The following is a 68591-nucleotide window of genomic DNA, read 5'->3' as shown; positions in this document are numbered from 1 at the left end:
CAAATAGTCCATGTGTGCAAAAAGGAACTGGTTGTAAGCATGGCTACCCAAAAGAATTCATAGAATCAACCAACCATGGCCAAAATTCATATCCAATTTATCGGCGATAAGATGATAAAAAAACTGTCAAGATTCGCAGATTCTTGCTCGACAATCGCTAGATCGTCCCTTACAATCCATATATATTATCAAGATTTAACTGTCACATGAATGCTGAAATTTGCTCAACTATTCATGCAGTTAAATATATATATATATATATATATATATATATATATATATAAGGGCCACGACGAAATCTTGTACCAACTTGGCCCTATAGCAGAAGATCAGATGATGGACGAAATTCAATCATTTCAGTCAGCAAGATGGATTTCACCTCCTGAAGCTATGTGGAGGATTTATGGCTTCGATTTGAATAAGATGCATCCTTCGGTCATAACAATTCCAGTTCATCTAAAAGATCAACAGCCACTAACTTTTCCGGAGAGTCAATCAGTTGAGAATATAGCAAATAATCCAATTATAAAAAAAACAATGCTAACAGAATTTTTTTATATGAACAGATACAATTCTGATGCATAGGCATTAAAGTGTGTATACACAGAGTTTCCACAACATTTTGTTTGGTATAGCCAAGCAAAATTCTGGTCTGCAAGAAAAAAAAAATGTTGTTGGAAGACTTGCTGGTGTCCACCCATCAAAAGGTGAACGGTACTACCTAAGACTTCTATTAAAGCATCAGAAAATGCCCACTTCTTTTGAAGATTTGAAGATAGTCAACAGCCAACATGCTAACTCCTATAGACAAGCTGCACAACTACTGGGTTTAATGCATGGAGACAATATTGCAGAAGAATGTATGCCTGAAGCAATTGTATACCAGATGCCATCAGCACTTCGACAATTATTTGCAATAATTTTGGTATTTTGTGCTCCCAAAGAACCAACAAAGTTATGGCAAAAATTCAAGCATTTTCTCTTAGAAGATATTCGACTCGCTAATGGTTTGTCTCAACAAATGGTAGACAATAAAGCTCTCCAGCTAATTGAAAGCCATTTACGATCAATAGGAAAGACTATTAGCACCGTTGGATTAGCATCAGTTTATCAAAAAAACAGCACAAATGATAAAAAAACAAGAGAAGCTAAGCAGAGAAAAATATAATCATTTCTGAAGAAGATTTGTCATCAATATCAGCACTAAATATTGAACAACAAGCAGCATATCATCGAATCCTTTCTTACATTAATAATAATGAGTCAAAGTGTTTCTTCATTAATGGACCTAGTGGTACCGGAAAAACCTTTTTATATAAAGCGCTTCTGACAACAATTCGATCTCGACAGCAAATAGCTTTAGCTACTGCTACATCAGGTGTAGCAGCATCTATTTTGGCAGGCAGCCGTACAGCTCATTCAAGGTTCAAAATTCCTCTTCAAGATTATGAAAACATATCTTGCAACATTAATAAACAAAGTACACTTGCTCAATTGATTAGAGATACAAAACTCATTATATGGGATGAAGCAACAATGGCAAAAAGAAAATCAATCGAAGTGTTTAGCAGAATGTTGCAAGATATCATGACTAATCCTGGTCCATTTGGTGGAAAGGTAGTCGTTTTTGTGGTGATTTTTGCCAGACACTACCAGTTATTACACATGGTACAAGAGATGAAATCATAAAAGCATCTCTTATAATGCCACCATTATGGAATGAATTTAAGAATATACATCTGCAGCAAAATATGAGAGCAAAATATGATCCAGACTTTTCCAAATTCTTGCTCAGAGTTGGCAATGGAACTGAAGAAACAGTCGATGCAAATAAAATTCAAATACCAAATTTAATGAACATTCCATTTGTCAATGATGATACTTCAATCAACACATTAGTCAGCTTTGTCTTTCTGCAGATTGATCGTGCTGCTATAGATCCTTCTGTGATACTAAATAGAGCTATTCTACTGACTAGAAATGATTTTGTTCATGAAATCAATCATCAAATGATTCAAAAGTTTCCTGGAACTGAGAGAGTTTATTTTAGCCATGATGAAGTCTTACAATCTTCAGCTGATTTCCAGGATCAAGATTTGTTGCACTCACTAAAACCAAATGGACTACCCTTGCATGGACTCATACTGAAGAAAATGCTCCAGTCATGCTCTTGTGAAATATTAATCCCACTGAAGGCTTATCTAATGGAACACATTTGATTTGTAAAGAGTTCATCAATAATGTAATTCAAGCAGAAATAACATTTGGTTCTTTTGCAGGCAAAATGGTTTTCATTCCCAGAATTCCTCTACAGGCCTCAGATGATCAATTTGCTTCTGTCCCATTTAAAAGAACTCAGTTTCCACTCCGATTATGTTTCGCCATGACAATCAACAAAGCTCGAGGATAGACACTTGACTATGTTGGATTATATTTAAAAGAACCAGTCTTCTCTCATGGCCAGTTATATGTTGCTTTATCAAGAGCAACAACAGCTAATAATATTAAGATTCTCATTAGGCCACTGTACTTACCACTAACAAGTACAAATATTACTAGAAATGTTGTTTATGAAGAAATACTTTCATCAATAGCACTTTCCTGACATTAACTTTCTTCCCGTTTTGACATACACTAGCATTAGTAATACTATCTTATTTGCTTTCATACTTTTGCAAGCTACATGTTCAGCTTTAATATTTACCCCAATACATAGTTACATGTACTTTATAACTTCCTTTTTTCCCATTGCAGTGAAATTGAAAGCCTTTGCATCCCTATCAGTCAAATAACCTCCACATCAATAGATTGGGTTACAAAGCTACTATTAATAGAAAAAACACCAATCTGGAGGAGCAAAGATGGCTGCACAACATTCCAACAATATGCCTTCATGGACAGTGAGGTAATTATAGTTCTATAATAAATTCATTCATCAACCCCTTATAATTTAATTTATCTGTACTAACAGGAAACATCTAATTATTCCAATATTGCAGAAGAACACAATTCAAGCGATTGCTTACACAAAAAAAATAGAAGCAATCAATGAAATCTTGCATCTTTATAATACATACTACATAGCAAATGCAAAGGTCGAAGAAATAACAAATGATAACTTCAGAGTTGCTGCATCAAAGTACCAATTAACTTTGAGCAGAAACACTTTTATCCAGCCTGTTGACCAGCAAGATCAATATGCAGTTGATGAGTGCTACTCTTTTACTCCATTTGCGGATTTTCATCAGCATATTGACAATGAAAGAGATTCAATGAGTACTTTCCAATCTTCACTATCAAGTATAATCCATTATTAATACCTTCTTATTTACTAAGACCGACTGCAACTTTTACAGCTATACTATGTGCAACAGTTGGGGCTCTCCCTCGTCGAAATATAACAATTCAAGAATTTGTTGTCTTAAATCAAGAGTAAGTTTCCAACTTAGGCAACATCAAGGAACCTATTACACTAACTTATAATCACATAACTATGTCTTACATGTCTTACACAGGCAAAAACCAATTATCTTCACCATGTGGCAAGAATTTCTAGACGTAGAAGCTCCATATCTACTGAGCATTTTGAACAGCAATCCAATCCTCATCATTCTTAAAGGCAAAGTTAGCTCATATCGTGATAACTACCATATATTAGCAATTACAGACCCAATTTTACTTTGAACAAAATTGAAGACTTAATTTTGCAAATATCTCCTTTTACAATCATGTCCCCGGAGACACAAGCAAAAACTTCTATTATCTTTGATCCAAAAATTCCACAAGCATTGCTATTGAAAGATTGGTACATCATATTTTAACTTATTCCATAAAAAATGTAATATTCAAAATGCTTCATTTATTTTGCAATTGTATAATCACATTTTTCATTTTCTATATTACAGGATACATGCAAAGATGACATATATTCAAGGAGTAATGCCTGGAACTCTCTATGACGAATTTCACCAAACAATCAAGCCTCCTCCAGAAGAAAAGATTCGCCAAGTCAATGCAATTCTCAACACACCATATCTAGTACACAAAAAGTTCCATATATATTCTACTATCAACTTTATATTGACAAATAATTCTGATGACCAAGAAAATTACACAATTGCCATTCAATTAACAGTCAAAGCCTGTATGGATCCGAGCAACTCTGAGAATAATATATCCACAGTGACACCTATACAGTCTCACTTGCCCAGAACAAAATTGCAGAAAATTAACTGGTACACTTGCAAACTTCCAGTTCATCTGTCTCCACTACAACGTAACATTTCCAAGGCCACAACCCAGGTAACAACCTATCATCTAATGATTATAATATCAAATATCTAATACAAATATATAACCAAATTCTGTGCTATTGACAATGCAGATTAAGATTCATGGTTCATGTGTCTGATATATCTGGCATATTCACTGCAATAATTGAAGATCAGAATGCTCAACATATTTTACAAATCAATCCAGAAGACATAATGCTTATGGAGCAAAAGGCAAGACTTTACTTATATACAACAATATCTATAGTTGTTTCACTAATAAAATAAATAAAACTTACTAATACAAAGATATATTATAGCAGAATGAAAAACTAGATATTGCAAGCATCAACAGAAGACTAGCAAATCACATATTTTGTCTTCAAGTGAGAAAATTCACTAATGCACTGGGAAACACCATAGTTGCAAAATATACTATAATTGCATGCTTCCCAACTACCAAAACATCACTCCAGCTTCCACCAATTGAAGAAGAAGGATCATCATCTAAAGCATCAACTATGCAATACGAAGAAGCTCCACAACTTGAAGACAAACCAGCATCTTCAGCAAGTAAAAATCTGGCTCAATCTGGAGACACATCTGGTGCAGCAACTTTTTCTCCCTTTATTTCATATGAGCCAAGCCAGCCAACCGCAGAAACAAAACAGCCAATCAATCAAAGCCCAAAGAGAAAGACATCACGAACCAACAACACCTCCACAAAACAAACAAAAACTAAGTAAATGTGGAAGATTAAAGTTTTACCACAATGTAGATAGAATCTTTTGTCTAAGTAATGGTTATATATATATATATATATATATATATATATATATATATATATATATATATATATATATATATATAACCAGAATGTACATAGAATATTTTGCCAACACTATCCTAGCCATATACATAATACTTTTGTCAAGGCTAGGCATGTAAATGCTACTTTTGTCAATAAAGCATCTTCTGCAATCTAAATACACTTCATTCATGAGTTCCAGCCAATGTTTTAAAAATCGGACTGTTAATTGAACCGGTGATGTGAAAGGGTCGAGGTTCAACCGGTCAGACCAGTTCAACCTCAATTCAATGAATTTAAAAAAAAATAATTTATATAAATATTTATGCACAAAATAAGACATGTAATGGACTAATTTAATACATTATATGATGAAAAGTTTACTATTTTTGAATAACTTGATTTTTTAAAAATAAAAATTTTAAATTATAAGTTAAAACAAATAAATTTCATTTCAATTTCAATTATATCTACCAAAAAAATCTTAGATCTAACCCAAAAATATCATAATATTTTAAAATTATATAAAATTCATGTCTATGAGAATTTAGATTTTGTGAACTTAAATTTTAATTTACGTTTTGGGATTTAGATATTGCAATTTAAAAAAGAAATTTTGGAGTTCGAAAGAAGTCAAGAGAATCAAAAATAGAAATGCAAACTTGATAAGAAATAAAAAATGAGATAAAAGTGAGTGGTTGTGGCATTAAATAATTTGGGTTAAAGAAAAATAATTCTTTTTTAACCTTTTTCAATTTAATGGACAAAAATAAAATTAAAAGATGGAAGAAAACGTCAATAAATTAAAAATAAAGTGGTTTGATTAAAAAGAGAGTGACAAAAAAAAGAGAAGAGAGAGAGAGAGAGTGTGTGTGTGTGTGTGTGTTAAAGATTAAAAAGAAAGAGCCATGAGATGATTAGATTTTGTAAAAAAAATGAAAAAAAGAAATATGATTTTTTGTTTTATATAAATAAGTTATAAAAAAAAACTAATAAGATGTGATGGTGCAATGGTTACTACATTGGTCTTTTATTACAAAGGTCTTGAGTTTGAATCTTGATAGCTGCATTTTGCATTTTGCAAAACGTAAAAAAAAAAAAAAAAAAAAAAGGGAATCTCGAAAACCGGAAACCGCCGGTTCAATCCGGTCCAGCGGTTTCCACGGTTTAACCGGTTTTCTAACCTGATCAACTATAGCATAGAACCGAACCGGAGCCATAGCCGGTTCACGGTCCAACCGGTCAAACCGGCCGGTCCGGTCCGATTTTCAAAACACTGGTTCCAGCAAAGCTAACAAACTAACTCTATTCCACAAACAATGTCTGGGCGCGCGAGGCGCACATCAACTAGTATGTTATGATTGTTTTCTTTTTTAAAAACTAATCTTAGTGTCATTGAAATTAGTGTAGACCTTTTCAGGAAAAGGAAAAAAGGTAAAAGCAAACAAATGAAAGATTGGATATAGATGCTGTTAAATCTTTGAAAATATACACAAGTAGTCAATAATAGTTCTTTCTTTAACTTCATAATATTGCATTCAACTTGTTGAATGTTATTTTTATTATTTGAAAACAAAAATTGGATGGTATTTATATTATTTATGAACTCTATACATTTTTAATATATTGTTGCTTTAGTATGTTCAAAAAATACTTATGGATACCCATTAGATACCCAGATCCATGAGGGTTTGGGTATGGATTTACTTTTTCAAACCCAAAAAGGTCTAGATCTGGATGGGTCTAACTAAATTAAATGGGTCTGGATTTGGATCAAAGGAATCTAACCCAAACCCTACCCATTAACATGTCTAGTTAACTATATATAAGGTATAAATGACATAGTAAATGTTAAAAAAAAAAGACAAAGTAAATATAATATATTTTCTATTACTAGACACTTGCTCCACCAGAATGTAAAGTGCAATATTTTCTCCCCATTCACTTTCTCTTTTTTAGGTCTGATTAAATAGACAACCAAAGAGTCTCAAGATGGTTTCTTAGCAACTATCATGGACAGGAAATTTTAGAAACGTGACAAAACTCATGGAGAAACATTATATATAATGTTTTTTTTTACATTTATAGAGTTAATATTCGAATATATTATTTCAAAATTGTAATTGCTGAGATTGTCCCATCTGTCCCAACTTATGTACGAAAAAGTTTTGAAGTAAACATGGGGTTAACTGCACTAATCCTCAGTCAATTATGCGTTGAATTGCAGTTTACTCATTGAACTTTATTGCACTTAAGGCTATTTTTTGATTTGTGCAAACAAAAGTACTCCTACTATCTTAGCTATTTTCCCTTTTTTTCCCCAATTTTTTCCTCTTTTAATCTCATTTTCTACCTTTTCCTTTTCTTTATGTACCATTGTCTCACGCTACTAGCTATTTCCACCTTTCTGCAAGACACTTTTTTTCCTTTTGCAAACTTATAATATTTACTTAAGTCATTCTTTTTTATCTTTGCAATTCTTTTTTGGGTTAATGTCAAACTCTATATTTAAATAAGATATATGGTTCATATATTGCGAACCATATCCAACTAAAATTAAATTATTTAAATACATAAAAGGTAACTAAAGCCTGCAATTAATCAACTATTAATGATCACATGTAACCAATAAACATATGAAATATGATTTTTATCCATGTTATAATTAAGCTTTATTTTTATTACAATGCATGTATATGGTACTTTTACTATTTATTTATTTTTCTTTAGCAAAATGTAATTACTATTTTCGTTTAGTTTTTATATGTGCTTAAGTAATTTAATTGTCAGACAAAGTGTAAGAAACATATTCTTGTTTGGACTTACATATTTTAGTGACCTATTAATAGTGCAAAATCAACAAATTACTAAACTAAAACACAATTTGAAGAATAATTTGAAAACTTAATAGTGTTCTGAGCATATAAATCATAATAGCACAAGGAAGGAACGTGCTGCTGGTTTGCAGGAAGGAAAGAACAAAGAAAAACTAAAGGAAAGAACAAAATGGGAAAAAGGAACACACTAAGCAAAGAAAAGAAAACAAAAACCAAAGCAATTAAGGTACTAATTGCTTTGTAAAGAAGGGGTTAAGATGCTAATTAAGATAGTGGGGCTAACGTTATCCCAAGATACTAATAAAGAAGGGGTCAAATGCTTATAAAAAATGGTCAAGGGGGTAAAACTCAATCCAGTGTATAATATAGGGGCTTGTAGTGCAATTAAACCCCAAAAGTCAATTGCACGAGATAAGGCCACCCACGCCTATTTTCCTGGCTCTTTTTCTTCTCCCTCTGACTTGCTGTAAGATTTTCATTGTTCTTTCCTCCATTTTTCTGAAGCAAAAAGATAGAAAAAAATCCCATCCTGGTTTTGCAAAGTCTTCCAAATTTCCATCTGCATTCTTTGCTACAGTGTTCCAACTGCCATTTTATTATCTAAAACCATCATTCTTCAACTTCACGTCACTGTTTTTCTGTCTTTTACGGCAGTTCATTCATGGTTTTTTTTTTTTTTTTGTCTTGTTGTTTCTGCAGGGGCTAAGATGATGAATTCAACATTTTTGAATTCGCCTTGCAATGCTGGACCGATCAAGTTTGACTGTGTCGGTATCACATTCACTCCAGCTGGCTTAGCGGACTGCAGTTTCTCCTGTTTAAGGCCATCTTCATCAGTTAGACTAAGACGTCGAAGCTATAAAATCAGAGCAAGTGATGCAGAATATGAAACTGCTGTTGTGGCAGGAAACATGCCCGAGGCAACCCAGGTCTCACCCAAATTTTGTATTTTATCCCTTTTCTTTTACTTTTTCCCAGAAGGGTTTTAAACTATAATGTGCTGCATGAATTGTTCTTATGAATGCTTGGTCATCTCCACTTAAGTTGTAAACTTGTAACTGCAATAAATAGAAAAGGGAAGCGCCATTAACAATTACAGCAGTCTGTGTCCCTTTAGATTAATTTGCTAGAAATTGATGCCTTGTAGAAAGTTGAATTGAATAGAATTGAGTTGGGATGAATAAGTATTTGGCAAAATTATGCGAGGATGATGTTACCTGATGAAAGTGGTAGCTGAGGAGGAGAAATGTTGAGATTAGTATGATGAATCGAGGTTTCTGACAAAAGATGTATTGAGGAGGTTTGTTTAATTATTTTAAACACAAATATAAATAACTAGTAATGGGCGATTAATCACGTCCCCCAGGGATTTTTTGTAAATTATCGGTGAAAAGGATGGAATTTTCTCTTTTGAAAATGAAAATTAGTAAATTACTGTTAATGGAGCAATGTGATGAAAATGAATCTGGTTTGCTTTTACCAAGAGAAAATTCTAACCAGGTGAATTTGGAGCGATTGCGTTGAAATTGCTTTGGATTACTAGTTTCTGCCTCCAAACAAGGCAATAGGTAAAGGAGGACTAGCAGTGGAATTTAGAAAATGGTTCTAATAAGGGTATAGAGTGGAAAAACTTTACCACAAATACCAAATCATTTTCAGCATCTAGTTCATTTTGCAAATCTTTTCTGCTTGGGATAGAAAAGTAAGAGATGTGATGCTGTTTTTCTAAGGGCAACCTCATGCTATCTAAACTTTTTGGACAATGGTTTAAGGGAAAGAAACAACTCTATTTCTCAATTGTTGGGAGTTACAAAATGCAAATTATGCACCTTAATTGAATTAAAAATGCAGTTTGTGAGCTTTTGTCAATCATCAGAGAACAAACTATTAACTAATTAACCAACTAAAGAGATATATGGCAACTGACAACTGCAAAATATTATGCGATTCATGTAGGGATTGAGGAAATCGTTTAACAAGAAGTAAGCTGTGTTTCAGAACTTACAGACTAATTAGTGACTCTTGATGAATATCAAGGTTGTCCCACTTTGGATCTAGTCTGTCCAGTTCCCCTTAGTAGGGACTGAAACCACTTCTCGTAATACTTCTTTTTGAGTTTTAGGATAATCTGTAGGAAAATGCTTTCAGCGTTAGGTTCTTTTAATTGAAAAGCTAGCTTTTAGTATATGACGGGCAATATCCCCATAATAGACATAACTATGAAGGAAATTCAAATTAAAAAGCAGATAAACATTATTCTTGCCCAATTCACCAAATTAAGTATACTATATTGAGGAGCAAAGTCACTTGAGATCATCAGTGGATGGGTGAAATTTCCTTTGAACTTGATTATATCTTAATGCTGTGAGATATTGCATTACTGTGCATCCTTTCAACTGAAGGGTTTTCCTGTTCTTCTTACAACTAGTTTCTATATAAGGGAGAGAAGTTTCTGGAATGAAAAGATGTATAATCCCCACCAAGGTCCCCATTTTGAAGCGTAGCTTAACAAATTTTTATACCTTGATCCATTCTTCATCCTTCATAAATGTATACCTAATTACCATGGATGTCATTTAAGTGCTATGGTCATCCTACAGTTGATCCAAGTAGTCTCAAAGTAGAAGATGAGAGCAGTGGATAAAAAATGGCTCAGTAACTATACCTGAGTTCAAATGGACTATGATTAATGTGATTGAACTTATTGTTTTGAACAAGGTTCTTTCATTCATTCATTTTGAGGATAATATTTGGGTTTGTAGGTAATAGAATGCCAGATTTCAACATTGTATGCTCAAAACTTACTGATGTAAGCATGAATTTTTCCAAATATTAACCTAGACTACAACCTACCAGGGGAACTTAGAGGATATTGAATTAGAGTACTCAATACAAATTTGTAGCTTGAGTTATAGCTTCAGTATAAGACAAAAATCTATAATAAATTTAGAAGGATAAGCAGATTTTGAGAGATTATGAACCCTCTTCAATCTAACATTTTCAATTTTTTATTTATTTGGTTTGTGACAGGGGAAGGGGCAGGAAGAAACTTTTTTTAGGTGGTCACCTAAATTGATAAAAAAGAAGTTTACGGTTGTAATGTCATTCTTTAGTTCAGGTTCATTGGTCCACTTCTGTGTCATTGTGCCTTTTTCTGCTTCAAGCCAACCTGGTAACTGCCTGAACTTGGATTTCTTGTTTATTCTGCTTTAGGGTTTTCACAGAAATAAAGATGCTTTTAGACTTTTAGTAAGTTTAGCAAGGTGAAGCAGAAGCTTTACTAACCATACAGCTCTAAAGTTTAAATTTAGTTCCATCAGTGAAGTATATTGAATCCAGCATGTCACTTCAAAGAATTGGGAGACAGAAATTTAAGCTGGTTAATACATAATACTTTTTCAACTAGTGTATTAATACCTGCTGCTGAGCTTCCTTGATCTAATTTAGAAATGTAAAAGGAGATTTAAAGTGTAGAAAAGGTGATTACTTTGGCTAAAGTAACATGCAAAATGGCATGGAATTGAATGAACATGATGTAGGCTTCTGTGAGTTAGGAGAATTGGGGAAAGAGGTGAGGAGACTTCCTGGTGGTTTCCCACAGGGTAGGCAGTAGTGAGGAACAAAAATGTCCTCGAGACCTTTTCTCTTTGCAAGTAAAGTTTTCATACTAATGGGTAAGCTAAGGTTTTAAAGCATATATTTTAAAATTTTAATATATATACATGCAACCAATTTTTTGTGGGACGTCAAACTATTTCCAAAAAATCCACTGTAATTTAGTGGGGTACGAGCCAAATCAACCATCAAAGATATCGTTCTATATGTGCACCTCTTTTCTTAATATTTTGTCCTTTACTGTTGAGCAACATGTTGAGTTTATATTCCTTGTAATGAGGAACATGAGTAAAGAACAGTCTATGATGTTCTATCCTGGCTGTATCTCTTTCTCTACACACAAAGACTCTTTGCCACAAAACCAGCTACTGTGCAAAGTAGATATTTAGCTGCATTCACATGATGGTGTGGACATTTGAAAAGAGATACTTTTTTATGAGACTTCTTGCTTCTTTGAGGATCTGAACTGGTTGTGTTTTTTCCTATCTTTTAACTTTATGATACTGTAAATTTCAGTTTTGCTGGATTTTTCAGCTACAACTCAACTCTTTACTTGTTTCATTTATCTAATAGGATGAGAGGGGAATTATGTGTGAACCTTGCGGGGGCAGAGGATGGTTAGTTTGTGATTTCTGTAAAGGACAGAAGACTAATGTCAACACGGAAAATAGGAGGATATACCGGCGATGTCCATCTTGTAGAGCTGTGAGTGCTTCCATTCCCAATATCTCGTTTCTTGCACCTTAATTTTTCTGCTTCAGAAGAAAACAAAGTTAATTAGGTCATGAACTTAAAGATAATAATATAATGGCATCAAATTTGATAGTGGGAAGTAGACTTACTTCTGCAATCATTTGAGTCAAAGGTTTCAAGTACTAATTTTATACATGTCAGTTCTTAGTATTCAAGTTCATAGATTGTTATAGGTCCCTTGACTTTGCATACAGCCATTGCATCAATAAAGCTGTGGAAGTTCTGTGTTGAGGGGTTATTGTTCAGTTGATGGTCGAACCTTTTTTCCTCTCATTGAGGTTCTCCAAGCAGATTCAAATTCATGATACTCTGATCATCTGCTGAGTATATTTACATTTTTCGCAGGTTGGATACATCCTCTGTTCAAAATGCAAAGTTTTCAAGTGTGTCACATTTCCAGATGCTAGTGATGGTGTGGATCTAGTTCTGTGACCCTAAAGTTCATCCCAATTTCCTGGCATACTTTTACGGTTAGATTCATTTAGAGTCATATTCAAGAACCACAGATTCCACTTTTATTCTCTTTTACCACCTTACTTCAGAAATTTTTGGCTACCTATGTTTCTAGTTCTTTCTAAGTGGTTTGAGGGATTTTTGGGTGGGATATTATGTATAGTGGTAACAATGTCTTGTTAAAACATATTGCAACTATTGTATAGTCTTTGAGTTCTCTGCAGTTGTGCAGATAAGCCATGATAGACTCCTGATCTCCTGACTACATTAGTTTTACAAGTAATAAGCATTTGGTATTTTTGATAGATGGCTTTCTCTCAAAAAGTAACACAAGTCTCTCTAATTTGCCTGATATTTGTCTGTTTATTGCACTTATCTTCTAGGGTAATGAATTCACAATTTATGAGAAGTATTGTATCATTAGAAGAAAATTTTGAACTTAATTTATTTACTTACTAGTTTGAAAGGTACGTGATCTGTGGGCAATTGCAGAAAGATTGCCATGTAGAGAAAGAAGAGTAAAGAAAACTTCAAAACTGGTATATGTATGTACAACTGTCACTTGGGCCTTTTGGACCAAATAGGAACCTCAATTCCCCGGGTCCATTCACCGATTCCGCTTGCAATACATCATCTTAAACCTTCAGGCTGGGGTTGATGGCGCTGAACTCAAGTTTTTCATGTTTGTTATGCTTTTAAGGCAACAACTTGCTCATAGTAAAATAATACAACTAATTAGAACAAAAGTTTAAGCTTTGTTTATTTTGAGGGAATAGGAGGAGAAGGAAAAGAAAGGAAAGGAAATGGAGGGATAAGATTTTTAAATGTTGGATTGTTCTTTGAGAAGGGGAAAAAAATAGAGAAGGAAAGGAGGAATAAAGTTTAGTTATTTTTTATTCGGTTTGTCTAACAGGTGCCCACATGGCACTCATTAAGATATATTTCAGGTGTTAGATGTTTAGAAATATAAGATTAATTAAGGAAAGTATATAAATTCAAGGGAATTAATTAGGAAAAATGTATAAATATAAGAGAAAATAATAATTGTTAGTGTGCATGTATGCATGATAGGTTAGGTGGAATGTAGGTGTGTTAACGAGTGTCCTAAATTCTTTTTTATTAAATTACATTCCATCTAAAAGTGGGTAGAGGGAAAGAATACTTAAATTAATGAAATTTTTAAAATTTTCTAATACATCTATTTTTTAAATTTAGACTTTTCAATTATGGATAAAAACTTAACTAACACTTAATATTTTCCTTTCCTTCCCTAATCCAAACAACAATAGAGAGTGTATTTGGAGAAACTTCTTTGTGATTCATTTGCAATAAAAAAAGATGGTTGAGAAGATGAAAAAAAAGTGGATTGAAAAATATAGGAAAAATTGTTCAAAATGTTCCTCACATTTCGTCAAATGAATTTTTTTGTCCTTCACTTTTAAAATTGTAACTTTATGTTCCTTACAAAATTAAGTCAGTAAAATTTAGTTCCAAAATAAAATTTGATCTTTTCGTACATAAAAAATGACAACATATGGGTTACATAGTAATTTCAAATTGAAAAATTATCTGACTTAAATTGGTACAAAATTTTACTAACTTGAATTCGTGAGGGACATAAAATGAATATTTTAAATGTAAAGAAAGAAAAAAATTATTTGACAAAATGTAAAAGGCATTTTGACAATATTTCCATAAATATATTTATAGTGCAATCAAATAAGCATTCATCTCAAATAAACACTCATCTCAATTCTCAAAAAGAAATGATTTGAGAATCAGGGGAAAAAATCTTCATGTTCACCTTACAAAAATAAATAAATAAATATTTGCAAATAAACACTCATCCCAAAAGGAATGATTTGAGAATCAGGGGAAGAAAAAAAAAACTTCATGTTCACCTTACGAAATAGGGATAATTTCAAAAACCTCCACTGAGGTTTTTGACATTTTCACTGACCTCCCTTGAGGTTTTAAAAATTACACTAATCTCCCTTGAATTTAAAGTTTTGGTAACAAATCAATCCAACTCAGAAAAAGTAATATTAAAAAAGTATTTTGAGGAGTGAGATGATAATTTTCTTCCATATATGCCCTTTTCTAATTGTCCTCAAGTTGTATTAGTAAAGAATACAATAATTAATATAAGTCAAGGGATATACGTAAATTTTGGAAAGATGTAGCAACAATGGTCTCTGCACATAGCTAGTGCAAATTGTAATGGCCATAACTTTTTGTCATTTGCAACTACATATAAAAGACACAACTAACTCTATAATGCTATTAAATTATTAGTATAAGCATCCAAATTTGGGTAAAAAAATAATCTTTTTATTTTAGTTGACGAGGTGAAAGTAAAAATATTGGTGCAAAAAACATACAAGTCTTAGTCAACAAATCAACAACAAAAGGCATGAATAGTTTTGTCTTAACACAAGATTCAACAAAATAAGTCAATCAGAAAATTCTTTTATTATTCTCGCTCATAAGATCTATCTGTACAGATTATATAAGGTTGTCTGTCCTACCCATTGTCAAGTGATATTAATCACTAAAATATCACCATCTTAGGATGGAATAATTTCATAAACATCCCCTGAGATTTCTAACAATTTCACTAGCCTCTCTTGAGATTTGCAAAATTACACAAACCTTCCCTGAGCTTAATGTTTTAGTAACAAAATTAGTCCAAATCAGAAAAAGTGACATTAAAAAGGTATTTTAAGAAAAGAGATGAAACTTTTATCCCATAACTACCCCTTATACATGTATATAAGTTGTATTAGTAAAAAAATGAAAATAATTAAAAATTAGAAACAATTAACACACACATATTTCATTACTCATAAAGTTCATATTCAATACATTAGATAATACAAATAAATAATAAAACTACACTAATGATCATAAGATTGAGTAAAACAAACCAATCATTGCTCTTAACATTAGTTTGCTATGATTCTTGTGATTTTGAACATAAAAAATTTTTGTCTTTTGCTTTTCTTTTCCCTTCTTTCTCCTTTACTTCCACAAAATTACTTTACAACTATTACAATTTTAAGAGTTTCAAAGAAAATTTTCTCATGAACAATCTTCTTTTGCCATGTGTTTTTTCTTTTACCAAAGTTCTTCCTCTCATATTGTGTACAACTAATTTCTGATCATTATCAAGTTTTATCAATCATAAAATAGTGTCATTTTGTATATCAATTGGCCTTATTTTATAATTGCAAGTCACTGTTAATCATTAAAGAAATTCTGAATTGTTATTTTCGTTAATTAGTTATTAATAGTTAATGAATACTCTAATTACTCAACTGTTATACATTACTTTCTATAAGATATAATATTTTAGGGTATATGAGTAATTTCTCCCTATATGATGTAAGTAATTGGGCCAACAATTCTACCAAAGGAAGTACGTGTAATTTTATAAATATCAGGGGAGCCCAGTGAAATTATCAGAAACCTCAGGAGAGGTTTCTGAAATTATCCCTCTTAGGACAACAATTGATGCCCTTTTTTTTATTGTAATTATGGTTGCTAATTTGAGATGAAATAATCATTTTTTTTGGTTTAATTAGTTAATCTTATTTATTTAGTGCCCTAACCTTTTTTTGTCAAATACCTATTTGTAATAATGCATAATATCTTAGGGCAAAGTAGCACTTTCACTATATCTTAGATAAGTAATAGGGAGAAACCTCCCTTGAGATTTTTAACAATTTCATTCGGCTCCCCTGAGGTTTCAATAATTACATAGACCTCCCTTGGTCTAATCAAATGACTAAAATATCCTCCACTTAATAGTTAATTCATAAAGGGACATTTAAAATCGAAAATACTCCTTATTATTCTACTTCTCATTTCCTAATCTCAAAAAACAATCTCCATCAATTTCTAATTTTCATCTCTTCCTCCCTCCTCCTTTCATATTCTTTTCTCTTTTTCTCCTACGACCGCTTTTCCCTCTCACCAAATATTACGCTCTATCATTACCAACTACACCACTATCAATTTTTTACCATTTCTAAAATTTATCCGTATTTTTTATCTTCCTGTCTCTTTATTATTATAAAAATTTTAGACCCTTTCTTTTTTTTTTTTCCAATAGTTTTATTCTTTACAAATGTTAGTCAATTGAAGTTACCAAATTAACAAGGTGCAAACTGTGGATTTTATTGTCAAACTAGGGAAAGATGAAAATGGTGACAGTAATATAAGGGAAAAAATGAAATTGAAAGTTGGAACATAAAGAAGTGACTATTATGTTTGTTAAGCAAAAACGTCCAGCAATTACTCATTGGTTCTCTCTTTTATTTATTTATTAATTGTGATTTTACTATAAAGGTAGAATTTTGTCTCTATTTCTAAGATTGTTAGAACAATGATGAATTATGTTCTTAGGGACATAGGGGCACTTCTTAATTTTATTAATCATTTAAACACTGGCAGTGTATATATTATCACCATTAGATGCATGACAACTCATCTAAATTTAAATTTAAAATTCAAATTTTACTCATGTGTCATGCATCCAACCTTGATAGTGTATACACCATCAGTGTATGTAAAATTTACTTTTCTTGGTTTAGTATTGGTAGTGGTGGTAGTGAATTGCATTAAACAAGAATTAGCAAGTAATGAATTTTGAATTGAGTTAGAGTCACTGGATTTTGTTTGTTTTAGTAAGTATGACACGTACATGAAATTAAAAATTAAAATCTTATTTTGTTTTGTCTTGTTCTCTGAAGAAGGGTATTTTAGGATATTTAAGAAAATTTATAGGCTATTGGGTCTATATTGTTACGTAAACCTTAAAAGCAACGGAGGTAAGTATAATTTTTGAAACTTGAGGGGAGCTCTCTGTAATTGTTGAAAATCTCAAGGGACATTTATGAAATTATCCCAAGTAATGGGTCCAAATTCCTAACAAGGGAAGTTAGTATAATTTTTAAAACCTTAGGAAAGGTCGTAAAAGTGTTAGAAACATCCGGGGAGGTTTCTGAAATTATCCCTACAAAATAAATACAAATGTACCTAGTAGCGTAGTAGCAGTGTAAGACTCCAAAACGTAAATGAACATTCTTAGCTCATCTGAAACGGACAAGGGCCAGGACGGTTACCAAACAACCATTTCAGAAACTTTTGACGGTCCAGATGAATTGAGATAAATCAGCGGGAGAAAACACAGCCACGTCGCAAGTGAAATGAGAAATTGTAGGATAGTGACGTTTTATTGAGTAGTAATAAAAAAAATAAAATTATGGAAACAGATGGAGCATCATCGTCAAACGGCGTTTGCATAGTACAAATTTATCCCACCCAAATTATTAATGAAAAGTTCCTTTTATCACTTTCTTTGTTTCCCAAACCTTTTGGCCATTGTCTACTAATTCCTAAAATCACTCTACAAGACCGACACTGCTTTGAGATGGTAGAGAGGACAACTCCAAAAAACCTCATTGGATCTTAGCCGGACGCTTATTTCATCAAGGAACAACTGCCTGAATTCCTCCTAAAGAAGACCCATGGTGTTTTTTAGGGGGAGAAACTGCATAATCCAAGGGTTTGAGGTCTTGCAATAGTTGGAGATTTCAAATTTAATAGAGGTAAGAAACTCTATTTTCTTGAAACGATCAAACAAATTTATCTTTTGTCAGATGTACCAGGCTATTAACTAAAAATATTTACACACTATTTAGATAATATATACACTATTTAATATGGAATTTTGAGGAAAAAAAAAAGAAAGAAAGATGGAATTCCCAATGAATTGCGCATGATTTGGACATAGGTTTAGCGAATGTCTGCTATTTGAAAAAACGATGACTCGTAGTTGGGGTTAAGTTACATGTGATTTAATTAGATTTACAATTTATTGCTTTATTAGGACAACAGAAATTTCAACGCATACAAAAAAAATTCTTGTGGTAAGTATAAGAGAATCATGTGAAAAGTGAAAAAAGATTTTATTAGTTGCTTACTTCTTTTCTTTGCCTATTTTGAGAATACGATGACTGTAAATACTCACAGTTAAGCAGAAATTCTTATTTGTGAGATATTCTTTCTTTTGTTGAAAATTTCATCCTACACAAGTTTCTCATTATCATATTTTGTTCACATGAAAGTTAAAATTTTGTGATGGAATACTCAGTTAATTGGGCATAAATGGAATATAGGTGACCATGAATGTCTCTTATTTGAAATCACAAAATTGATTGATAGTTAGGGTTAAGTGACAACTGGTGCAATTGAACTTACAATTTGTTGATTTGTTTGGACAATAGAAATTTCAATGCATATAAAAGAAATTCTTGTAGGGAATATAAGAACATCATGTAAAAGGTGACAAAAGAGTTTATTAGTTGCTTGCTTTTTTTCTCTACCTATTCTGAGAATGCAATAACTGTCAACATTCATAGTTAATCAGCAATTCTTCTGTTATTGCTATTAATTTGTTATATGACTTTGGATTGAGAGTTTAGGAAAATAAATTTGGCATGACATATTGTTATGTTGTTTGTATCAATTGATATTTTTCTTGTACATATTAGTTATTATAGTTTACAAACCCAAAGCATGGTAAAAAAACAAAGTGTTCTTTCACTTGTGTACATGGTAAAGAATAAACTCTAAGTATGGTTATTCAATTGATGGTTTTCTGGTTATCTAGGAGTTCCTTTCATTAGGTAAGTTTTGTTGTGCTTACTCATATTCTTCTAATTTGCATTTTCACTTGTGCCTTTAGAGAAATATACTACTCGATTTAGTATATGAAGTGTGGGGTTTGTTGAGTTATGATTTTTATAGACTTTATATGAGCTGTAATTTTAGTTCAATTGACTAGCAACTTGGTCCTCTTACACTTATAAGACAAACTTTACTTGAGCTCTAATTTGAGAAAATTGTTCATGCAGTGAATAGATATCCTAATAAAGACGGGATTTGGCAAATTTTACAGCATAACAGGTAAGAATCTTAATTTTTAGTATGTGTAAATGATTATCCAATAAGTAATAGAACACCATTAGGGTTGTAAGACAATTTGATGTTTCATATACTATGCAATATGATGATATCTATCGTTTGGAGGGATGCGAGACAGGGAAGGTTGTCAGATCAATTATCCCTGAACAACATAATATTTTTTGAACATTTAGTAATTTTATGTAAACTTCTTGTATATCTTTACAACAAATTGCGTTTCTTTGTTAAATTTTACAAGTAGTTAATGTAGAGTTACACATTATTTAAAAAAGGTTACATTGGTCTGAACGGAGATAAATAAAGGTGACTATGGATTCTCAGAATGGTAGCAATAGTTTCAGTATATGGTCCTAGCTGTGCAAAACTTGCTCTTGCGTTTTGTCAAAATGAAGTAGTGTAAATAGCTTTTTTGTGCATCCTAGTCAAATGGAGTTTATAAGTTATTAATATTGCAATCCTCACTGTCTAGATTATTGCTTGTAGATGGTGTTTTGGAAAGATATGGATTGCAATACCCTGTTGTCAAGTAGAAATGACTTGCTAATGCTATATACTAATGAATTCCCATAATTTTTGAACTACTTTCAGATTATATTTTTGTTTACTTAGCAATTGCAATTTTGGCAATGGCATAATATCCATTGTTACTGTTAACATCATTGGAAATTCCATGACTATTTAATATTAGGGAGTGGGGTAGGAACAATTGTTAGATCAACCGTCTCTAAATAGTGTAACATTTTGTGAACATTTTGTAACTCTGTGTAAACTTTTTGTACAACCTCACAGCAGAAGTGTGATAATACACTTCTGTGAAGAAACCTTAGCGGAAGTTTTTGAAATTATCTCTTATGTTTTTGTCATGTCATTTATTTCGGTACAGTTTGAAATAATATATTATGGGACGTCGGGGAAACAAGAAAATGAATCGTACAAAAGATAAAGGCAAGTAGGTTGAGGAACATTATGATAATAATCCAGTAAAGTCGGTTAAGTCACCAAGTGATTTCATTGCATACAGATATATATGACTTTTTAGAAGGACTATTGTTTACATTTGGGGTTTTGAATTAGTTAAAAAACTCATGATAAAATCAAAAGTTTATGTGATGGATCTAATCATATTAAATCATGCTATGATTGACTTCGCACGCAAGCAAAAAGCAAAAGGAAAGACATTAACAATGAAGGAGCTAAACATAGCTGCTAGAATTACATCGAACAAACTGAGTGATGAGGAGAAACTTGTATGGAAGAATGAATCAGATATGAAGAAAGGTGAAGAGTTGATGAAAATCTACAAGGAGTCTATAGCAGACAGGGAAGAAAGTATAGAGAGTAATGTAGCGAAACAAGTAAGGACGTAGTATCGAATTTTATTTCGCATAAATTAAGTGATTTAAAAGTTTCAAAGTGCAAGTGCAATTATTCCGCTGTTATTTGCTATTTTTTATCAACATTGTTATATTTTTTTTTCTACGCATACAGGTTTAGGTATACACCAGCTGAATTCTTGAAATTTGTGGGTCATATTGATGGGGCGAAAATAGTTGCAATAAAAGAAATAGGTTTTATTAGATTATTGAAAATCCAATGCCACATCCTTCCAAAGAATATATGCATGTGATTGGTGAATAATTTCAATCCAACTCACTCATATATACAATTTGAAGGTAGACGTGTACTGGCTGTAACATCAGAGGATATAGTAAAGACTCTTGAAATTTCTGGTGAGGGGCCAGTGCTGGTTAAAGATACTAGAGATGATGGAATTGAGAGCGATCCACATTATTCTAGGAAGAAGAAGTATAATTGGCATGGTATAGTAGTGAGCTAATATCTATGGAGATCGGGAATGAATTCAAGAGGTTGTTTGTTATTTTTGCATATGGATGCTTGCTTGCTCCAACAATACCAGTTGAAATTAAAGCCAATTTATGAGAGAATTTACAATCAACTTCGAAAATAACTAAATTTAATTGGGTTGAGTTTGTTAGAGCTAATTTATGCAAAAAATTATTGAATATGTAGAGTAATGCCCACAAAAATGTTGCAGGTTGCATCCTATTTTTACTGGTAAGTTAAGAAATCTCAATTATTAGATGATCCCATTGTGTTCATAGGACCTACCCTATAACAAAAGTATGGACAGATACCAACATAATGGAAAGAGAAACATTAGAATTGGGTGGTCTTAAAAAAATTGGCAAAGAAAAGCTAGTAAGTATTGTTGAAACAATGATATTTTTGAAATTTGGGTTAGTAAGACATTATATTATACGGCTAACTACTTTGTCAAACTTACAATATACTTTTTTTTTATACAAAGGTAGGGTCAAACAAAACGGACAGAGAAGAAAATGATGAAGAGGAAGCTACTGAACTTGCACCGGATGTGATTAGCTAGATGGTGAATAATGGACCTGGAGAAATTGCTGTAAGATAACCAATTAAATCTAATACGAATGCAAATATGTCCCAAGTTATACCAATATGAGGATTAATTGTATTTTTTTTTTATATTCAGATTCATCTAACCACTCTATATGCAAAAGCAGCAAATGCGAGCGGATAGCAATTGAGTGTCAACAAAGTGTAATGAATATATCAAGTATACTTTGCTCGCAACATGGTGCTATGCCATCATCTTCCCAGCCAGCCGTTAGATCCACAAGGAAACAGGCAAAAAAGCGAATGATCCATGACGAGAAGGCAAAGGTTGTTATAGAGTCCAATACAGACAAATTTGAATATGAAAACAATCAAGACGAGACATGTGTTGGAGATAGGAATGATGATTTTGGTGAAGCAAATGAAGCCGAAAATAAAGAAGAAAAAGATGATGTCAAGGCAATTGCGGCAGCCCATCCCCAACAAAGATGTTGAAGATAGCAGAATTGTAGAAGTTTATTGCTTGGATGCCGACATAACTTCCCCATCAGGAGTTGCAGTAGAGAAACATTCGCTATGTGCTGCAACACAATGAAAGGGTCAGTTTAGATATAAAAAAAAGAGTCCGAAGGCAAGTAATGTATGTTATAAATGATATGGACTCTGATCATTACAACAGGTGCAATAACAAATGAAATATTAATTTCAACCATACCATATATAACTTACCTTTGGACTCTTTTTTTATATATATATAGACTGACCCTTCCATTGTGTTGTAGCACATAGCAAATGTTTCTCTACTACAGCTCCTGATGGGGAAGTTATGTCTACATCCAAGCAATAAACTTCTACAATTCTACTATAAACTTTTACAAGATGTTGGGGATGGGCTGCCACAACTGATGTAATACTGCCGCAATTGCCTTGGCATCATCTTTTCCTTCTTTATCTCCGGCCTCATTTGCTTCACCAAAATCATCATTCCTATCTCCAACACATGTCTCATCTTGGTTGTTTTTATATTCAAATTTGTCTGTATCAGACTCTATAACAACATTTGCCTTCTCGTCATGGATCATTCGCTTTTTTGTCTGTTTCCTTGTGGATCTAACGGCTGGTTGGGAAGATGATGGCATAACACTACGTTACGAGTAAAGTATACTTGATATATTCATTACACTTTGTTGACACTCAATTGCTATCCGCTCGTATTTGCTGCTTTTGCATATAGAGTGGCTAGATGAACTCGAATATAAAAAATAAATACAATTAATCCTCATATTGGTACAACTTGGGACATATTTGCATTCGTATTAGATTTAATTTGTTATCTTACAGCAATTTCTCCAGGTCCATTATTCACCATCTGGCCAATCACATCCGGTGCAAGTTCAGTAGCTTCCTCTTCATCATTTTCTTCTCTGTCCGTTTTGTTTGACCCTACCTTTGTATAAAAAAAAGTATATTGTAAATTTGACAAAATAGTTAGCCGTATAATATAATGTCTTACTAATCCAAATTTCAAAAATATCATTGTTTCAACAATACTTACTAGCTTTTCTTTGCCAAATTTTTCAAGACCACCCAATTCTAATGTTTCTCTTTCAATTATGTTGGTATCAGTCCTTACTTTTGTTATAAGGCAGGTTCTACAAATATAATGATTGAGTATACTTACTCGATCATAATAATGTAGTTGCAAAATGATAACAACTTATCCTTGTTAGATATAATGAACAAATATAAGGTAGGATCATCCAATAATTGAGATTTCTTAACTCACTAGTAAAAATAGGATGCAACCTCTAACATTTTTGTGGGTATTGCTCTGCATGTTCAATAATTTTTTGCATAAATCAGCTCTAACGAACTCAACTCAATTAAATTTAGCTGTTTTCGAAATTGATTGTAAACTCTCTCATAAATTGGCTTTAATTTCAGCTCGTATTGTTGGAGCAAGCAAGCATCCATATGCAAAACTAACAAACAACCTCTTGAATTCATTCCCGATCTCCATAGATATTAGCTCATCTACTATACCATGCCAATTATACTTCTTCTTCCTAGAATAATATAGATTGCTCTTAATTCCATCATTTCTAGTATCTTTAACCGGCACTGGCCCCTCACTACAAATTTCAAGAGTCTTTACTATATCCTCTGATATTACAGCTAGTACACGTCTATCTTCAAGTTGTATATATAAGTGAGTTGGATTGAAATTATTCACCAATCACGTGCATATATCCTTTGGAAAGACGTGGGATTGGATCTCCAATAATCCATCAAAACCTATTTCTTTTATTGCAGCTATTTTTGTCCCATCAATACGACCCACAAATTTTAAGAATTTAGCTAGTGTACACCTAAACCTGTATGTCTACAAAAAAAAATTTATAAAAAATAAAAAATAACTGCCGAATAATTGCACTTGCACTTTGAAACTTTTAAATCACTTTTTTTATGCAAAATAAAATTCGATGCTACGTCTTTACTTGTTTCGCTACATCACTCTCTATGCTTTCTCCCCTGTCTGCTATAGACTCCTTATAGATTTTCATCAGCTCTTTACATTTCTTCATAACTGCTTCATTCTTCCATACAAGTTTCTCCTCATCACTCAGTTTGTTCCATGTATTTCTAGCAGTTATGTTTAGCTCCTTCATTGTTAATGCCTTTCCCTTTGCTTTTTGCTTGCGTGCAAAGTCAATCCTAGCATGATTTAATATGATTAGATCCATCACATAGACTTTTGATTTTATCATGAGTTTTTTAACTAATTAAAAGCTCCAAATGTAGACAATAGTCCTTCTAAAAAGTCATATATACTTGTATGCAATGAAATCATTTGGTGGCTTAACTGACTTTACTGGATTATTATCATAATGTTCCTCAACCTGCTTACCTTTATCTTTTGTACGATTCATTTTCTTGGTTCCCCGACATCCCATAATATATTATTTCAAACTGCACTAAAATAAATAACATGACAAAAACATAAGAGATAATTTCAAAAACCTCCCCTGAGGTTTCTTCACAGAAGTGTATTATCACACTTCTATTGTGAGGATGTACAAGAAATTTACATAGAGTTACAAAATGTTTAAAAAATGTTACACTATTTAGAGACGGTTGATCTAACAACTATTCCTACCCCACTCCCTAATATTAAATAGTCATAAAGTTTCCAATGATGTTAACAACAATAATGAATATTATGCCATTGCCGAAATTGCAATTGCTAAGTAAACAAAAATATAATCTGAAAGTAGTTCAAAGATGATAGGAATTCATTATTATATAGCATCAGCAAGCCATTTCTACTTGACAATAGGGTATTGCAATCCATATCTTTCCAAAACACCATTTACAAGCAATAATCTAGACAGTGAGGATTGCAATATTAATAACTTACAAACTCTATTCGACTAGAATGCACAAAAAAACTATTTACATTACTTCATTTTGACAAAATGAAAGAGCAAGTTCTATACAGTTAGAACCACATACTGAAACTATTGTTGTCATTCTGAGAATCCATAGTCACATTTATTTATCTCCATTTGGATCAATGTAATATTTTTTAAACAATGTGCAACTCTACGTGAACTACTTGTAAAACTTAATAACAGGGACATAATTTGTTGTAAAGATGTACAAAAAGTTTACATAAAATTACTAAATGTTCAAAAAATATTACACTATTTAGGAATAATTGATCTGACAACCTTCCCTACCTCGCATCCTTCCAAATGATAGATATCATCATACTCCATAGTATATGAAACATCAAATTGTCTTACAACCCTGATGGTGTCCTATTACTTATTGGATGATCATTTACACATACTAAAAGTTAAGATTCTTACCTGTTATGCTGTAAAATTTGCCAAATCCCGCATTTATTAGGAGATCTATTTACTGCATGAACAATTTTCTCAAATTAGAGGTCAAGTAAAGTTCGTCTTATAAGTGTAAGAGGACCAAGTTTCTAGTCAATTGAACTAAAATTACAGCTCATATAAAGTCTATAAAAATCATAATTCAACAAATCCCACACATCATATACTAAACCGAGTAGTATATTTTTTCAAAGGCACAAGTGAAAATGCAAATTAAAAGAATATAAGCAAGCACAACAAACCTTACCTAATGAAAGGAACTCCTAGATAACCAGAAAACTATCAATTGAATAACCATACTTAGAGTTTGTTCTTTACCATGTACACTGTACACAAGTGAAAGAACACTTTGTTTTTTTACCATGCTTTGGGTTTATAAACTATAATAACTAATGTGTACAAGAAAAATATCTATTGATACAAACAACATAACAATATGTCATGCCAAATTTATTTTCCTAAACTCTCAATCCAAAATCATATAACAAATTAATAGCAATAACAGAAGAATTGCTGCTTAACTGTGAATATTGACAGTTATTGCATTCTCCGAATAGGTAGAGAAAAAAAACAAGCAACTAATAAACTCTTTTGTCACATTTCACATGATGTTCTTATACTCCCTACAAGAATTTCTTTTATATGCATTGAAATTTCTATTGTCCAAACAAATCAACAAATTGTAAGTTCAATTGCACAAGTTGTAACTTAAGCCTAACTATCAATCAATTTTGTGATTTCAAATAAGAGACATTCATGGTCACCTATATTCCATTCATGCCCAATTAACTGAGTATTCCATCATAAAATTTTAACTTTCATGTGAACAAAATATGATAATGAGAAACTTGTGTAGGATGAAATTTTCAACAAAAGAAAGAATATCTCACAAATAAGAATTTCTGCTTAACTGTGAGTATTTACGGTCATCGTATTCTCAAAATAGGCAAAGAAAAGATGTAAGCAACTAATAAAATCTTTTTTCACTTTTCACATGATTCTCTTATACTTACCACAAGAATTTCTTTTGTATGCGTTGAAATTTCTGTTGTCCTAATAAAGCAATAAATTATAAACCTAACTAAATCACATGTAACTTAACCCTAACTACTAGTCATCTTTTTTTCAAATAGCAGACATTCACTAAACCTATGTCCAAATCATGCGCAATTCATTGGGCATTCCATCTTCTCTCTTTTTTTTTTTCTCAAAATTCCATATTAAATAGTGTGTATATTGTCTAAATAGTGTGTAAATATTTTTAGTTAATAGCCTGGTATATCTGACAAAAGATAAATTTGTTTGATCATTTCAAGAAAATAGAGTTTCTTACCTCTATTAAATCAGAAATCTCCAACTATTGCAAGACCCCAAACCCTGGATGATGCAGTTTCTCTCCCTAAAAAACACCATGGGTCTTCTTTAGGAGGAATTCAGGTAGTTGTTTCTTGATGAGATAAGCGTCCGGCTAAGATCCAATGAGGTTTTTTGGAGTTATCCTCTCTACCATCTCATAGTAGTGTCGGTCTTGTGGAGTGATTTTGGGAAACGACGAAACTGATAAAAGGAGCTTTTTATTAATAATTTGGGTGGGATAAATTTATACTATGCAAACGCCGTTTGACGATAATGCTACATCCGTTTCCATAATTTTTATTTTTTAATTGCTACTCAATAAAACGTGGCCGTGCTACAATTTCTCATTTCACTTGCCACGGCTGTGTTTTCTTCCGTTGATTTATCTCAATTCATCTGGGCCGTCAAAAGTTTCTGAAACGATTGTCTGGCAAGGCCCCTGGTCCGTTCAAGACTTTCATTTGTCGGCACAACTCTGACTCCGGATTCCCATATCCGGATCCATAAAACCAAAACGCAAACAATCCCCCAGTCTGAAGAGTCCTCAGGACTCAGGAGCTGTCGGTGGAATGCAATTAATTAGTTAGTGGGTCACTCCCTCACCGTCTCCCCTTTGCTTGATTCCAAATCCAGCCTGGTACACGTTCACCATCCACCCTCCATTCCCCAACCCAAACCCCATCTCGACCGTCCATTTCTCCATCCCCAGAAAACGACACCGCATCCAACCACCGCTTTCCTTACCTTGCATCACACTCTCTATAGTCCATGGCCCCTTTCCCCCATCATTCCAGCTCCTCTTTCCCTTTCATTTCTTCAATTTTATAGCTCCAAAATTCCCAGCAGAAAAAACCCACCGTTTTAATCCCTGCTGCATTGTAAAGAAATGTTGAATTTCAAGATGTTTTTGCCGGTCATTTGTCTAATTTTGATTCTTTCACCGGCGATTTCTTACGCCGACGAGTCAGCGGTGCCTTCGAAAGTGGTGAAGGTTGTGAAAGGGAAGAAGTACTGTACAAAGGGGTGGGAATGTTCGACCCCATCTGTGTACTGTTGTAATCTGACGATCTCGGACTATTTTCAGACTTACCAGTTTGAGAATCTGTTCTCCAAGAGGAATTCGCCAGTGGCTCATGCCGTTGGGTTTTGGGATTACGAATCTTTCATTCACGCAGCTGCTCTTTTCCAGCCTTTGGGATTTGGTACCACTGGAAACAAGACTGCCCAGATGTTGGAGCTTTCCGCATTTCTTGGTCATGTCGGTGCCAAAACTTCTTGTAAGTTCCTCTCCCTTTTTTTGATGGATTTAAAGTTTTGTTTGTTTTTATATATATGCATAAGAATTTACCATCCATTTTACCTTTTTTTTTCGGTTGTCGGTTTCGAAGGGGTAATTCAAAAATGGATGGCTAGTACTTAATATCAAATATAATATTATGTTTGAAAAGGTAAGGAGATGATATGGAATTGTAGCGTGTTTTTCCTAATTTAGTTGAGTTGCGTGTGGTTCTTCGTGAGATTTGGAAATGGAAAATTGTGTTTTTTAGAAACTGTACTCTTAATTTAGAGAATATGACTCCATTTTTCATTTCATTGATTCCATTTCTTTCAAAGAACAATATACGAGCTTGTAGGGATGCTGTCTAGGTTGGACATGTTTGTCGGTGGATGTAGATTTGTGGCTAGAATTATTAGTTTAAGAGACTTAGTGTATCGTGTGGAATTACTCAGATTCTTACTGATCTTGGAATGCGTATTACCTAGATTGAGTGTATGGATAGAAGTTCTTTCTTTTTTGGGGCCAGAATTGAGACCTGACATGATAGTTTGTGATTTAGTGCTGTTTTGAACTGATTTATTTGGATCTAAAAGTTTCATATAGGAGGTTTACTTCTGTTGTTTACTTTGCATATAAGCAAAAGATGGATGTGATGGTACAATCACTGCAGTTTTCTTTTTGCTGTGAACATTCTTTTGAACGAGTTCTAGTCAAAATAAAAAAGAATCTCAGATTAGTTTAGTCATTTCTTATTCAGGTACATTTCAGATTCGTAAAGTAGCATGAAAACAGAGTATGCAAGTGTTACCATATTTTGTGTAAGTGTTATTTTCAGCATTGTTACTGAGCACAAGAAAATTTTTTAATTCTTGATTTTCATTCTCCTATATATGTAATGTGTCGTGACTTTCAAGGAAATATATTTCTTTTAGAATTGTAAGATTTAGTACCTAGGAATCAGAGGTTCTGGGTTCAAATCCCCCCCCTTTTCTCTCTCTTCTTTCTTTCCATCCCCATTTCTTAAATCCCATCCTCTCCCTTTCTAAAAAAGAAAAAAATTAAAAAAAGGAAGTGCAAAATTTAGTTAGCATTGCCCATTTTTTAACACTTTCATTGCTCACCTATTCTTGCATTTAATGCTCCTATATCTCACCTTCTTTGCATGTACCATGTGTGTATATATGATTAGTATCTCTATCTATAATACGATTATAACTTAGTCCTACTGTTATGTGGATATTTTTTTTACCATCCCTACTGTTTGCTAGTATCTGTGAAGACAGACTTAGAGAATGTGTAACAATGAATAAGGTTGGAAGTGTGGTGAAACAAATAAATCCTTAGGCAAATAGCTTTTTCTATCTAAACTTATGAGATAAATTTCTCTAATCAGCATCCAACTAAATGGTGCCTTGAAGCTGAAATTGAGATTTGAGGAAGTTGCTCACGAGGGAGAAATTTTCTTTGATTTTTGGTTGCATTGACTTCATTTTCTTGCTTAAGTCCATTTAAAGTTGATGCTTCTGATAATGGTGCAGGTGGTTATGGGGTAGCCACAGGGGGACCCTTGGCTTGGGGTCTATGCTACAACAAGGAAATGAGTCCTAACTCAATATACTGTGATGATTACTACAAGTTAACCTATCCATGTGCTCCTGGAGTTAGTTACCATGGTCGTGGTGCACTACCTCTTTATTGGTATGTGGTGGTGTTCTTTCTTCCCTTACTTGATTGTTACTTTTTACAGGCTAACTGAGGTCTTTGACATGATCAGAGAGAGAGAGAGACAGTGAGAGGGAAGAAAAAAGCAGTACCAGTGATTTAGATATGCTATTTATGCCTCGAAATTTGAGTTGGATGTGGAACTAAATGCCATTTGCTTTCTGCAAGCTTTGTTGATTGTTTTATGGAAATAGTCCTTAATTATCATTCTGCCATAATTTAGTTCACTGATTCCTACTGAATCAAGCTTTCTTAACAAAGACTACACAAAGTTAATTTGTTTTCCATTCTAACTGTCCCTGTTTCTTAGAATTGTAAAGTCTGTAATGCTCGCATGATGATTATAGATATTGAAGAGCTCCATGCATCTGCTTAGAATTTTTTTTTTTGTGCGGGTTTTTTTTTTGGGCCGGCTGGGGCGGGGGGGGGGGGACAGGGTTTCGGTATTTTAACTCTATTACATTTTAGTAATTGCTTCAGTCATGCATATTTTTCTGACTGTATCCGTGTATGTTGTTTTAGGAACTACAACTACGGGCCTGTTGGTGAAGGCCTCAAGCAAGATCTTTTGAACCATCCTGAATACATTGAACAAAACGCGACTCTGGCTTTCCAGGCTGCAATATATCAATGGATGAAACCCCAGAAAAAGGGACTACCTTCTGCTCATGATGCATTTGTTGGCAACTGGAAGCCCAACAAAAATGATACTGAAGCAAAACGAGTTCCTGGTTTTGGGACAACCATGAACCTCCTCTATGGAGATTCTGTTTGTGGTCAAGGTGATATTGACAGTATGAATATCATTATCTCCCATTATCTAAACTACCTTGACCTTTTGGGAGTTGGGCGAGAAGAGGCAGGACCTAATGAAGTACTCAGCTGTGCCGAACAGAAAGTGTTCAATCCTTCCTATACCCCCTCAACTTCTTCTTGAAATGTAATGAATCTTAGCAGCCAGTGTCATTTTGTGGACCAAATTATCTCTGGCAAAGAACCATATAATAAAAAGAACAATTATGATTTGCCTTGATTGTGTGAAGATCAGTTAGTTGGAAACACAGCATGTTAAATGCTGTTTGATGTGTTCTTTATATAGATTTTTGGCATAATTTTTGTCCTGTAATATTTGTTAGTATAAGAGATTTGTTGAATTCATGTACTGTATCATGTATACTGTAATATAATCATGAAAGTTTGTGAAAGTTGTGAAAGTTTCAGTTATTTTCCGTCTTTAGCTTTGCCTGTTGTGCATAAATATGATGTACCTAGGAAATAGCTCTGCAATTAGTTTTGATAGCAATTTCCCATTTTTAATTTTTTCCCTACTATTTGTCAATTCTGCAATGCAGAAAATCAATCACCACTCCTAATATAAGCACTCATCATTATGTAATATCAATACTATCCTTGTTGAGTACCGAAGGTTACCCTAATTTTAACCCCTATTCTTAGCTCTCATTGTATCCCTTCCATTTCCAACTCCTTGAACCGATAGGAGTATTTCTTGGGGACGTCAAAATCGCCTTTCTGAACAGCAGCTCCCAAGGGAGAAATTTTTGTGGACTCAACAGCCGTAGTCTTACTTCCTCTCGTCAACCCGGGACAGCTCTCGTCGTTCAGGATTTGTCTAGTGCGTCTTACCTCTCTGTGTGGTTAACCAGTTATTGTATGGATGGAATTTACCCAGCGTGTACTCTGGGGTAACGCCTATGAATTTCCTTGTCAACCAAAAAACAAAATAAATAACGGTCACCTCTATCCGTTGCATTTGGCAGCAATCGAATTATCTTCGTCAATGACATAGTTATTCCTTACATATGGGGCAAAGGCAGATGCGCGAACCAAAGATGGTTTCCTGCCGCTTGAGTTGGCTCTTGAGTCCTTAGCAGAAGGTTTTCTTGGAATATTCATGAAGAATCAGTTTATACACTAGTCTGCTTTTTGATATTTGTGGACTTAGATTGCATGCTTGGAGTGTTAAAGATTGTTCGTAGGCTTGTCAACTGTTCATCTGCCGCTGAGTTTTCTGATTTCGTAAGCCGTTATGGAATGAAAGGGAAGATAATTGAGTTGGCCACTTCGCTTCTTATAGCGCCTAAAAAGTCTCTTTCGATTGAGGATGTGCACGTACCCTCTGATTCGGCTGCTAACCTCTTCAAGAAGACGATATGACACTATGTTCTTGACCAGATTTTATCACTTGCAAATGAGGAGCAATTATTAGGGGGCATTGGCATTGGCTCCTCCAGGACCTGGCCGGCTGAGCACAATTATAGGAAGAAACTGCTGCACGCTACAATGTTATTGGCTTGTTGCTTGAAATTTTTCCCAGGATAGGGGCTGATGATACTTTCATTGTCGAGGCTGTTGTGCAATTGCTTCTTCTTGCAATATTATTTAAAGAATTAGCTTTTTATATACCAACAATGATTTTTTTAGGCTAGGAGTTTTGAATGTTTTTAGACGTAAATTATATATGCATGAGTTGAATTTTAAATTTAAAGTCATACTGTGTGACATAATCTAAATCTGTTAATATAATTATACACTCGTGACATATAAAAAGGTTATCCCTGTTTTAAACCAACAATAATTCTGTAGAATGGTATATTGGTTTGTACAAAGGATGTATTCGAACCAAGTCGAGGTCGAGTATTGCTATACTCGAACTTGACTCAACCTATATGTAACTAGACTCGAGCTCGAGTCTTGATCAAGCCTAAAAATCGCAACTCGAGGGTTGACTCGAGAAAATTCTTTTAAACTCGAGACTCGACTTGATAAGGTTCGATCAAAGGTCAAGGCTTATCAAGTCGAGTCTAATCAAACTTTTGACTCGACTCGAAAAATATACACTTGTAAATTCAGTATAAATTATACTCATAACGATCATTTTATAATTATAATACATATATATTATTTAAATTATATATATTAATTAAATATATCCGGCTCGACGAGTAGCTCGTCGAGCCACAAGCCGCAAATTCCTGACTCGAACTAGATTCGAAAGTATATTCGAGTAGCTCGAGACTCGGCTTGAACTCGATCAAGCCAAATCGAGTTCAAGCCAAATCGTTGACCGAGCTACTCGCAAGCTATTCGATAGTAACTCGACTCGCTTACATCAAGCCGCAAATTTCTGACTCGAACTTGACTCGAAAGTATATTCGAGTAGCTCGAAACTCAGCTCGAACTCGATTTGACCAAGTTCAAACCAAGTCGTTGACCAAACTACTCGATAATAGTTCGACTCGCTTACATCCCTAGTTTGTACCACCAATCCATTGTTTTAAAACAACATAATACTTAATAAATGGTACAGTGGTTTGTACCAACCCATTGTTTTGGACGAAGGGGTCCACTTGAGCTCTAAATTTTACAGTGGACACATGTCCGGCGGTGAAATGTCTGGCGGCAGCATGTTGGCCCCTCAGGAGACGTTCAAAGACATCCAGCTCCCGGCAATGTTTTCAGAACTGGATCGGATCGGCCGGTTCGACTGGTTGGACGGCGAACCGAACATACCACCTGTCCGGTCCAGTATTAAACCCGAAAGTTAATAAAAAATTGCTAGAAATCGGTTGAACCGTATGAACCGTTAAAAACCGCACGAACCGTAACCCGGCGGTTTTCTAATTTTCAAACAAAAATGCCAAGAATGTAGCTACGGAAGTTTGAACCTCAGTCTCAGGGTTCCCATACAGCACTCTTCACCACTAGACCACAACTCATTTTGTTGAAAATTCTACTTAACTTGACTAAAATATAGATTAAAAAAATCAAATCCTAATATTAAAAAAAGAAACAGCCGACGCACTTTTCTTTCAAGTTTCAATCTATCACTTTCTCGGCTTCAGGCGGCCAATGGCTCCAGTTCTCCTCTTGAATTTTTTTTTCAATTTTTTCTTCTTAACCCTTTCAAACCCAAATATCCACAACAAAATTTTCTCAAGCCTTCACCTTTATCACTATCATCTTTTGCAGATTGCAGACAAGTTGGAAATTTCAACTTTCACAAGATATATGAGACTCAAGAGCTTTTCCTGTTTTCCATCATCTTAGTAAGTTTACTTTTTCCTTTTTCAAGGTTTTTGTTTTCTATATTATTATCTTTAGCCGATTTTTTTTTGTATTTTCTTCTTTTTTCCCCCAATTTTCATCTGTTTCCCCTAAGTTTTGTTTTATTTTTATTTGATTAATTAAGGATGAAATTATGAATCATTAATTAATTTGCAATCATATTTGGAGAAGCTATTTTTTTGGATGAAGTATCAAATTAAATAAATTAGACATGGATGAAGTTTCAAATTAATAAATTTTGTATCAATGATTGTTCTGTTTTTTCTATGCTATTTATTGTGTTTTTATTGCTTTTTCTATGCTGAAGTAATTAGTCTACTGAATGCTCATTCATCTTGAATTTTATAGGTTTCACTAAAGCAACAAAATTAAAGACATGTTAAAGTTGATTTGTGAAAGTTGTCAAACAAAAGCTTAAAACAAAAAAGTGCCAAATTTGACCACATGTTTGTATGTCTTGGTAAATTCCTAAATAGTAACCTCAGGACCATATGTTTAGTAGCAATTAATTTTTTATGTGTTTAGTTGTATCTTTGTTTTTTAAAATTTTTTGATTTTTTTTTAGTTTGACCAATTAGGTTTATATTTTTATAATAAAATTTTAATTTTTTCAGGTTAAGTTGATGAAATTGTGAATGTGGTGTTGCTGCTTATCATACCATTGATGGAAGTTTGTTATTCAAATGGTTTGTCTTGAATATGAGTTAGACTCTTTTATGGACTTTTTTAAGAATTGTAAAAGAATTTCAATATTTATTTTATTTATTTTTGTGTTTTTATTTGTGATAATTGGTGAACATTTGGATTATATCTATTCATGTTTGTAATGAATTTATGAAAACTTGTGGTGAATTATGATATTTTAATTATGTTTATCATTCCAGGTTTTATGTATAACTTTTAGGAAATTTGTTATTATCTCAACTTAAATTTAGTTATGTTGGTAAATGCATTTTAAAAACTTAAGTTATCACTAACCATGTTAAATTGTACATTAGGTGTCAAGTTCAAGTGTAGAATGAAAACATGTAAGATACTTAACACTCAAGTTACAAAAAAAAAAAAAAAAAAAAAAAACCAGAAAATCGGTGAACCGGCCCGGACCCTCTCCGGTTCGCTCACCGGTCCGAGTTTAAAAACATTGGCTCCCGGTTGCCTTGCTATTACAGCTAAAAGTAACGCAGAAGGGGGTGCTCCGGATATACAAGTCTCCTGCGTTTTTGTTTGAGGAAATTGTTATCGTTGGGATAGTTTCAGGAACCTCACTAGAGCTTTTTAACAATTTCATTTAGCTCTTTCGAGATTTTTAAAATAACTCATATCTCACTTGTTATTTAAAATGACAATATTATCTTTAAATATTTTAATAAAATTTTCTGGTTTGACATGCTTATATTTAGAATAACTTTTAAAATTATTTTTGAGGATAATTTCAGAAACCTCCCCTAAGGTTTCTGACAATTTCGCTGAGCTTCCTCAAGATTTGAAAACTCATTACACAAGGGCATTTTTGGGTATTCATTTAAAAATTTGACTAAGTCATTATTATTTTAAGATTTTGTTACTAAAACTATCAAATCATATAAGGTGGGTGTAATTTTTTAAACTTTAAGAGAGTTCAGTGATATTGTCAGAAACCTTAGAGGAGCTTTCTTAAATTATCCCAAAAAAAAAGAAGACACATTGCTCAATAATCATAATAAAACTTGCCCGTCACGACAAAATGTGGTTCCGAAGTATTAATTGGCGTTCTGTTAAAGTTCAAAGCCACAGAAACCTCTTTAAAGTTCAAAACGTGGTCCGTTTTGCTTTGCTTTATCAGAAGGGGACGAAATTAACACTGTGGCAATCGACAGCGCTGACCACAATACCTCTTAAGCCTCTTTTTAATATACTAGTATATGGCGTCTCTCACTAACCTTTAACACATACACTATGAGGTCAACGGCGGAATGTTAGAAAGAAAATACTGTAGCCACTTTTGATTTGAATATTCTTCATCAATCCTCTCTGAAAATTCTGCCACGTTCTAGAAAAATCGTTCGCGGTAGCCTCCCTCCCCAAACAAAACCACTTGACAAAACCACTTGCTTAATGTGGAAGTAGAAGTCTTCTGTTTTTCTGATCTATCTGATCTATATATGCAAGGTAAGATATGGGCGTCTCTTACCTTCATTTCTCACTCGTTAATCTACCCATCTTCTTCTTCATCAATCTTCTCTCAAATTCTGCCATCAAAAGGTAATCCTTCCTTCTTTGACAATCTATATTGTTTTGTGATGCGAAGGTAGTGAAGATCCCAATTCCCAATTCCAGTCCAAGGAGAATGTCCGTCGAGGAATAGGGAGGAAGAATTGTACTATATTGATAATCAAGGAGAGTTACAGGAAAGGCTACAATAATAAAGGGGAGATAAGTGATGTTTGCTTTCTTAATTAGCGGGTATATGATCACAGCTTAGCATTATCTAATGGTTAAAATTGATTGGGGTTGAGGAATTACAGTTTTTTGTTTGGCTAGCAATTCCGATTATTTATCTTTTGGTATTTGTGCTGGCAATTTTGGGTTGAGGGATATGAATTTGATTAGATCTGATCAAATTTGGCTTTTTTTTTTTTTTTTTTTTGGTTATTTCCCCCTAACAGATGCCGATCTTCGTGAAAGGTCTGACAGTCGAGGTTCAGAGCTTTGACACTGGTAAGCGAATTAGTTTTGAGGTTGATAGCTCTGACACTATTGACAATGTCAAGGCTAAGATTCAAGACAAGGAAGGTATTCCCCCAGACCAGCAGACGTTGTTTTTTGCTGGCAAACGACTTGAAGATGGGCGGACCATTGCCGATTACAATATTCAAAAGGAGTCTATCCCTCATTTGGTGCTCAGGCTTGGCGGTGCAATGCAAATTTTCGTGGAAACTTCTACTGGAAAGGCCATAACTCTGGAGGTGGACAGTTCTGATACCATTGGCACTGTCAAGGCGAAAATTCAAGATAAGGAAGGGATCCCACTGGCTGACCAGAGGCTGAGTTTTGCTGGTAAACAGCTTGAGGATGGCCGGACTCTTGCAGATTATTACATCCAGAAGGAGTCAACCCTTCACTTGGTGATGAGGTTGAGGGGAGGAGGAATGGAAATATTCGTGACGACTTCGGAAGGGAGTACCATTACTCTGGTGTTGACGAGTTCTGCTACCATCAAGTACGTGAAGGAAGAAATTCAGTGTAGGAAAGGAATCCCACCGAAGCAGCAAAGGTTGGTTTTTGCTGGTACGCCTCTTGAGGATGGTCGCACTCTTGCAGAATACAAAATTCCTCACAAGTCTACTCTTCACTTGGTGTTCTCTACTTTTGGTGCTTAGGAGGCTAACATTCGCATGGTGGCTTCTACTGATTGTTGTGTTGAACACTTATCTTGATTTTGGAATTCTGTTTGGTGTGCTGGTCTTTTGTACCAAGAGTGGCTTCTACTGATGTTTTGATTGGGCTGTTTATTTGTAGTTCTTTCTTTTAGGGATGGGCTTTACTCATGTACAGAGAGAACTACGAGGAATAAACCTAGTCTTGTTTAAGAATGTTTTGATTGGCCTATTTGAAGTTCTTGTTTTTCCGGATTGGCTTTGCTCGTGTGAGAGAGAACTACGAGGAATAAACTGCGCGGTGTGCGACATGCCCAAGTGGGCATAAATTATTTAAACCTGTAGGATGGCTTTATATCTATTGAAGTAATTGCATAAATGGTGGGAGCAAATGGAAGTAAAAAAGTTCTAATGCTAAAAATAAAAATAGAATGAGCATTAGAATGACAGCTATGTATAAATCTTCATTTTGGCATTTATTTTGATCAGTGATGAATGATATTGAGAGCACGACAAAATTTTCTTGTTCAAGAGAGATCTATATGTTTTCATCGTGCATGATTTTGTTATAATAAAAGGATTAAATGATAGGGGAGGTATGTATAATTTTTCAAATATCGGGGGAGCTCAGTGAAATTGTCAAAAACCTCAGGGTTGGTTTTTGAAATTATCCCTAAAAAAAATAAAAATAAGCTTTAGAATGACCGTTGTTGTGCACAAATCTTCATTTTGACATTTATTTTGATCAGTGATGAACGACATTGAGAGCACAAGAAAAATTTTCTTGTTCAAGAGAGATCTATATGTTTTCATCGTGCATGATTTTGTTATAATAGAAGGATTATAAATTACTATCCAAACACAAATCCTTTTATCTAGCGTTATTTTGTTAAATTAGCAAGCATTAGGTTAAATAAGGATTTTAACATGTTCATATGCCATTACATAAAAATTTTTTCTGAACTCGCTACAAGAACAATAACAAAGAGGGTCTAATAAATTCAATAACGAATTGTCCTATCCTAATTACACTGGTAAATAAGAAAGCAATGCAGCATCCAGAAGCAAATTTTGTTTATGCTGCCCATGGCCAAATTTGCTAAGTTCTCCGTGACAACTTGACCTTGAAATTATAACCATAAAATCTTAGTGTATATTCCATCGTAGTTAGTAATGGGACTTGACACCTATACATGGAAATTAGAAATGGGCCAGGCGACATTGATTGATCCCATAACAAACAAGATAACCGGACTAACCTCAGAACTTGTAATATTCGTACAAAACCTTAATCCCTAGGACCTTTTTCCCTTTTAGTAGAGGTGGCAATACGGATAAATGGTTCATAATTGGTTTTGACTTAATGGATGGTGGATAAAATTTATCCAATCCATTTAGATCCATTTAATAAATGGATTTAAATGGATGGATCTAAATGGATTAAATAAAAACCAATTATCCATTTATAATCCATTTAAATATTATTTACTCATTGGAGCAATCAGTATCTCTGACTATGAAACGATATATACATACATGGTAAAACACAAAACAGCCTTGAGGGTGGGAAGGTTTGTGCCTTGGTTTGTATAATTATGGGAGGCTGCCCATTTTTCTGCTAGGCCCTCTCCTTCAAGCATTCGATCCACATCCGACATCTTAGCCCGGTGGGCGGGGAGGTATTGAGTGCAAAGTAGAGCAACTTGGAGCATCTCACCCACCTCAATCCGGTCACAGTTGATCCCCAATTCTCTATCCACCAAAACTTCAATTTTATTTGGTTTTTAAGTAAATGGATATATATGGTTTTTATGGATAATCCATATAAATCCATTTAATTTAATGGTTTTACTTTGGTCAACCATTTAAAACCAATACTATAAATGGATAATCCAAATCCATTTAATTATGGATTATATGGATGGATAAATGGATTTCAATCCAAATTGCCACCTCTACCTTTTAGTATTCGTATATGAAAATTGTGACTTTTTACTTGAAATTAATACATGGAAATGTTCCTTTTCTAAATTTATAACGGATGTATAGCCAAATTTAAGTGTAATTTCAAATTCTTAAGAATTTTAATGACACTCCATTTTTGTTATTAATGACAGTGTATGCAACACTTCAAAATTTGATTTTAAAATTCAACTTTTGCATACATGTCGTGAATCAAACGATGATAGTGTATACACTGTCGGTACATATAAGATTTACTCTTATTATTATTCGCATTTTTCTTAACCCTTGCCCTATGTAGTACTTTCTTTTGCCTTCACCAAAACAAGCTTGACATACAAGACCGGCAAACACATCTATTTCATGTTCTTCTCTTTTACAAATTATAATTTCAAATTTGTTAAAATATCTACTACCAATTAGTTTATTTACACAAAAAGGGAATTTTTTTTTTTTAAAAGAGGAAAATCAAATAATCAAATCGCTTTCACTGCTTACCAGGGAGTACAATGATGTACAGTATGTAATCGGACGACTCTTGTAAGCCTATCTTTGCTTCTTATGACTCAAGTTGCCGATTGAGTCGAATATCTAATCAAGCATCACACTGATTTAATTTCTTTTTCTTTTTGAAACAAAGGATCAATCTTGATTACATCCAGTAAGAGTACGGTCCAATCTAATCCAAGCCAAATAGATCAATAGAGCACATCTATTCCACTATGGTCAAGTATTGTACAGCTTCATAGTTGAAACTCTTCGTTCATCAGCCTCTTCCCTTGTCTTTTTGCCTAAAACCCCTCAAAACTACAAGAACAACTAACTTCAATTTCATACTATGGTGGCGACAACAATAGCAGCAAACCCAACCTTTTTCTTGCTCAGACTAAACTTACTCTATCCTCCCAACCGGTTCCAACATTTCTTGATTCCCACAAAATCCCACCTCCAGTTTTCTTCCTTCAAACACATAATGGTGACAAATTCTCCTCTAACTCCATTCTCCTTGATGCCTATGGCAAAGATCAGTGCAATTGCAACACAACAATCTACTTGAGAGTTAGGTCAAGGAGTGGTGGTTCATTTCCTTCTGAATTTTTCTTGGGTCTCTTCAGTCCCTCCTTCCTCAAGTATAGAGTAAGAGTAGGTCTATCATGTCTAGAAAAAAAAATAAGGGAAGTTCATCCCACTTTCCATCCCCACATCGATAGAAGTAGATAAACAGGAATTAATTCTAACTCCCACATAATGAAAAAAAGTAAAAGGTCCCAAGAAGAAAATAATCCTATTTGAGCACTGTACATCACTAACATCAGGAAATTAAATCATTGAGAATCCTGTAACCGGCCAAGCTGCTAAAGTGGTTAAAGTGGTGATGAATCCCGTTAGTAAAATAGGTCCCATAAAAAGTCCGTCTGTTCCTAATCTCCAATCGAAAGATAAAACATAAATCATGGATCAAATAAACCCAATCGGGACTTTCTTAACTTAAAGAGGAACCTCATGTAAATCTCATGGAATAGGGGTTGATCCTATTCATGGAGATTCCCTAAATATTCCATTCCAAAAATAGAAAATTCGACACAATTGTGATTTTTTTTTTTTTTGGGAAAAAAAGTGGAAGTTCATGCCATTTTCCATCGAAGAAGCAACCGTACTTCTAATAGACTTTCTGGCTGCGGTGGGAAGTTCATCTCACTTTCCACCTTAGAAGCAACCCCAAAGTTTCCATTGTTGTTTTTCTAAAACTTCAAAACCACTGATTTAAGGGCTGTGATCGTTGAAGGTGTACACGAATGGATATGCTTCATTTGTGTGCTACATTCGTGGGAAGTTCGTCCCACTTTCCACCCACCGTAGAAGCAACCGAAGTTAACTGTACTTCTAATTGGCTTTCTGCCTACGGTGGGAAGTTCATCCCACTTTCCACCTTAGAAGCAAACCGAAGTTTCCATTGTTGTTTTGCTAAAACTAAAAGTTCAAAACCACAGATTTAAGGGCTGTGATCGTTGAAGGTGTACGTGAATGGAAATGCTTCATTTGTGTTTCTTCATAGGTAGGAAGTTCATCCCACTTTCCACCCACCGCACAAGCAACGCCAGAGTAGTTTCCATTGCACATACCACCGCGTTGCGTGTTGGTTTCGCGTAATGAAAAGGGGACGAAATTAACACTCTGACAATCAACAGTGCTGACAACAGTACCTCTTTAGCCTCTTTTTAATATACCAGCATATCCATATGGGCGTCTCTCACCTTCACTTCTCACTCGTTAATCTACCCATCTTCTTCTTCATCAATCTTCTCTCAAATTCTGCCATCAAAAGCTAATCTTTCCTTCCTTGACAATCTAAATTGTTTTGTGATGCAAAGGTAGTGAAGATCCCAATTCCCAATTCCAGTCAACCGAGAATGTCCGTCGAGGAATAGGGAGGAGGAATTGTACTATATTGATAATCAAGGAGAGTTATAGGAAAGGTTACAATAATAAAGGGGAGATAAGTGATGTTTCTTTTTCACTAGCTTTCTTAATTGCCTACCCTTGCTGTTACTTATTTTATCAATGAATTAAGAAGTAACCGCCTTTAACCACCTTGCCACCTCAGCCATGCTAAGTAATTAACTACTGTCATAACCAACTAACTATCCACCTATTACAATCAATTAGCTGCTGCTAAATGTGACTGACTATTACTCATTCGATTAGCAGGTATATGATCACAGCTTAGAATTATCTAATGGTTAATACTGATTCGGGTTGAGGGATTACAGTTTTTTTTTTGGCTAGCAATTCCGATTATTTATCTTTTGGTATTTGTGCTGGCAATTTTGGGTTGTGGGATTTGAATTTGATTAGATGTGATCGGATTTGGCTTTTTTGGTTTCATTTTTCCCCCTTAACAGATGAAGATCTCCGCGAAAGCTGAGAGCTCCGACACTAGCAAGCCAATCAGCCTTGAGGTTGAAAGCTCTGACGCTATTGACAATGTCACGGCTAAGATTCAAGACAAGGATGGTGTTCCCCCAGACCAGCAGAGGCTGTTTTTGGCTGGCAAACAGCTTGAAGATGGGCGGACCATTGCCGATTACGATGTTCAAAAGGAGTCCAGCCGTCATCTGGTGCTCAGGCTTGGTGGTGGAATGCAAATTTTCGTGAAAACTCCTACTGGAAAGACCATAGCTCTGGAGGTGGAGAGTTCTGATACCATCGACAATGTCAAGGCAAAAATTCAAGATAAGAAAGGGATCCCACCGGCTCACCAGAGGTTGATTTTTGCTGGTAAACAGCTTGAGGATGGCTGGACTCTTGCAGATTATTACATCCAGGAGGAGTCAACCCTTCAGTTGGTGATGGAGTGGAGGGGACGAATGGAAATATCTGTGGAAACTTTGAGAGGGAATACCATTACTCTGGTGTTGGAGGGTTCTGCTACCATTGAGAACGTGAAGGCAGAAATTCTGTCTAGGGAAGGAATCCCACCGAAAGAGCAAAGGTTGGTTTTTGCAGGTACGCATCTTGAGGATGGTCGCACTCTTGAAGACTATGAAATTCCTCACAAGTCTACTCTTCACTTGGTGTTCTCTACTTGTGGTGCTTAGGAGGCTAACATTCACGTGGTGGCTTCTACTGATTGTCGTGCCGATATAGTAATTTTGTTTGAGGATTTTAGTGTCATGATGATAGTGGAGTTTTTATTTTGACTGTAATGTTCTGATTTTTTTTTTTTAATGTAAGGAGATTATGGCTGAGTTTGTTTTATTGTTAATGGTGATGTTATTTAGTTTTTTTTTTTTTATTATAAGTGTTTGTTTTATTGGAAATACAGCTGTTTGCGTCTATATGTGAGAAAAAGTTGTAAACGAAAGTTTTTTTGGCCGTTTGTAGCATTGATGAATAGCAGTTTTATTTATATTATGTTTTTTTATTTGCTTAGGATTTTAAATGTGTGGCAAGAACGGTGGTAATATCTTGCTTGTGATATGCTACCCCATCGGTTTTGTTTTTTGTACTTTTTCTGTCAAATAGGGGCATCAATATGATTTTTTTTTTCTGACATAGGCTATTTTGACTTATACCAGACTAATTTTCCTGTGCAGGGCATTAGTATAATAGCTAGATAAGTTTGTTTGAATTATTGAATAGTTGCCTTGTCAGTATATGTGAGGGTTTGCTTTTCTATTCTTTTATGCATTTCTTCTTTTATCATTACTTGTTTGGGTCTAACTGTGCTACGCACGAGCTTGCCCACTAATATCAGTAATTAAACTGTGGGTCAAAAATTTTTTATTATCTATTTAACTCTTTTCTTTTTTGGATCTGCTGTAATAATGAGGATAATTTGTTCAAAGTTCATAATGTATTATAAGTTGACGAGGTAAATAATATGCAAATCACAAACATAGATTACATAAACCAAGTCATTCATGTTTTAGCTGGACATGTACCTCAGTGCTGGCCACTACATATTAGGAGTTCTAAGTTTCATTGCCTATGGAAGTAGCATTGTTGACTAAACTATCAATAGTTATATTAGGATCCATTAATTCTTGAGTGAAAAGAATAATGGATCGTAATATAATTCAAAACAGATTGGTGTGTTTGGATATCAAAAAAAAAAATTCAAATTTTTGTTTTGCTTACATCATACACATAATTTTTAATCATTTTTTTTATCTCACATCATAAATTTCAAATAAATATTTCAAATAACCTCCTATTCAAACAAACTCAAATAACCTTCTATTTCAAATTTAAACTAGTCTTGTTTAAGATTGTTTGATTTGGCTACTTGTAGTTCTTGTTTTTTTGGGATTGGCTTTGCTCGTGTGAGAGAGAACTAGGAGGAATAAACCACGCGCACACATGCCCAACCAAGAGCAAATAAATGGTAGGAGCAAATAAAAGTAAAAATAAGTTCCTTGACTTGGTCAAGATAGTAGAGTTGGTGTCATGTTTTTCTGCTAACTTGGATTCGAACTTCTACTAGGATATCCGTTCATCGCATAGAGATTGCCTAGTGTATCTTATTCCTCCATGTGATTGATGGGCTATTGCACGGAGTAGGATTTATTCAGTGCGCATTTTCGCGTAGCAGTTGTAGGTTCCCTTGTCAAAAAAAATATAGAAGTAATAAATGTTTAATGCTAAAAGAAAAAATAAGCATCAGAATGACAACCATGTACAAATCTTCATTTTGGTATTTATTTTGATCAGTGATGAACGATATTGAGAGCACAAGAAAAATTTTCTTGTTCATGAGAGACCTATATGTTTTCATTGTGCATGATTTTGTTATAATAGACACTACAAGAAAATTGTTCATCAGTGACAACACAAAGTCATCACAGAACATACAAATATCGTCACAAATATCTTTTATTGACGACTTTTTGATCGTCACAAAGTCGTCACTAAATCCCCATCGGTAAAAGTAAACAGTGACACTAAATAGTTCTCATTAGTGACGACCTTAAATAGAGCATTTTTGACAAAAGATCAAGTCGTCAATAAAACATTTTCAGATTGTCGTCACTAATGACAACTATTTAGTGACGACCTAAAATGTCGTCACTAAATAGTTGTCATTAGTGACGACAATCCGGAAGTGTTTTATTGACGAATTGACCTTTTGTCAAAAATGCTCTACTTAACGTCGTCACTAAAAAGCACCGAAAGCCATTGTATATAACTATTTTACTGACAATAATTGTCGTCACAAATTTAGCTTAGATTTAGTGACAGTCTCTGTTGTGACAAGGAGTTTTTATTTTCTATTTTGTGATAACTTTTTTTTGTCATTAGATAATTTCTCAATAGCTTAATAGTCATAATTTGGCCTGTAATCATTGCTAAATCATTGATTTTAAACAAACCATACAAATAAACATGAACGATTGATAACCAAAAGTATTTGCATTAGAGTACAAGGTAATAATATAGCATTCTCAAATGCCAAATTCAAGTGTACATTACCCAACTAATGCCTACAAAAATAACATTTGTCCAAAATATCATTGTACATAAGATACATTTATAAAAGCAATCACAGTTTAAGAAATTGAAGAACATCTAAATGAACCACTCCATGAGCAAAAGGCAATTTTGTCTTAAACATTCTTCAACCATAACCATAGATATCTTCCAAAAGCTAGTATGAATAGCATTTATCTGTCATAAAAGAGTAAAAGAAGTAGGTAAGGGGAGGAGTACAATAATAAAGAACAAGTAATGAGACTTAGATTATTAAGACAAAAATTACAATTCATTAAGAATCTCATATAATTTGGGCCCACATATTACAACACCAGCAAGAAGTTAGAAATCACAGTCCAATCTATACAAATACAACAGTGCATAGCTCAACTAAAGAGCTCTCTAAAACAGTTTTTTTTTTATTTTCTTTCTTCTTCTTTAAATAGCTCAACTTATTGAACAATTAAATTGGACTCCCACAGTAATTATTGTTTAATCTTTATGCTTTTGGTTGTTTATATATTAAAACACAGAAAACAACTTATTGTACGAGGTGTGAATACAGGAGGTACTAGCCCTCTTTGATTTTAGGAGTTTATGTTTCATAAATCATGAAGGAAACGATGCCTCTGTAGGATTAAACTGTGCAAAGAGAATAAGCTATTTGCCTCGCAATGTGAAAGTGAAGACCATCTAAACAGGTGAAACCAATCAAAGTTCACAAACGCCCCCTTTGCATTATATTCATTTCTTTCAAGTCACTACATAGGCAAAAAGAAGATTGCTATCCATGCATGGTCTGTCGCTTGTACTTGGAAATAATATACTATTGCAGATGAACAATCAGATTTTTACCTTTCTATTGATAAACTAACAGCACTATATACATGATACCTAGATATTTCCCAAAGAATAAGTTCAGATAACAATGATGCATAACATCAGCCCCAAAAAATGTTATTACACAACCATCAGTCCCATAACCATAACCATAAACTACACAACCATAACAAAAAATAGTCCACAATGATGGATAACATCTGCCCCAAAAAATGTTATTACTAGCTATTACCAAAAAACAGTCCACAATGACCATAAGTTACCAAAAACTACACATCAGCCACAACCATAACCATAAACTACACAACCATAACAAAAAACAGTCCACAATGATGCATAACATCAGCCCCAAAAAATGTTATTACCAGCTATTACCCTAAAACAGTCCACAGTGACCACAAGTTACCAAAAACTACAGATCAGCCATAACCATAACCATAAACTACACAACTATAACAAAAAATAGTCCGCAATGATGCATAACATCAGCCCCAAAAAATACTATTACCAACTATTACCAAAAAACAGTCCACAGTGACCACAAGTTACCCAAAAACAGGTCACATCAGCCCCAAAAAATGCTATTATCAAAAACAGTCCACAATGATGCATAACATCAGCCCCAGAATCATTAAGTTAAAGGATCAGAATAGCAACAATTCACATTAGTATTGTAATTCAACTATTCGTATGAGAAGGATGCATTACCAGCTATTACTACCAGATGCATTTCCATTGCCTTGGTTCTTGGACTGCAATTCTGCTCGTAAAGCCTTAAGGAGTTCCTGCATTTCAAGCTGCTGGTTTTGCATTTCAGCTTGTTGATTCTCAAGCCTTTGCATCAGCTGCTGTTGAGATTGGACTTGAACTTCCAATTCAACTGATCGTTTCTCAGCTTGTTCTGCCCTTTTCTTGAATTCTTCTATCTCTGCAAGTTTTTGTGTAATTAAACTAGCCTTGGAGGGTCCACGACCATGTACATATCCAGTTATACGCCCAGTCACCTCAATACAGATGTCTTCTTCGGTTCGATTTACACCACTAGATTGAGCTTCTAGATGTAACTCCTTCATTTTACTCTACAATCACAGGTTTGCTATTATTGATATATGCATAAGAGACATGAAGCATTGGTATTCAGTTGAAAGTGATATTTTTCTTACCAGTTTTTCAGCTGATGTCTCGTCAACCATAGCATTCTTCTTTCGATTAAAATGTGTCATGTCATAAAGTTTAATTGGTCCAACTGTCATTCCCTCCTTAGATTCCTATTAGCAAAACAGGTTAAATAACCCAACCACATATCATAAATGAACTACTTTACACGTTTACTGACCCGGTCATCCTTATGACGTAAAAATGATTTTGTTCCAGCTGTATGGGCAGTTTGCTGCTTTGATCTGTTCAGCTTATTTCGCTCACTTAAGGCCTACAATTGTCAATTCTATCTCAGATCTAGATAAAAAAGAGACATTGGCAAAGTATAAAGCAAATTAACAAGTATGTGCTACACATACCTTGAATTCTGGACTACAATAGTAATCGCAAAGGTAAATCCAATCTGATTCTTCCACATATTCTGGTCGACGTGCAAGAGCTTCCTCCTTAGAGCCACATTTTTTGAATAGCATGTGAAAATTATAACGTCGACTTCTATACTGTGAATTTAATTGCTTAATTAAAGCTGGTTTCACATGCTCTCCTCCATCATAAGTGAAACTGTTCTGAATTAAAAATAGAAGGACATATCAAAATCAGAAAAAATTAATGGACTAATTTAAATTACGTCTAGAAAACCAAAAAATACTATGATAGCAGATTCTTACATTAGTAATTCTTAGCAGTTGATCTCTATCATCTTTAGGAAGCTTGCCCCATTTAGGTGCTTTCCACTTGCCATACTTTCGAATAACGCAGCTTGCCTCTGAATGTATCGCTGAGCACCTTCTCCAACTAGTCTTCCACTTATTTCAGAAACAGTAATGTTCACCTTTTTTCCAGCTTTCTTTTCATTTGATAGTGCAATATTACGCGTATATCCTCTTTTTCTTTTTAACGTCACTTGGTCTAGTAGATACAAAGTAAACAAGACCATAAGTGCTAACAATAGCAGCCATGGCAGTAATTAGTTAATTAGAGTAGAATTACACGTAAAACTGACATACTTGAACCGTTTGACTCAAGGTCTTGCATACTTTCAGTTTCATTGCTTTCACAACCAATAGCTTGATTAGATCCAACATGCTGTGAAGTAGGAGTTCCATTAGTTTGCATCCCAGCAACTTCTTGTGATGTCATTCCATTGCCTGAAGATTTTTCAGCAATCTGTCTACTCTCAGCTTGTATACCTGAATTTCTTGTAACATTTTCTCTAGCAGAGGATGCACTAGGAATCTATAATCCAGCAATTTAAGCCACCATTATACAGCGACATGTAAAAGTTGAATCAATTGCTTTGTCATAAACCAGTTTATCTAAATGGCAGATTGAAAAAAATAATAACTAACCTCAGATTCATCAAATAGACGGATCCTAGAAGACTTTTTTGTTAATACAGGTTCAGTGACATTGCTTGTCTTGGGAATTGCACTATTTTTTGGTTCACTAGCTTGCTACAATAACATAAGAATGCGCTTATCAATAGTAACTAGTTTAGGATGATAATTGCTAGTTTAGGAAAAAAGAAAATATCTGGAAATGACTCTTGTTTCTTTACCTGACAGCTTACATTTTCTTCAGTTTGCTCCACATTTCCTCGCCCAACATCCTGACTTTGTCGTAAAGTAAATTTTCCCTTTTTCCCCGGTCCAGCCATCTATCTACATAATCATATAACGCAAGCACCACCAAAATCGTAAACAACACAAGCAGCCATGACAACATATCATAAACTACAGAAAAAATGCCCAAGAAAAAATTTGATTAAGAAATTCAATGAACAACATTGTTTAATCTGATTCATAGTCATCGATTTGTACAAATTGTTCATTTTCATCCTCAGAATTGAATTGTTGCTCAATTTCCTCATCATTATCAATAAAATTGTCATCCAATTGCCTCATCATTATCCACCGATTCATTGTTTTCAAGTGGAGGATATGGACAATAAACGAGAGTTTTGAATACTTTTCACAGCCCGGGTATACAGATTTTTCAGCCTCCGATAATAATCTGAGAAACCTACTTGCTTCTCCTTCTTTCTCGGTACAAGCACCCGTATCAAGTTCCGGTGAATGTCTCAAACTCTCACCAAAGTTAGCAACTCCTACATCATTTAACAGCTCCTCCATACTGTCAAAGTCACTATCGTTGTCATTTATTTCTATGTCATCATTCTCATCATCAGATTCAAACCCTTCGCCATGATGTATCCACCTAGTATAACTATCAACAATTCCTCGACACAAGTGATTGGCCATGACTTCCTTAGTTTGATCCTCAAAATTATTGCATACTTTGCAAGGACATGGCAGTTTACAATTAGGATCCTTGCCTAGAAAAGCAAACTTAATAAATTCATCAACTCCATCTAAATACTTGGGGTCTAGGTAGTTCTTAATAGCCATCCAACTCCTATCCATATTGTTGCAGCCCTTTATCCTACCATAAAGAATATGACCGCCACATTATATAGAAAACAAATGCAATGTAATACGAACTAAATTTAAACTCCTCAAATACCAGCAATGGGATCCAAGGTGTAAAACACATTTTTAGCAAAAATCAACCATCTCAAGTACAAATGCATTAGTAAGGCAACAAGCTAAATAGAATCTGCAGCCACAGTATACATGCAAAAGTTTGGCAAACAAAAGATAAAGCCATAACATGAATAATCAATTTCATAGGCTGATTTTGCTAGCTAACAGCACACTACATGGTAAAGGGAAGTTGCCCAACGCAGAAATAATAGAAGAGTAAAGCACAAATATAAAAAGCAAAGCCTGAATAATGGTAAGAAAGAACAGTACCTGAAACTCAGACCACTCAATTGGTTTCCTTTTCCTACCAAGAACAGGAGCTATTTGCAATCTTAGCACCGCTCCAGATGCAGCAGTATGTGCCTTTACAAGAACCTCCTTATATCTGGTCTGAAATGCAACTGGGAGAAAACGTCCAGTGCTTTTGTCACCAACCCTGTTTATCAAGAATATCCCCAATTATATGGTAAGCCACTAATGTCTTGTATAATTAGTGGTAGGAATTAAGTCTTCAGATTTAATTCTAGAGAGAGAGAGAGCGAGACATTAAAGTATGTGAGTTTGATTGAAGCAATAATAATTTCTAGAAGATATTTTCATCTATCTCATGTGTCGGTTCATTTAAGGCTAGGAAACTGATTCGCAGCAGAAATTTATTCACATGTTCAGATGTAAAATAACTCACACAGTCAACTTACTAGAGTTATGTTTTCTTTCTTCTGTTTTCTATTTTAAATGTCATTTTTCCCACCCTGAACCTTGAGATACAATCAGAAAAGTATATCTGGAGAATTTTTTTTTTTTTTGACATAATAAGATGAACAAGTAGCTCCTCCAGTTTGAAATGTTTGATACATATCTTTCCAATATCCAGCATTAGACATTGAATGATACTGTGTTACATATATGAAGTTGACTTTTGACCAAAAAAAAAAGCATCATACATTCTGGAAATGTTGTATGTAATGTATTGCTAAAAAAACACCAAGATTCACCATTGTTGGTGAATCTCTGATGCCCAAACTCAGGCATAACCCCTGATGCCTTTTCTGATTTTCAAGCAAAAACTCTAAAACAAATTAAAATACAATTTCAAGAGGCCAAATTTATAAACCTATTTTTCAATCAAGAAAACTATGGATGGCCACTAGCAATCAACATGTTCCTATAGGAGGGAAAAGACAGAGCAAGAACAGGAGAGGCAGAAGGCGGAAAGGAAGGTGGGCGAGGAAAGCATCAAAAGGAACAGATATCAGGCAATAAGAAAATGGAGTCTGGGATATGCCTTTGGTTTGGGCAGTATAAATAGAGATAACCCTAGTGGGGGAATCAAAATGTTAGTGCCCAGTTTATGAATAAATCCCATAGATTGGGCCAATCAAAGCCTTAGATCTATTTCCAGAAGCCTTGCAAACACCATCAATCATTATCAGTCTATCACTCTTTTTGCCCATGCCTTAGTTCCAGACCCCCTGACAAGCAGCTAGTATGCAAAAGCAACACAAAAAGAAATCAAATAAATCAAGGACTCCATCAAAAGAGAACAAATATAATCGAGGGCACCAATAGAAAACCTCGGCCAAACTAGACTGGTTTCTAGTCAATTTCTTCGCTGGCTTTCACCAAATTTCATAGACTTTTAGTCTTCTCTGAGTTTGCATTCGACCAGATCGAACAGCTGAAAATTCCTGGATGAACCAATTGAACCATTCAAAGGTTGAATATTTCCTAGGCAGATTTCCTGCAAAAAATACATAACTCAATTACCCAATTAAAAAATAAAACCCACCATTAAAGGAAAACCATGGCTGTAACATGCCAAATTTGTCTTCTTTTTCTGCTGCATTAGGGAAGCTAAAGAACAAGTTTTACTTTAAAAATATGTCTGGTGACCTTAAAATCTTATTGAGGTTCAATTACTTACTGAAGGGATTTCGGCCAAACTAGACTGGTTTCTAGTCAATTTCTTCGCTGGCTTTCACCAAGTTTCATAGACTTTTAGTCTTCTCTGAGTTTGCATTCGACCAGATCGAACAGCTGAAAATTCCTGGATGAACCAATTGAACCATTCAAAGGTTGAATATTTCCTAGGCAGATTTCCTGCAAAAAATACATAACTCAATTACCCAATTAAAAAATAAAACCCACCATTAAAGGAAAACCATGGCTGTAACATGCCAAATTTGTCTTTTTTTTCTGCTGCATTAGGGAAGCTAAAGAACAAGTTTTACTTTAAAAATATGTCTGGTGACCTTAAAATCTTATTGAGGTTCAATTACTTACTGAAGGGATTATGAGCAAAAAATATTAGGGATTTTGGGCAGAAATTTTGGGCAGAAATTTTGGGCTTGCTATTACCACAATGAGCTTTTAGCTGTAACTCCTTCATTTTGCTCTACAATCACATGTTTGCTATTATTGATATATGCATAAGAGACATGAAGCATTGGTATTCAGTTGAAAATGATATTCTTAGAGGGGTTCAAATGCAACCAAATAGGGACTTAACTGAATGAATTATGGATGTTTTAGGGTCGAATTACGAAGTTCAGGAACTCTGGGGCTAAATTACAAAAAAGAAAATGGAATGACCGGAATTGTAAATTTAAGCAAACGATCGTCTTCCCCAAGCAGATTAGGCATCAATCTTCTATTTAGACCTTCACTCGGGCATTTTAACAAACAGTACATGGGCATAGAAGGATCCAATAATTTTTGCTCAATTGGGACTGTAATTAGCCCCTCAAAATTTGTCAAAACACAAGAGATTTCAGTCCAAACAACATACAATAGCATACAATCTAAAATCGTTAGCAATCAACATGAAGTTGGCACTCAACAAACGCACGGCAAACATGCTTTGAGATTTTTCAATGTTCATATTAAAAATGGAAAACTAAAATTCAAAGAAGGCAGACGGCTTACAGCGTTTGCTTGGCGAAGTCTGCAGGCGATGGTGATGGTCGAAGGAAGGTGCGAATGATCAGGCGGCTGTAGCTGCCATGGTAGCCGCGCTGGAGCTGGGCTCCAGTGGTGGGTGGCAACATGAAATCGAGGAGCGACAGTGAGAGAGAAAGGCCGTGCGGGAAGGGGAGATGCGTCAGGCAGCTAGGCGGCGCACGAAATGGAGGTGCCGTGGCGGAACTTGGAGGCGTCGGAAATTGGATGAGAGCAGAGTGACGGCAGCTATGGAGATTGCGCGCTGTGATGGCCGATGAGCGACTGTTGCTCTGTATTTTCTTTGTGTCCCCTCTAGGCCAAGACCTTTCTCTGTTTCTGGTTTCACTTCCTCAATCACCAGCCCCCAAATGAAACTTTAGTCTTTTCCTTCGTTCCCCTGCTGACGTCCCCCTTTTCTTCCTCGACATAAATAGAGGGGGCAAAAGATTGGAAAAAAAAAGGAGAGCTATGATAGCATCTAATAATCAAGAGCTGCTAAAAGATTTTGGGCAGAAATTTGCAAAAAATATTGTAGAATATTAGGGATTTGGAAAAATTGGGGAAAATGTATAGGAGAGAGAAAAAGGAACCTTTCCAATGAAAACCTTGCCCTTTAATGCTGGACAGCCTAGTGAGAAGCCAGAGAACGGATTTGTTGTGTGGGTGAAGGTATCAGGTGCGGTGCGGAAGCTCTGTTTTGTGTTCAGTGCAGAAGCTTGTTTATTTTAGCTCGGTGAAAGTTTGTGTTGCTCAAGTGTTCCGTTGCTTTAACTCAGACCAAGTGTTTTGTTGCTTTTGTTTTTAGAATGTGTTCCGCTGCTTTGGTCTTTGCTTTGCTTTGGATATTATTTTTGTGGCGCGGCACTTTCACTATGATTTGATCAAAATTTTGACTTCACTCATTTTCCCTCCATTTGATACAAAAAATCATGTTTTTTTTCTGGATTTGTAATATGGTTTGAACCATAGATTTTAATGCTATAGTATTATTCTTTATTTTTTAGCAAAAAAAAAAAATTCATCAACATAGGTGGCAAAATTTGTTAATTTCATATAATTGAAAATGTACTTGGGTAAAGTACATAAAACCCCCCTGTGGTTAAGGGAATTGACACGAAACCTCCTCATTGTTTAGAAACTCCCACTTAACCCCCCTGTGCTTTGGACTTGTTTGGATTTTACCTGCTAACCGGCTGGGGAGCTAGCGAGTGATATTTACGCGACTTAATGGTAACTTGTGTTTAGCAGAAACTCATTTCATTCCAATTTTGTCCTCCATGTCTCTTCCAAGCTTGCACCCACCATAGTTGTAGATCTGCAAATGAAAAATTTCGACAGAGATGCAAAACGAAGACCCAGAAGCGGGCAAAATTTTCTCGTATCTCTCGAATGCTCTGCGCAAGGCTGATTATATTGAACAGATTGAATAACCACCTCCAGACCCATTTCAACCTAATCCATTGAGGACTTTCAAACTAGGAGTACATGAATCTATCAAACTGCAACAGACCCTAATCTTGTATCTGTTGTATCACTCAGCCTAAACTGAGGCTTAGATGGGAAAACAAAAACAAAAGATGAAGCAATTGAGGGCTGAAAGCCAGCACTATATCTGACGGAGGTTACAGAAACTCGAGGTAGCTGTTGTGAACCCGAGGCCAGAGGAACAAGCTTGAAACTCAGTATATGCTCGGATTTGGGAAGAACAAAAATTGTGTCATTATGAGACCCAGACAACACAAAACTTTGTGAATCTGTAAGTGAGTATTTAATCTCCTGGAGCAGTTCGGTTCGATTATGAATTCTAATGGGAAATGTAAAAGGGTCTCCAAGAATGGCATGTGCAGGACACTCTAAACTCACAATTATTGGGGGTTGCTCCACATATACATCCGGAAGCCTCTGTTTTGTCAAAACTTCTGTAGTGCAAGGACCAGATTGTTCTTTGTCGCCAGAATGTCTCCTCCATCTCAAACACACTGTTCCAATCTTCAAAGGCAGTATTGGTGTCAGATCAAAATCCCCAGTTGCTTTAATCATAGATGGCAAAAGAGGGTCCTGCCTAAAAGGCAACATATACCTATGGTTGATTATCAGAGCAGTCTTCCCTTCAATCTCCAAGTTTTTGTGCACATGAACTTTTTGTGAGCTAGTTTCACTGCTACAAGGATTGTAACCCAATGACACATACAGCATAACAGGTTTGGGGCGATTCCATCTAATTTCCAGCTTGCAGGACCATGACTTTCCTTCACTGAGAACTGGTACAGAAATCAATCCAAAAGAAGGTTGAATTTTACGAATATTGTCAGAACCAGCATCGGATTGGTCCTCACACTCTTGGCCTGAAACTCCTACAAGCTCCACATGAAGATTATCTTGGTCTTGGAGAGGAAAATTCATCAGCGAAAGACTTTCAATCTGTGAAATTCATTCTCAAGTGAAAACATTCTTCCAGCCCCCAAGGGACAGGGAAAGTCAATCACAGTTGATGGATCCAAGCTGACATTCCTCAAAGGCTTTCCCGGACTTAAAGAATTGACTCATTGCATCTGTAACTTTTCACATATTATATATGAGGGTATTTTTGATATTTCATATTATTACCGGCTCATCAGCCGGTTAGCAGGTAAAATCCAAACAAGTCCAAAACACAGGGAGGTTAAGTGGGAGTTTCTAAACAATGAGGAGGTTTCGTGTCAATTTCCTTAACCACAAGGGGGTTTTATGTACTTTACCCAATGTACTTTTATAATTTGCTAATATTTTATACTAATTTTTTATAATTACAGCACTAAAGAACATCATGTAATTGAAAATAATTAAACTCAAATTATATGGTTATAACATAGTTTCAATAAAAATAATCATTTTCCCAACATTTGAGACCAATCATCATGCTTTTTTTATTTTTAATTTGGTTTGAAGCATAGATTTTATTGCTATAGTATTATTCTTTATTTTTTAGTACAAAAACACAAATTTTCATCAATATAGGTGGCAAAATTTGTTAATTGCATATAAGTGAAAATATACTTTTATAATTTGCAAATATTTTAGCCCTGCAATTTTTTATAATTGCAGCACTAAAGTACATCATTAATTGAAAATAACGAAAGTCAAATTCTATGGTTATAACAGACTTTCATTAAAAATAATCAAATGCTATTAATAAGACATTATTGTTAAGTCAAAATCAAAGAAAATTTAGTGATGACATAATGTTATCACTAATTTATTCAAGATTATAATGACAAGAAAAGTCGTCACTAATTAAATTGCTAGTTTTTAATATTGTCAATTGCTAGTTTTTAATACTTTTGTGAAAATATTGATAATGGTTGAGAAAATTTTGTTACATTACTGCAAGTGATAAATGTACTTTTGTTCTTTTTCAAACATTTATTTTAATGTTTAATTTTGTTTAAAACTATTGTATTAGTATAGATTTGCAAGACAAAACTTAAGTTCTCAATAGTTAAAAAATTCATTACAGAGAAAACACAAAGTAGTAGTTGCAAAATGTGTATAAATTACAGATATTTTAATGTGTATAAATTACAGTTTATTTTAATGTTTAATTTTGTTTGAAACTATTTTACTAGTATAGATTTGCAAGACATAGATTTATGGGTAATTTTTTTTTTTTTTTTGCTTTCACATATTTAATGTATGTTAAATACAAAACCTACCAGTTTCCCTTTCATAAAAATATTAGTGCAACACTTTTTGAATTTTACTTACAAACATTTATGTATTTAACATAAATTAAATAATTCAGAGTGAAATGCCCATAAAGAGTAGAATATTTGTTCATGTAATGGAGGAAACCCACAAAGAGTTAATACTTTATGGGCCATTTCTTTTTTTAAAAAAATTTAATTTATGTTGAAAAGATAACCTGCCAGTTTTCGTTTTGTAAGAAATCAGTGTAACACTTTTTGAATTTTACTTACAAACATTTATAAATTTATCATAAATTATATGTTTGAAAGTAAAATGCCCATAAAAAGTTGGTACTTTGAATAGATAATGCTCATTTGCCCATAAACTACACTCCCTGAAGGCTATTTTGTTAATTACTTTGTAGTACTTTGCTATTCCTTTGCTAATACTTCTTGGCATGTAGTACAAAGGATAAATCTGGCATAAATTTCTTATTCCATTGATAAAAAGACCTACCTGCCTTATAACTATTGTAATGAAAGATATATCTTTAGAGTTTATAACAAATTATTACTTAAGTTTGAGAAAATTATAAAATATTTATGCATAGTTTATCAAGATACCATTCGCAATTTCCTAATAAAAAAATAAGGGCTAAATTGTAAAAGCTAGGGTGCCATAATAGAAATAATAAAATTGATGTATTACATATGGGGGTTAAATTGCAAAAGTTAGAGTGCCATAGTAGAATTAATGAAATTGGTGAATTACATATGGAGCTAAATTACAAAAGTTAGGGAGTAATAATAAAATTAAAGAAATCGGTACACTACATATGGGGCTAAATTGTAAAAGTTAAGGTATCATAATGGAATTAATGGAATTTTTTACAACATTTGGGGCTAAATCGCAAAAGTTAGGGTGGCACAGTAGAATTAATGAAAGTGACTTAGAAATAAGTACTTTAAACAGTGACGATTAATTCTTGTCACTAAATCCAAATCGGTAGAGTGACAGTGACGATATTAGAAGTTGTCACTATATAGATCATTTTAGTGACAACTTTTTCAAGGTCGTCACTGAAGACTTAGTTGCTTTGAGCAATTATGACAACTTTCCTTGTCGTCACTAAACAACCACGTTTTGTGACGACTTTTGTCGTCACTAAAAAATGTTGTCACTAATGACCATATTTCTTGTAGTGTAGTTTGTGACGAAAATAACGGGTCATCACTAAACATTTAGTTGCTTTGATGCAATTGTGACAACTTTAGGTGTCGCGACTAAAGAAGCTCCTTTTGTGACGACTTATTGTCATCATTACAAAATGTTGTCACTAATAATTTTTTTTTTTAGTGATCAGTGACGACAACAAAAAGTCGTCCGTAAATAGGCCAAGCAATAGTGATGATGTTCTTAATGTCGTCAGTATTGTGTGTTCTAAACACTCCAGCGCTCTTGCTTTTTCTAAGTCATCACAAATGAGTTGGCTCCCATTAGAGGTTTGTGACGAGTTAGAAAGTCGTCAATAAAGGATCCACTTATGTGACAACTTTTTTTCGTCACAGAGAAAAGTTGTCACTGATAACCAATTTTCTTGTAGTGTAGAAGGATTATAAATAACTATCCAAACAAAAATCCTTTCATGTAGCATTATTTTGTTAAATTAGCAAGCATTAGGTTAAATAAGGATTTCAACATGTCTATATGTCATTGCATAAAATTTTTTCTAAACTCACTACAAGAACTATAACAAAGAGAGTTGTATGAGATTGGAAGGAAGAAGTTGGTGTTTGTTGTATGGTAATCGACAATTAATTTTTTTTTCGATTGGTTTGAATAGCTCTGTCTATTAGTTTGTTAAAAAGGCAAAAGGTGGGGAAGGAAGAAATTAAAGAAAGGCCCTTAATCTTTGAGATATAATGGTCATTATGAAGCAATTGTATGAGATTGATTAATTAGTTGAAATACATGGCATAAAGAGCTAGATGACATTGAATAGAATAGGAAATTAAACTAAGGGAAGGAAATGTCTTCGGGAAATAGTATCAATTATGATGTCTAACTTGCTAGCTTATTGGGAACAAACAAATTAATGGGATAATGAACTAGAAATAATGGCCAATAGCCTTTTTTAAGAGGAGGCAACAAAAACTCACTATTTATTTCTCAAAAACCTCACCTCACAATTTAGTGGTGGTCGTGAACAGATCTAGTCGCGATTGCCACTAGAGAGGGAGAGATGTTGCAGGGAAGGAGAGGGATGGGAGGGAAGAGGAGAAGGAAGCCGTGAAAGGGAGAAAGAGGAAGAGGGTAGAGAAGGAAGGAGGAAGGAGGAAGGAGGAAGAAGGGGGAGGAAGAGGCAAAGGGAGGGGAGAGGGGCAGTGGTGGCGGTGGAGGAGAGAGAAGGGGAAAGGTGGTGGCAATTGTAGGCAATGATAGAAGAAGAAAGAGGTGGCAAGATTTGTTATTTTTATTTATGTAATTTGATACTGCACCTAGAGTATTGTCGATGGTATTTTTAAAGTATTATTGTAGTCTTGTATTTGAAAAACAAGTAATCCGAATAAAGTCGAGCTCTTTATTTATGTTTTTCTATTGCTATTTAGTTAGCAAATCTACAGCATTTAACTTCTTATACATGTTTTAGCCTTGCATCTTGCCCTCTCTTAGACTATCATCTATTGACTCAAGCAAAATCTCTTCATAGTTGTGCGCACCTTATTTCGTCTTTATATTTTTTATGTTGATCTATTAAATGTACTTATGCACACTCTTTTATTTGAAATCGATAATGTTAAAAATTGTATATACTCTTAAATGTCTGCTCATAAACGTGTAGAATGAGCATTTATAGCTAATCACTTATGCTGTTTGGGTACTTTTGGCTCTAGACTTTTAGATATAATTATTCTTAAGAATTTGAAATTAGAGGCAGTCAAGATATATTTTTAACATTTTTTCCCTTAGAATGGTAAGAAAGAGAAGATAGAAAAATGAGTAGTTATATCAAAGCATCTTTTGATCCTTTATTTAATGGATTAATTTTGTACACATTGATAGTGTATTTACTAGCAACCTATAATGCATATCACTTGTGCAAAAAGAGAAGTTCAAGTTCAAACTAAAATTAAGTAGCATGTATACAAGGCTAAAGTGCAAAGGTTAATTCTTATTTATACAAAATTTCCTTGTTCTATTTAATATAATTTATTGCTATCATTGTTACCACAAAATCATCTTTCATTAAGGATGACCTTGTTGATAAAGAAACTTAATTTAAGACTAGATAATCAAGCAAAAATCAGAAACAAAAAACAAATACGCTACAATCTATATAATTCTATAAATGACACTCATCGAATAGCAAGTTTATTACTTAAAAGTTTTTCTCCCTACCTAAAAATCATGTCTTCACAACTGATTGTAGCTATGGTCATTAAACTTTTCTAACATTCATTTAACACATTATATTGTCTTTCATCGATGGAGTGACGAAATTATGCTGAATTTGGTCAATTTTAATTGCAAACTTCATTTATACCACGCGACGCGCACATGTTATGAGTTTCATCAATTGATGGAAAAAATAACATCGTGAGCTATATGAGACTTTGAAAAATTTTGATGAATTATGGGGCATTTTACCAACTAAAATTCTAAACATTTTGTAGGAACACTGCTTTTGAGAAACAATACAAACAAATGGAACCTAAGCTGATTCTATTCCAGTCAAGAAACATCAAAGATGGGCATATTTAAAAACTTGTGGGTAGTAAAATATAAATCATCCAAATTTATAAGAGGTCTCAGTGTAATTAACCCAAATAAATAAAAGGAAGGGTTTTTTAGAGAAAGCAAAATAGTAGAGGACTTCCCCTCCAGTCACTCTTAACCCCAAAACCCTTGGAATGAACAGCACTACTATTTCTGTTGATGGACAAAATCAGTGCTTAGACAGTGACAGGACCCAGCTTCCATATTTTGCTATCTTATTGCTATCTTATCTATACACACTTCGCTATCTGTCAAAACATACGTCCGGGATTCCCCACTCTCCAATCAATGTCCAAAATAGGAGTTTTTCGGAATTGCCTTCCACTTGTTTGATATAATGCTCAGAAGACTTCAAGAATTCATACAAAAAATTTGATCATCTTCAAAAAATTTCCAAACTCTGCAGGCGGGTATGGAGTCTAATGGAAGGCCACAAGCTTCTGAAATTCTACGTCAAATCGAGTCTCTGCGAACCTCAAAGGACGAAATAGAGCGACAGATATCAGATCTGGAAGCTCAGCTCCAACAACTTAATTGTGACGAGAATAATTGCAGAAAAACAGAAGAGGATGCGGTGAATTCAAATGGTTCGAGTTCGTGTTTAATTTTGCCGTCAGAGAACGGTAGTTTTGACTCTGGACATGGATTGGCTTCGGATATGATTTACAGATACAGCCGACAACTCTTGCTCCCTGCATTTGGAGTCCAAGGTAAGCTTTGGGAAGGAGGAGAGAAACGACGGTAGTGTAGTCATATCTTTGCTGGGATTTCTTTGATAGTTTTGCTTGGTTGTTTGATTGGTTGCAGCGCAGGCAAATCTCTTGAAATCAACAGTGTTAGTTATTGGAGCTGGAGGACTTGGTTCACCTGCGCTGTTATATCTTGCGGCTTGTGGTTTTGGTAAGATGTTTATGGCTGTATCAGCACTGAATTTTGGCGAATAGTTAAGGGGCTTCATTGATGGTCACCCCCACCCGCTTCTAAATTTCTTTGAAGAAAAACAGGGGTGCATTTGAAAATGGTACCCTTGGAGCTTTAATGCTACTTTCTCATGAGGGCCATTTGTACACAGTCGTAATACACTTTGTTGTACATGTATACGAAAGTTTGTTCATATGCCCTATATGACAAATAGTCCAAAACTGCGTCTCCTTTTACTAATTTTCTCTGGAAAGAAATGTTCGTGCCTGAAATTGAATAAAGATTAATTTTTTCAGTTATGAGTTGCAGTTGATTTGATCATGACCAAACTTTGCAGGTCGTATAGGTATTGTTGACCATGATGTGGTTGAACTTAACAATCTCCATAGGCAGGTAAATTTGAATAACTTTGTTGGCCTACAAAAGTTTAAGCTAGTTGTTTATTTCTATTGCAACCAGATCTGATAATGATGCTGATTTCATTTTTATGTGGTTCAGATTATTCATACTGAAGCTTATATTGGAAGGCCGAAGGTGGAGTCTGCTGCCGCTGCTTGTCGTGCGTATGTTGCTTTGCATTGAATTTTTTCCTCTGATGTTAAACTGCATTGTCCTGCTAACGTCTATTGTGTATTTGGACCTTGGAGGAGTTTGTGTCATATAGCTGTTCTTAACTATCTTAATCTCAGGATTAATTCAACTGTTGAAATTGTGGAGCACAAAGAAGCATTTCGTGCGACAAATGCATTAGGGATTGTGAGAAAGTATCCTTGTTTAGTGCTTGGTTGATACACACACACACACACACACACACACATACACAAAGGGGACATATATAAAGTTGACTTATAAACACTTTTCATACATCATACATGGTTATCCATTTTTTCTGTTGATTTGTGTAATCCATTGTGGTGAAAATCATGATTTTCTTGACTTTTACTGAACAATAGATATGACATAGTCGTAGATGCAACAGATAATGTTCCAAGCCGTTACCTGATCAATGATTGCTGTGTTGTTTTGGGAAAGGTACAAATGCTTGTTTATCTTTGCCACTGATATCCTGCAAAGGTTAATATCTTATGGTAATTTTTCTTTGAACATTTCCTTTCAGTTTGATGTTTTATGCAAGTGAATATTATAAGCGTTCAAAAATATCTTACACTACGTTTAGGGATTACTCAAAGAAGACAAATTTTTCTGATGCATTTCTTCAAGCAAATTCTACCACCTTTTGGTATTTAGATCTCAGATGCTATTTAAACGCGTGGTTTCAATTGCATTGGTGTCTTTGCTGGATTTTATGACTACCTCACAAGGATTTTATTTGCAAATCTGAGATCACAGCATAATGTGATTATATGCAAGTATATTGACCACTGACTTCTTATTTGTGATAGCCTCTTGTATCTGGAGCTGCACTTGGACTTGAAGGGCAGGTACAACTCACATACTAATTCATGTTGATGTCAACTCATTCCTTGGGCATATCATACTAACACTCTTCAATTGTTTATGTAGCTAACGGTATACAACTATAATGGTGGGCCATGTTACAGATGCTTATTTCCAACTCCACCACCTACAACAGCATGTCAAAGATGTGCTGATAGTGGAGTTCTAGGTGTAGGTAAGTTAGTCTAGAATATATTACACTCGTGCTTCCCCTAAGTGGACATTCAGTCCAGTTGTGAATAGACCATCAGTTTTCTTCATTTGTTTGTGCCGTTATTCACAGTGCCTGGTATTATTGGGTGTCTTCAAGCCTTGGAGGCTATAAAGATTGGAAGTGCTGTTGGTGATCCATTCTCGGGACGGATGCTTCTGTTAGATGCAATTTCAGGCCAGATTCGTATAGTATGTTTTTGGTCTTTGATGTCTATTCAGCCTCTGATGTGCATGGTTTTTTTTTTTTTTGTTTTTAGTGTCAGTTACATATTGTGACAAACTTTTTTGCCAGCAATATGTACAATTATTACCTATCTGGACCTATTAGTTGTGCTATCACCTTGTGTCTGAAGTTTCTTGCTCGGACTGGACAAATTGAGTTTTATGAGTTTGGAGGACTATATAATTGTAGCTCCTATAAGATAATAACAGAATGAAGACAATTCTTGGTCTGGATAGATGTTATAGGAACTGTTTTTCTAGTGCTGCAGTCTTAAGCATTGAGACTGATGGGGAAGCTATTCTCTAGATTGCAGTGTCTATTAATATTACGTTATCACAAAATTTGTGCATCTTCAGAGGCTAATAAATAGACAAAAATTGGAAATTGATAGTAGCTCCAGTGTTTCTGTATTGTGGCCATTATTCAATTTTTTTGGGATTCCAACCAGTATTCATATGATGCCATATTTGTTTACCAGGTGAAGATTAGAGGAAGGTCATTGCAATGTGAAGCTTGTGGTGAAAATGCACCTCTGACTGAAAAGCAGTTTCAAGAGTTTGACTATGAACGCTTTACTCAGACTCCCTTCTCAACGGTGTGTCTCTCTTATATCATGACTTTATTCTGTGATGAATAGGGTAAACTTGAAGTATGGCACGTATAAATAGAGAACTGGAGCTGCTAAGTTAAAACTTTAGCTCCAGCCTGATAATCCGTCATGAAATCATGTCTTCCTTATTTTGGAAAATTGCATTCTACATCATTATGGATCACTTAAGATGAATATTGGTGATCATTTGGTAAAATCTTTATGAAAAGTTTATTTTCTAATTGTTAGCTTCAATATTCAGATCTTACACTATGAAGAGATTTGCCAGTGAAGTAGTCTGAATCTAAGCTCCTAATGACAATATTCAATTGATTGCAGGCTCCTCTGAAGTTGAGCCTGCTTCCAGTGGATGCCAGAATTAGCAGCAAGGAGTACCATGAGAGAGTTGTTAAAGGAGAACCACATGTGCTGGTAGATGTAAGGCCTGCTCATCACTATAAGATTGTTTCACTTCCCAACTCCATCAACATACCCTTCCCGAGTCTGGAAGCAAGATTGCATGAAATATCTTCAGCGTTGATGAAAAAGGACGAGAGCAAGAATAGCGCTGATTCGAATGCATCCCTGTATGTTGTATGTCGAAGAGGTAATGAGTCACAACGAGCTGTTGAATACCTCCACAAAATGGGATTTTCATCTGCCAAGGACATAATAGGTGGCATTCAATCATGGGCCCATGATGTGGATCCAAAATTTCCTACTTACTGAAATATCTTGGCATGTTGCGGAATTTTTGGGACGTATATGGTATTGTCTCAAGTGTGTAATACTGTTAGTGAACCTGAATTTATTACTTATTTTGCTCAAAAGGGGAAAAAAGAGCAAAGAATGACAGCCTTCAGAAAGGAACTCTGATATATCTGATGGCTGCTATGTGCAGTATATAACAGTTTTAAGCTTTCTTTTCCTGCTGCTTTTGCCATTATTATCTACATTGCTTTCTAGTTAACTGCGCTAACTGTATGCAAGTATTGGTGTAACAGATTGAAAGATGTGTCCTAACACATGAACTAACATTGAATAGAAGTGACAAGGGTTCAACGTGGGAGTAACTAACGAGACTTGATTTGGAAACCGAGTCGTGTCTATGGAGATAGATTTTCATTTGCAGATGAATTAGAAACTTACCCTTGCATTGTAATTGTTGTCTTTTGCTGTGTTGAAGTGGCTAGCGACGGGGTCATTTGTTACTCTTCTTCAATGAGGTAAATAATTGAGCTCGAGCTCATCAAACTTGTAAAAGTCGAGATGGAGCTCGAACTCGATTTCAGTTTTCTGAACTCGAGTTCGAGTTAAATTGAATCTAATCGAGTTAAATAAAGTTCAATCAAATCTATTTGAGTGTAATCGAGTTTAGTCGAGCCTATTTGAGTCTAATCAATATCACATAATAAAAATTAATATTTTACATATAATTTTAGATAAAGGATATTATTGATATTTCACAATAATAAATATAAAAAATTTTAAAATATGTATTATAAAAATCTCGATTAGACTCGTCGAGTTTTCGAGTACAAAATATTGTAACTTGAACTCGACTCATGAGATCAAACGAGTAGCTTGGAACTCGATCAAAACGAGCTCGAATCGAGTTGTAGACCGAGTAGCTTTTGAGTTCAAGTCGAGTTACTTGATTCAGTATCACTCTTAACTTTGAGAAGATTATACCTCTTCAGCATTACCATCATGAGTTTACTTTTGTTATGGGGCCCAAAAAGAAAAGTTTTCTGGTGATTTAATTGGCAATATCTTTGCCTTCTATGATTCCATCTGAACCAAAAAAAAAAAAAAGGTTAATTACATTTACCTCCTCTGAGGTTTGACCATATTACCAATTAATCCCTATAATTTGTCCAAATAACGGTCTCACCCTTTGAATGATCAAACATTTAACAAAAACCCCCTTAATGCCGAAAATGCCCTTAGTGAGGCCATGTTGCATTAAAAAAAGAACATATTTTTATTTTATTAACTCTAAAGCAATCCAAAAAAATAGAAAAAAGTTTTTGCTTATTATTTTATAAAAACCATATCTTTGCTTCCATAAATAGTTTTGAATCAATAATTATTTTAAATCTTAAAAATAAATATTAAAAATTAGATAAATTGAAAGAAAAATAAGAAAGAAGAAATTATTTTAATTCACCAATCATACTTTATGCAAGCTGATGGTTCTATGGTGAAGAAACCAATCATACTTTATGCGAGTGTAAAATCACTTCCTCAAAATCTAGAAAAAAAAAACCCGTGTAGTTCTTGATAGTATTTAAGGGCTTGAATTTCATGCCGCACGTTTAAATTTTACACCAATTTTCACTTTGTGACTTGAATTTCTATTTAGGATATTTTGTAACCTAAACTCTTCAATTCATTCTGCTTTGGTCCATTGACTGACAGATTGCAAAAGACTAGCGCAATGACACTTTAGTTTGTGAAATCTAGATAGTTGGACTGGCGAGAGAACTTGACATGCAATTAAACTGTTACAAATTTCAGTGTCAAATTTTAAGAAATGTAAACCAGAATTTAGTTAATTTATCCTTAGTAAACTTTGTCACGTTTCCTAGCATGATTAGTTAGCCAGTATGATAATTGAATCATTTGTTCTTCTTTCTTGTCAACTTTTTTTTTTTTTTTTGGCTATGCTTTGATTTTGTTTCATTATTTCAACATGTCTTGTGATAAGATAATGCAAAAAAGAAGGACAATTATGACTTTTAGTTGTCAATTTTGTTCTCCAGGCAGCAAATTGGCCCTATTCAACCCTAAAGAATAAAAATTGCCAACTGACTTGAAAAAAACAGCCAAACGGTTCCTGGTCAACTCTTCCTTGCTCAATCTCATTTCCTAATTAAGCAAGCTGCAGTCACAAGTACCCCAAAATGTTCAAAAGCTTTCCACTCAAAGAAGAAATAGTAGCACGAAGACCTTGAAAAATGACATATTTTTGAAATTTGAAGACCTTGAAAAATGACATATATTTCAAATCTCCCGCCCCCCCCCTCAACTCCACCCGCTGCACGAATAGAGGTGGTTATGATGCGTTACGATTATGTCTATTTATCGTATTTCTTACAACATTAAATAGATAGAGTAAATACATCTCTTACAAGATTTTGATGCACATAAACAAAATTTGTGTGTAAAAAAATGTAATATAAGTATACATCAAATCTTATAAAAAATATAATAATTCCATACGATCGCACATATTACTTGTTCACCTACTCCATCCCCTTCTTTATAAACCATCCCAACTATCCTATCCTTGCCTTCACATTATTTTTTCCTCTCTAACTTGTAGAGATCCATTCTTTTCTTCATCTCCTATACCCTCCATATTTCCTTTTCTGGTAGGACAAAACACACAAACCAAGCAAGCTATCAACCAAGCAGCACAAATAGCAAGGCAAACCAAAGCGGGATAACAAGATGGGCAAATTGGTGGGACATGTGGACATGGATTCGGCTTCTTTCTAGTTGGGCTCTGGAATTTACTTAACCATGTGACTTCACTGTCTCCATCCAAAATCCTACACACCTTCGCCATGGTTTCCAACTTCAAAAATCAGGTACTTGGAACTTTTCTTCATCATGGGAGGCTGCATTGCCTCAATATCCATGGATCTCTTCATTGGTCCAAAAAGGCACCAACCGTTGGACCCGGATGGCACTATTCCATCAAACCATCTTCACAGCTTTGAGCACTCAAATATATCCTTGACTTTCTTTATGTATGCACTTCTCTGCATTATCCTAGCAAAATTCAGCCTCCAGCTCAATATGGCCTTTCGCAAATGCTTGGAGCCGTTTCCTTTGGCCAGCAGTTTCTCCTATTTAATCTCCACCCTGCTGATCACATTGGTCTGGAAGGCCAATATCACTGGCTTCTTCAAATTGTCAGACTTGTCTCATTTCTCACTACCCTCTTATGCATAGTTTACCCCAAGAGTTTCTCGCAAAATTTCATAAGGTCTCTTATCATCTTTTTCCAAGGAGTTTGGTTTATGGTCATGGGAATCATGCTGTGGACACCAGAATATATTGAGTTAGAATTAATCTTTCTTGCACTGACAGTTTATATATACTATTAGTTTTGATGAACGATAATTATGCAAAATTTAAATTTGAATGGGGAGAAAAGGGGAAATAGAAGTTACTGATAGACTACAAATGCACTCTATTATCTTCAGAATTTAAAAATGGGATGGGACCATATAGTCATTTCAATTAGAAATTAAAGACTATCAATCTATTATCTCATCTCATTTAAGAGGGGCTCAAGTGTGCACGTGAAGTTGCAGAACGTGCTAGCCATGAGGGGCACTGTCGTGCGTTTTTCCAGCATGGCTACAGAGGTTTACCCGTGGCCTTGGGCACAAAACCCCACGGCAGTCGTGCGTGTGAGTTTTGACTATCAAAGCAAGTGTCTTTTTCCCATTGCTTTAGAATATCCTCAATGTGAGGAACAAAGTTTTGAAA

General features: G+C 34.5%; 5 protein-coding genes, 3 long non-coding RNA genes and 1 pseudogene across 8 annotated transcripts; 6 read left to right on the top strand and 3 right to left on the bottom strand.

Annotated features, from left to right (window-relative positions):
* The first annotated feature begins 8349 nt into the window (after positions 1–8349).
* LOC113706382 (uncharacterized) lies at positions 8350–13042 on the top strand. The gene is made up of 4 exons (XM_027228286.2): positions 8350–8382; positions 8616–8845; positions 12105–12236; positions 12630–13042. The coding sequence occupies exons 2-4, from the start codon at positions 8624–8626 to the stop codon at positions 12714–12716; spliced, it is 441 nt and encodes a 146-aa protein (XP_027084087.2). The 5' UTR covers positions 8350–8382; positions 8616–8623; the 3' UTR covers positions 12717–13042.
* Positions 13043–18036: 4994 nt separating this feature from the next.
* On the top strand, positions 18037–22846 carry LOC140013327 (uncharacterized). The gene is made up of 4 exons (XR_011820414.1): positions 18037–18349; positions 19658–19709; positions 22057–22164; positions 22255–22846. It is a non-coding gene; the product is annotated as an uncharacterized lncRNA (long non-coding RNA).
* Positions 22847–23526: 680 nt separating this feature from the next.
* LOC113705441 (uncharacterized) lies at positions 23527–27700 on the bottom strand. The gene is made up of 3 exons (XR_003451881.2): positions 27357–27700; positions 25991–26042; positions 23527–23565 (listed from the first exon to the last, which is right to left on the bottom strand). It is a non-coding gene; the product is annotated as an uncharacterized lncRNA (long non-coding RNA).
* A 134-nt stretch (positions 27701–27834) lies between these two features.
* LOC113706865 (chitinase-like protein 2) lies at positions 27835–31585 on the top strand. Its single transcript, XM_027228898.2, has 3 exons — positions 27835–28656; positions 30197–30356; positions 30903–31585. Exons 1-3 carry the CDS (start codon positions 28266–28268, stop codon positions 31315–31317), a joined length of 966 nt encoding a protein of 321 aa, XP_027084699.1. The 5' UTR covers positions 27835–28265; the 3' UTR covers positions 31318–31585.
* A 4664-nt stretch (positions 31586–36249) lies between these two features.
* On the top strand, positions 36250–43565 carry LOC113706867 (polyubiquitin). The gene is made up of 3 exons (XM_072063242.1): positions 36250–36707; positions 37112–37625; positions 42707–43565. Exons 2-3 carry the CDS (start codon positions 37112–37114, stop codon positions 43381–43383), a joined length of 1191 nt encoding a protein of 396 aa, XP_071919343.1. The 5' UTR covers positions 36250–36707; the 3' UTR covers positions 43384–43565.
* A 2319-nt stretch (positions 43566–45884) lies between these two features.
* LOC140013873 (uncharacterized) lies at positions 45885–47882 on the bottom strand. The gene is made up of 3 exons (XM_072064088.1): positions 47761–47882; positions 47306–47676; positions 45885–45952 (listed from the first exon to the last, which is right to left on the bottom strand). Coding segments are annotated over exons 1-3 (462 nt in total). The 5' UTR covers positions 47851–47882; the 3' UTR covers positions 45885–45951.
* Positions 47883–47916: 34 nt separating this feature from the next.
* Positions 47917–48309, bottom strand: LOC140013874 (uncharacterized). The gene is made up of 2 exons (XR_011820720.1): positions 48115–48309; positions 47917–48026 (listed from the first exon to the last, which is right to left on the bottom strand). It is a non-coding gene; the product is annotated as an uncharacterized lncRNA (long non-coding RNA).
* A 12634-nt stretch (positions 48310–60943) lies between these two features.
* LOC113706857 (adenylyltransferase and sulfurtransferase MOCS3-like) lies at positions 60944–65014 on the top strand. Its single transcript, XM_027228886.2, has 11 exons — positions 60944–61391; positions 61489–61581; positions 61940–61995; positions 62101–62165; positions 62292–62366; positions 62556–62634; positions 63006–63044; positions 63127–63235; positions 63344–63462; positions 63975–64091; positions 64425–65014. The coding sequence occupies exons 1-11, from the start codon at positions 61094–61096 to the stop codon at positions 64812–64814; spliced, it is 1440 nt and encodes a 479-aa protein (XP_027084687.1). The 5' UTR covers positions 60944–61093; the 3' UTR covers positions 64815–65014.
* Positions 65015–67161: 2147 nt separating this feature from the next.
* LOC113705750 (uncharacterized) lies at positions 67162–68203 on the top strand (annotated as a pseudogene).
* Positions 68204–68591: the final 388 nt, after the last annotated feature.

This window comes from Coffea arabica, chromosome 8c (genome assembly GCF_036785885.1).
Source record: "Coffea arabica cultivar ET-39 chromosome 8c, Coffea Arabica ET-39 HiFi, whole genome shotgun sequence".
Lineage (NCBI taxonomy): Eukaryota > Viridiplantae > Streptophyta > Magnoliopsida > Gentianales > Rubiaceae > Coffea > Coffea arabica.
The sequence above is the reverse complement of the archived record's forward strand: the minus strand, read 5'-3'. Positions and strand labels throughout refer to the sequence as shown.

Bases quoted from the DNA above. Each gene is read 5' to 3' on its own strand.
- LOC113706865 (XM_027228898.2), top strand. From the start codon at position 28,266: ATGTTGAATTTCAAGATGTTTTTGCCGGTCATTTGTCTAATTTTGATT. The intron at 28,657-30,196 runs GTAAGTTCCTCT...ATAATGGTGCAG, and splicing joins TGTCGGTGCCAAAACTTCTT to GTGGTTATGGGGTAGCCACA. The intron at 30,357-30,902 runs GTATGTGGTGGT...ATGTTGTTTTAG, and splicing joins GGTGCACTACCTCTTTATTG to GAACTACAACTACGGGCCTG.
- LOC113706867 (XM_072063242.1), top strand. From the start codon at position 37,112: ATGCCGATCTTCGTGAAAGGTCTGACAGTCGAGGTTCAGAGCTTTGAC. The intron at 37,626-42,706 runs GTACCATTACTC...TCTCCGCGAAAG, and splicing joins CGTGACGACTTCGGAAGGGA to CTGAGAGCTCCGACACTAGC.
- LOC113706382 (XM_027228286.2), top strand. From the start codon at position 8,624: ATGATGAATTCAACATTTTTGAATTCGCCTTGCAATGCTGGACCGATC. The intron at 8,846-12,104 runs GTCTCACCCAAA...TTTATCTAATAG, and splicing joins ACATGCCCGAGGCAACCCAG to GATGAGAGGGGAATTATGTG. The intron at 12,237-12,629 runs GTGAGTGCTTCC...CATTTTTCGCAG, and splicing joins GATGTCCATCTTGTAGAGCT to GTTGGATACATCCTCTGTTC.
- LOC140013873 (XM_072064088.1), bottom strand. From the start codon at position 47,850: ATGACAGTTGGACCAATTAAACTTTATGACATGACACATTTTAATCGA. The intron at 47,677-47,760 runs GTAAGAAAAATA...CTGTGATTGTAG, and splicing joins AGACATCAGCTGAAAAACTG to AGTAAAATGAAGGAGTTACA.
- LOC113706857 (XM_027228886.2), top strand. From the start codon at position 61,094: ATGGAGTCTAATGGAAGGCCACAAGCTTCTGAAATTCTACGTCAAATC. The intron at 62,635-63,005 runs GTACAAATGCTT...TATTTGTGATAG, and splicing joins GCTGTGTTGTTTTGGGAAAG to CCTCTTGTATCTGGAGCTGC. The intron at 63,463-63,974 runs GTATGTTTTTGG...TTTGTTTACCAG, and splicing joins TTTCAGGCCAGATTCGTATA to GTGAAGATTAGAGGAAGGTC.